Raw genomic sequence first — 72,089 nt, 5'->3', positions numbered from 1 at the left:
ACATGAGAATGCTTTTTAGGAACACACAAGAAATTAGGAAACTGATGAAAAATAGAGATACTAGAATACTCACTCCAAAGGAAAATCTTCTGTGTTCCCTTCCTGAGGGTGTGTATTGAACAGAGCCATGATGTAAGAACTAATTGTTGGAGCTAGGTTGAGGACACAGTGGTATAAGAAAGTGCTGACATGAGGGTGCATATTTAGACTGATGAGGCATAGAAAGTGCTATGAAATCTGGGTTTTGTCACCTTGACTGGGTCAAGATTCTCTGTTGTTTACAATTCAGACCTACTAATCCCCCATGTTACAACCTTATATAATTGTGAGGGTTAAGGAGTATGTCAATTGTACACATCTGGGTAAGAGTGTGGAATACACCACATTAATTGCATCTTAGCTTGATGACACTGCCTACCTCCAGGCACTGGAGACTAATGCCTTAGTCTAGGGCATTTATGCCTGCCCTTCATCCAGCTGGGGGAGCTCCACACTCTTCAGCATAACACAAGACTGGGGAAAGCCTGCCCACCTTCCTCCAAAGAAAATCCCACCCACCTTTCTCCAGGGGAAATTCCACCCACTTTATAATTACTGAAATATCTTCAGTAATTGATATTTGTTCCTACAGGGGAAATCCTGCCCACCCACCACCCTCTGCAGCACTTAACACTCATCTGGGGAAATCTGACTCACCTACTTCTGCAGGAAGTTCCACCTGCGTGGCTGGGGGAGCTCCTACCCATCTTCTGTGTAATGCCCCACACGGCCTAAGGCAGCTTGATTAACACTCTTCAGTGCTCCACCCTGCTACAGGAACCTCTTCCCAACCTCTGCAGCAATCTAGCTGACCAGGGCAATTCCATCCACCACTTGCGGTGCCCTACATGAAGTGGGCGCACTCACCTGCCCTCTGTGTCACTCTCAGTGCAGCAGATATCCCCTCATGCCCTCTGAAGTACCCCAAGCTGTTGTGGGCCACACTATCATGGTTTCTTGTGAGATCACCCAGTGTAGAACCACCCTCATGGGTCCATAAGCACCCAACCAGCGGCCCCTGATAAGACCATCCAACTTGCCCTCCAAATAACAGAATACTGGTTGACTAGGTTAATACAGAAGACACAAAAGGATAAAGCTGTAGGTTAATCCCATAGTGAATTAGCTGCAGTCAGTTCAAAGTAGCATTCCTACGAGTCTTCCAGAGAGAGCCCAGTGCTCTTCAACTCTCTGGAAAATGGCACCTGGCTCCTCTAAAACAATGCAATGCAAACCGCAATCAGCTCCAACGACCTCAACAAAAACACAAGAGAAACAACAGGTAATGCGGAAAGATGTCCTGAACCTAACAGTGTGGATAGAAGAAGCAGACATTGATCTGCCACAGAAAGAAATTCTCAGAATACTGCTTGGAGTCATAAAGGATTAGAGAGAAACAATACAGAAAGAGGATGAAATGATAGATGAGATAAAGACCATATACCAAAGGGAAATACAAGAGTTTAGGGATGAGATAACAAAAACCAGTCGCAGAAGTATGGACTTTTTCAACTACTAGAGGAGGCAGAGAACCGCACCAGTGACCTAGAGGACAGCCAAGCAGACTTTAACAAAAGTAAACAAAAATCTAATAAGATCATCAGAGATTCGGAAGAAAACCTAAGAGCTATGTCTGATGCTATGAAGAGGAACAACACCAGAATAATTGGATTACCAGAGGAAGATGCAACAAAGAAATCAACTGCAACCAAAAAAAAGAGAGAATTCTTGTAGGAAAACTTCCCCAGCTTAATGATTGAAAATCAGGCAAACATTCAGGTGGCTGAAAGAACACCAGTTAGACAGAATCCCAAAAAGAAGTAACCAAGGCACATAATGGTTAAACTATCCAACTATCCACATTTGAATAGGAGAAAATCATGAGAGCAGCTAGGGAAAAACAAGCAATCACATATAAAGGTTCCCAAATAAGAATATGCTCAGACCTGTCAGCAGATACTATGAAAAAGAGGAGTGAGTGGAGTAACATATTCCAAAAATGCAAACCAAAGGCTACTCTATCCAGTCATGTTGTCTATCAAGATATATGGAAAAGTAAGAGTCTTCCCAGACAAGGAAAAACTCAAAGAATACATTTAAAGAAACCCAGCCCTACAAAAGAACCTTGCCGACCTAGTATGCACAGAAGAACAACACTCACCAAGCAAAAAATTAGAGGCCATCACATAGAACAATGCCACCCAGAGGGCAACAAAGAAGAATCAGCCCCCAAAATAGCATTGGCTTAAGAATAAAAGAAGTCAAAAAAAAAAGAATAAAAGAAGTCAAGAGTGAAACAAACACATACACGCGTGTGTGTGCATGCACACCACAGTGATCATAAAAGGAGGTAGGAAAACATCCAAAACAAAAGTATAAGATGACATCACAGAGTCCACAGATGGCTGTAGTAACCTTGAATGTCAATGGACTTAACTCAGGCATTAAAGGGTGAGAATAGCAAACTGGCTTAAAAAACACAGCCCCTCTATCTGCTACCTATGAGACATATCTCAAGATTACAGACAAACATAGGCTGATAATCAAAGGCTAGAGAAAAACATACCAAGGAAACAGCAATTCAAAAAAAGCAGTATTGCAATGCTAATATTGGATAATATTGACCTAAAAGTGCAAACCATAAAAATAGGTAAGGAGGGACAATATAATGATGTTCAAGGGAACTGTAGACAAAGGATCACTAAGTATCTTAAAAATATGCTCCCCAAAGAGAGACCCGCTGAATAGGTCAATCAAACGCTCCAAAAGATGAAAAAAGAAATCACAGCCTCAGCAATTACAGTAGGTGACTTCAATACATTGCTCTCTGAGAAAGACAGATCACAGGGAAAGAAAATCAATAAGGAGGCTAGAGATCTAAGCACTACAATTAGACAATTTGACCTGATAGATATTACAGAGCTCTTTACATGAATACAAGAAAACCACATTCTTTTGATGTCCACATGGCACATATTCGAAGATAGACCACATTGTGGGGCATAAGTCAAATCTGCATAAATTTAAGCACATTGATAGCATACAGACCTCTCTCTCTGACCACTGTGCCATAAGGCTGGAAATCAACAAAATGAAGATGAAGAAAACAAGGGCCAACAATTGGAGGATGAATAACCCTCTATTACAAAAGGAATGTGTATTGGCCCAGATCAGAGATGAAATTAGGAAATTTCTAGAAACCAATGAGAATGAGAACACAACGTACCAAAACTTATGAGACAAAGCAAAGGCAGTTATCAGAGGAAGTTTCATTAAAATACATGTACACATGAAAAAGGAAGAGAGACTTATGATTGATGTGTTGACACAAAATTTACAGCAACTAGAGCAGAGTCAACAAAATAATCCTACTAATAGCAAAAGAAAAGAAATAATAAAATCATGGCTGCGAAATAGGAGAGGGAAAATAAGAAAACAATTGAAAAAATAATGCTGCTAAAAGTTGGTTCTTTGAAAGGATAAACAGAATCGACAGACTGCTGGCAAACTTAACCATGGAACAGAAGGAACAAATTTCAATAGCAAGGATGAGGGGGCATTACAACAGACCCTAATGAAATCAAAAGGATAATTACACAGTTCTATGAAGGCCTGTACTGCAAAAAATTCAACAACTTGGAAGACATGGACAAATTCTTGGGGGAAAAAATCGTTCCTTAGACTGTCCGCAATGGACGTCAAGAATCTCAACAGACCCATAGCAATACAAGAAATAGACAAGGTTATCATGAGATTACCAACAAAAAATCCCCTGGACCAGATGACTTCACAGAAGAATTATACCAAGCATTCTGGGTAGAACTGACACCAATCCTATACAAACTCTTCCACAACATATAAAAAGATGGCAAACTTCTGAACTCTTTCTATGAAGCTAGTATAATGTGACCAAAACTGGGCAAGGATCCCACAAGAATGGAGAACTACAGACCAATATCCCTAATGAATATCGATGCAAAAATCCTTAACAAAATAGTAGCCAACAGAATATACGAAATTATATAAAACAAATAATTCACCGTGACCAAGTAGGATTCATACCAAGGATGTAGGGATGGTTCAACATATGAAAAAACATTAGTATCATCTGCTACATTGACATGAAAAACTATAAGAACTGTGTGGTAATATTGATAGATGCAGAAAAAGCATTCAATAACATCAATTCCTGTTTAAGACACTCAAATAGATAGGAATGGAAGGAAAATTCCTGAATATAATACAAGCTATATATGAAAAAACAACAGCCAATGTGGTAGTCAATGGAGAAAAGACAAAAACAATTCCCTGAAAAAGCGGACCAGACAAGGATGCCCCTTGTCCCCACTCTTATTTAACATTGTACTGGAGGTCTTAGCTAACACCATAGGCAAAGAAAAGACATTGAGATAGTTTATTGTGCCAGCCTGGCCGATAAACACATGTAGGATTAATTGAGGGGTGGAGAGATATATGATTCGGTGAACCTCGCCTTTCTTGTCTCTCACTCTTTGATCATCAGACCAGTGTGTGACTGCCTTGCTTGTTCTGTGCCTCAATTTGCAAGCTACACTACCTGTGGGACACCTAACCTGTGAACTGTGTCACTGTAACTTGAGGTCCTTTTAAGACTTGCCTCACCAGAGAATTGGACTGTACATCTCTGGAACTGGGAACTGACGGTTGGTAACCTGGCTGATGTGGTTGGTGACCTGCCTTGCTGTTTGCTGCCTGTGATGGGATAGCCTAGCTCTCTCTACAGAGGACTACCTGGCGGCCATCAAATAGACAAGGTTATCACGAGATTACCAACAAAAAATCCCCTGGACCAGATGGCTTCACAGAAGAATTATACCAAGCATTCTGGGTAAAACTGACACCAATCCTTCCAGTGTCTCACAACTCTCTCACAGGAATGAGTTGCACTGGGCCATTTGTACTGTTTTTTAATTTAACTCTTTATTTCTTGTATTATATATCTAGCTTTGCAAATATATATATATATAATTATCAGCAATCTGGTTTTATCTCTCTAGAGAACCCTGTCTAGCACAGATATCAAAGGTATTCACCTGGAGAAGGAAGAGGTGAAACTATCATTATTCACAGATGATATGATTTTATATATGGAAAATCTCAGAATCTCCACAAGGGGAGTACTAGAAGCAACAGAGGAATATCGCAGAGTGGCAGGATACAAGATCAACAAACAGAAATCTATCAGACTGCTATACACAATGGACAAGACCACAGAAGAGGAGATCAAAAAGGTAGTACTCTTCACAACAGCCGAGCACAAATTGAAATATCTAGATATATACATGACTAATAAACCAAAAGATTTCTTTGAGGAAAACTACAGAACACTATTACAAGAAATCAAGAGTGACCGCAACAAATGGAAGAATATCCCATGCTCGTGGATTGGAACGCAATGTCATAAAGATGTATGTTCTATCCAAGGCACTATATAAGTATAATGCAATCCTGATACAATTACCATCATCTTTCTTCAAAGAAATGGAAAAACTGATTATCAACTTCATAAGCCTCAAATTAGCAGCGAACTCCTCAAGAAGAAAGACAGAGTGGGAAGGCTTGCTTTATCTGATTTTAACACATATTATATAGTCACAGTGGTCAAAAATTCATGGTATTGCTACAATGACAGATACTCAGACCAATGTAAAAGAACAAAAAAAAACTCAGAAATAAGATCATCAGAATACAGACAACTGATCTTTTGATAGGGCCGGAAAAAAATATCAAGTGGGAAGTGGATACCCTCTTCAACAAGTGGTGCTGGAACAAATGGATATCTTAATACAGAAAAAGGAAGTAAGACACTTATCTCATTCCATGCACAAGAATAAACTCAGGGTGGATCACAGGCCTTGAGGTAAACCTCCCAAATATTAGGGCCATCTATGAGGGAATTGGGACCAACCTGAAAACTTTGGCACAGGGAATACATAGGCTATCAGAAATAGGGAAGGATACAAATACAGATGTCACAAATTGATAAATGGGATATACTGAAGATAAAACACCTATGTACATTGGAAAAATTCACCAGGAGAGTAATAGGAGAGCCCACAGATTTGGGAAACATCTTTAGCAATGATACATCAGACAAAGACCTTATTACTAAGATCTTCAATACTCTGCTGGCTTCCAAAAAAAACACACACAAAAACTAGTTGCCCACTAAGGAGGTGGACAAAGGACCTGAATAAATATTTCATAGGGGCAGAAGTCCAAATTGCCAATACACATATGAGAAAATGTTCCTGATCATTAGCCGTAAGAGAAATGCAAATTAAAACAATTAGATACCACCTAACACCCTCATAGATAGCCCAATTCAAAAAAATTAGAAAGCAACAAGTATTGGAGGAACTGTGATGAGATAGAAACTCTCATCCACTGCTGGTGGACCTGTAGGTATGGACAGCCACCATAGAAATTGATTAGGCGATATCTAAAACAGATGGAAGTTGAGCTATATATGACCCAGCAATCACCCTACTGGGTACATGCCCAGAAGAGGCCAGAAATAAACGATGGTCAGACATCTCTGCTCCAATGTTCATCAAGGCCCAGTTCACAATTGCAAGGAGTTAGAAATAATCCATATTTCTATCAACAGAAAAATGACTTTAAAAAAAACTGTTGTACATACATACAATGGGGTACGACGCATGCCTAAAACAGCAGCTATGAATGCATGAAGCACATTGCCACATGGGAAGAACTGGAAAATATTATGCTAAGTGAAGTAAGTCAAACACAAAAGGACAAATACAATATGAGTCCTCTGAGGTAAGCTTCAAAATACAAAAGGGGCATAGGGAAAAAGCTCATTGTATACATACATTCCTGGGGTGAGGTCCAGGTAGGATGGCAGGGATCAGACCAAATCCAGGGATACATATGATAGCCAACTAAAAAGGAGGGGGGTGGTAGGGAAAAAATGGCATAGGTAGTGGGGAAACAGGGCACTAACCCTCCAAAGGGACAGATATTGTTTATATCTCCACAGGGAAAGAAGGACCAGACTTCAACCCAGTGCTCCAAGACATTAATGCAACATACTGGCATGAAGCAGGGAACCAATAGAGAGGTCTGAGGGGCCAGCCTCAATCCCAACAACTACATGGAAAGCCCCCTTCACCCTAGAAGAATTCACTTCAGAGGACAGCACTGAAGCTACAGCTCAGGGGGAGGGAAATGTCTGAGCAGAGCACACAGGAGCAAATGAAGGGGGACGAAGAGAGAATAAAGAATATCCTGGCCCACCAAGCCCTAAGGATGATAATCCTGCTCACAGCAGTCAATGCTTACAGAGGACCATAGGGCCAGGCCCACTAAGAGACACGGTGTCCCTCATTGAATCAGCGCTATGGGAAACAATACTGGAGACACAGTGTGGAAATTTTATCTGATCTGACCCCACCACACCAAGGTGAAACATTAAAGTCGTACAACAGAACAGCAAGGGGCACAGAGCAACAAAGTCCCCAGAGAATACCAAAAATAGATTTAGGGGCCAGGGTGTGGCACCCCATCAGACTCATCTGGAAAACACTCCTAAAGGTCAAGAAACAGACCTTGAACTATTTATAGGCTTTTCTTTTTTGTTATTGTTGGGGATTTTTTGGTTGTTTTCTTTTCTTTTCTTGCTTTTTTTTGCTCTGTCTTGTATTTTGTACATATTTTTATCTCTGCAGGTCTGTCTAGGTAAGATAGGTAGGATAACCAATCTGGAGGAGAAAACACAGTTCAGGGAAGACATGGGAGAGAGAGAGAGAGAGAGGTGGGGGAAAGGAAGTGGGTGTTAACAAACCCAGGGACAAGGGAACAAGTGTTCTAAAATCGATGGTGTGGAGGGTGTAGGAGATCTTGTAGGGCTTGATCAAGGACCATGTAACTGAGAGGAATGACTGAAACCCAAATGAAGACTGAACATCATAATGGAACAAGAGGACAGTAAAAGGAAATGGAAAGAACTAGGAGGCAAAGGGCATTTATAGAGGTCTAAATATAGTCATACACATATGTAAATATATTTATATATGACAATAGGGGAAATAGATCTATGTACATATATTTATAGGCATAGGACTAAGGTAGCAGGTGGGCATTGGGCCTCTACTCAAGTACTTCCCCAACGCAAGAACACTTTGTCCTATTAACCTGGCATTCCATGATGCTCACCTTCCTGACACAGTCATTGAAGACAAAGCTGGTGTATAAGCAAATGTGATGAAGAAAGCTGATGGTGCCCAGCTATCAAAAGAGATAGTGTCTAGGGTCTGAAAGACTTAAAGATAAAGAAGCAGCCATCTAGCTGAGAAGCAAAAAGTCAACATGGAAGAAGTTCACCAGCCTTTGTGATCACGAGATGTCCATAGGATCAGGTATTAGGCATCAAAGAACAAAAAAAAATCATATCAATGTGAATGAGTGGGAGTGCAGAATGGAGGTCCAAAGCCCATTTGTAGGCATCTTGGCATCTCCTTACAGAAGGGTCACAGGGAGGAGACAAGCCAGTCAGGATGCAGTATAGCACCTATGAAACATACAGCTTTCCTCTAATTCTTTAACGCTTCCCCCCCCCACCCTCACCACGATCATGACCCCAATTCTACCTTACAAATCTGGCTAGACCAGAGAATGTACACTGGTACATATGAGAGCTGGAAATGCAGGGAACCCAGGACAGATAAACCCCTCAGCACCAATAATGAGAGTAGCAACACCAGGAGGGTAAGGGAAAGGTGGGGGCAGAAAGGGAGACCCGATAAAAATGATCTACGTAACCCCCTTCTTGGGGGGACTGACAAGAGAATAGTAGCTGAAGGGAAACATCAGTCAGTGTAAGACATGAAAAAATTATAATTTATAAATTATCAAGGGTTTGTGAGGGAGGGAGAGAGGGAGGGTGAGGAAGGGTGGGAAAGGGAGTGGGGAAATGAGTTGCTGATATCAAGGGCTCAAGTAGAAAGAAAATATTTTGAAAGTAATGATGGCAACAAATGTACTTGACACGATGTATGGATGGAGTGTGACAAGAGTTGTTCGAGCCATATATATATATATGGATATATATATATATCCTTAATGATAGAAACAAATCTGAAAGAATTTAATGATAAAAATTTACAAGACCAATTTTTTTTCATCGAAAAAACCTTTATCAACAACCCAAAAAGTGACTATACAGGTGGACTTCTATGGATAAAATAAAGAAAAATCAAATTGACTACATCTGGCAAGAAATGATGGAGAAGTTCAATATCAGCAGCTAAAAGCAGATCAGAAGAACAGACCATCAATTGCTCATATGTAAGGCTGAAGCTGAGGAAAGTGAAAACAAATCCATGAGAATCAAAATATGACCTTGAGTATGGATCATCTAAATTCTAAGAATATCTCCAGGATAGATTTGTCCCACTGATCACTAATGACAGAAGACCTAAGGAGCTCTGATATGATATCAAGAACACCATATATGAAGAAAGCAAAAGGTCATTAAAAAGACAAGAAAGGAATAAAAAGTAAAAGTGGAGGTCAGAAGGCACCCTAAAACTTGTTTCCAATTATAGAGTCGCTAAGGCATATGAAAGAAATGATTAAATAATTTAACAGGAAGGATGTATATCAGGGTTGTATTCTCTCGCCATATTTTTAAAATCTGTATGCTTAACAAATCATCAAAGAAGTTGGATGATATGAAGAAGAATATGACAACAGGATTGGAGGAAGACTTATTAACCACTTGCGATATGCAGTTGACACAACCTTGCTTGCTGAAAGTGAGGAGGAATTCAAGCATTTGCTGATGAAGATCAAGGATTGCAACCCTCAGTGTGGAGTACAACTCAATGCAAAGAAGACTAAAGTCCTCGTAATTGGAGCAATAGATAAGATGATGATAAATGGAGACAAGATTGAAGTTGTCAAGGATTTTGCCTTTAAGAGATCCATAATCAATGCTCGTGGAAATAGTAGTCAAGGGATCAATGGGTGTATTGCATTGGCAGGCTTTGACTTTGAGAATTAAGGTGTGTGTAACCCAGTCACAGTATTTCAATTGCCTGATGTGCATGTGAAAGTTGGATTTTGAATAAGGAAGACCAACATAAGAATGAATGCATTTGAATTATGGAGCTAGTGAAGGATAGTGAAAGTACCATGACCTTCCAAAAGAACAAACCAATCTTTGGGGAGGAAAGACAGTCAGAGTGCTCCTTAGAAGCAAGGCTGGCAGCACATAGACTCAGGTGCTTTGGACAAGCATCAGAAAAGATCAGAAGGCCATCCTGGTTGATAAAGAGGTGGGGCAGCAAAAAAAAACAAAACAAGAAGACTTTAGACAAGATGAATTGACACCGTGTTAACATCGATGAGCTCTAGCATACGAACAATTATGAGGATGACTCAGGACATGGCAATGTTTCGGTCTGTTGTAATAGGAACTGACTCGATGTCATCTAAGAACAACAGTAGCTGCTGGGGATTGCGTTTTTGTTGCCACAGATCTGTTCATTGGTCACACTGAGCTACATTCAAAACAATCTGGGATGTTGACTATGGTTCATATAGCATATTGCTGCCCTGAACTAAGCAAGAAGAAGCCATTAGTTAATAATAGAACCTTCAAAAACACATTCCATCGACCTAAGTTAAGGAGAGAGAAGGCAGGGTCATATATTTTGTGGCTGTTATTGTACACTGTTAATGGAGAGCAATCTGATACTATCTATAAAATACACAGATATATTCTTCTACTCAGTTCATGTTATTCTCATGGAAATTTAATCCCATATATAACCATTTGTGAATAAAATGATATATGAAGTACGTATTTATTTCCAATTTTCTTGTAACCAAAATGCTTAGAAATATCCCAACTGTTTTAATTTTATACAGTTTAATAATTTAATCTTCTTAATAATATATCTTGTCAATAAAGCCTACAGAAAATAGTAAAAATAATGCATTTACAAACACTGGACTACAAAAGTAAAACAGCTCTTTAAAAAGTAAAAAAGCTCTCTATATGTTGACATGTCTGCAACCTCGAACAACATGCAAATCAAGCCAGGGGCAAAATAATGTGTATAATTGTGAATACTTAGGGTCTTCTAGAGCAAGGCTGAGGTGCTGGGCACTGAATAGAAGAAATTAAAATTAATTTTATAGATACCCTTTTGTTAAAATCCCTATGACTTACTGTATTTTGGAGATGGAATTGCCAAACTGCCTCTTTGAGCAGCACACTTTTTTTTTAATTATACATTATGAAATATTTATTTCCTTTTTTTCTATGATTTTTCTTTTTTTTTAACAATTTATTGGGGCTCATACAATTCTTATCACAGTTCATACATATACATACATCAATTGTATAAAGCACATCTGTACAGTCTTTGCCCTAATCATTTTTTCTCCTCTTTTCTTTTTTTACATTTTATTAGGGACTCATACAACTCTTATCACAATCCATACATATACATACATCAATTGTATAAAGCACATCCATACATTCCCTGCCCCAATCATTCTCAGCATTCGCTCTCCACTTAAGCCCCTTGCATCAGGTCCTCTTTTTTTTTTTTCCCTCCCTCCTCTTTCCCCCCTCCCTCATGTGCCCTTGGTAATTTATACATCGTTATTTTGTCATATCTTGTCCTATCCGGAGTCTCCCTTCCCCCCTTCTCTGCTGTCCCTCTCCCAGGGAAGAGGTCACATGTGGATCCTTGTAATCAGTTCCCCCTTTCCAACCCACTCACCCTACACTCTCCCAGCATCGTCCCTCACACCCTTGTTCCTGAAGGTATCATCTACCCTGGATTCCCTGTACCTCCAGCCCTCATATGTACCAGTGTACAGCCTCTGTCCTATCCAGCCCTGCAAGGTAGAATTCGGATCATGGTAGTTGGGGGGAGGAAGCATCCAGGATCTGGAGGAAAGCTGTGTTCTTCATCGGTACTACCTCGCATCCTAATTAACCCATTTCCTCTCCTAAACCCCTCTATGAAGGGATCTCCATTGGCCGACACTTGGGCCTTGGGTCTCCACTCTGCACTTCCCCCTTCATTTAATATGGTATATATATACATATATACATATACACACATACACACATACATACACACACTTATATCTTTTTTTTTTGCATGATGCCTTATACCTGGTCCCTTGGCACCTCATGATCGCACTGGCCAGTGTGCTTCTTCCATGTGGGCTTTTTTGCTTCTGAGCTAGATGGCCGCTTGTTCACCTTCAAGTTTTTAAGACCCCAGTCACTATCTCTTTTGATAGCCGGGCATCATCAGCTTTCTTCACCACATTTACTTGTTCACCCACTTTGGCTCCAGCCGTTGTGTCAGGAGAGTGAGCATCATAGAGTTCCAATTTAATAAAACAAGGTATTCATGCATTGAGGGAGTGTTTGAGTAGAGGCCCAAGGTCCTTCCGCCACCTTAATACTTAACCTATAAATATAGACACATAGATCTAGTTCCCCATCCTCCTATATATATTTGCATGTACATGTCTTTGTCTAGACCTCCATAAATGCCCTTTGACTCCTAGCTCTTTCCTCCATCTCCCTTGACTTTCCTCCTGCCCTACTACCATGCTTCATCGCCACGTGGGCTAGAGTATACCTCTTCTCTAAGCAACCTTACCCTTGATCATTTCCCACCAGGCCTGCCACTCCCCCCTCTCTACCATTTGGGGTCCCATGTTTTTCCCTTGTCCCTGTGTTTGTTAACACCACTTCCTTACCCCCCTACCCCCACACCCCAAGTCCCCCCGGAACTGTCGGTCCCTTTGTTTTTCCTCCAGATAGTTCATCCAGCCTGTCCTATTCAGACAGACCTGTGGAGGCACTAACATGCACGAAAACAAGACAGAGGAAAACAAAGCAACAATATACAACCAGACAGCAAAACAACAAAAACAAACCACTGACAAAGAACAGAACAAAACAGTTCACAAGAGAAAAGCTTAAAGTTAGTTCAGGGATCGTTTGCTGGCCCTTAGGAGCATTTTACAGTCCAGTCTGTTGGGGCACCACGCCCTGGCCCCAAAGTCCACTTTCAGCATTCCCTGGGGACCTTGCCACTCCATTCCCTTGCTGTTCCGCTGCACTCCCCCAGTGATTTGCCTCGGTGTGGTGGGATCAGGTCAGGTGCAATTCCCACACTGGAGCAGCACACTTTTGTGTTCGCTCATGGAGGAGGGAGAGGTGCAAAGGGCGTTATCAGTATGTTTATAAGAGGCAAGATGAACCACAGCCCTATGTTTTCTGTGGATCATTTATGACTTTACTGTGTATATAGTGTATGTAAAGGATACGTCCACTCTCTCCTTCCCTCTTTGTTTGCTCCTGTGTGCTCTGATCAGGTGCTCTCCTCTCCCTTACCTGTAGCTTCAGTGCTGTCTTCTGTGTGCATTCTTCTGGGGGTGTGGGTGGAAGGGGGAATGTCCACATAGTTGGGATTGAGGCCAGTCCCACAGACTTCTCTACTGGTTCAAGAGGGTGGAGCACCTCCTGGCCCACCAAGCCCCGAGGATGATATTTCTGCTTGGAGCCACCAATGCACAAAGAGGTCTATAGGGCCAGCCCCACGACATCCCTCAATGACCCAAAGCACTATGGTAGACAACACTAGTGACACAGTGTGGGAATTGTGCCCAATCTGACCCCATCACACTGGGACAAAACTCTAGGGGCATGTAACAGAGCAGCAACAGGAGCAAAGCAATGAAGTCCCCAAGAAATACCAAAAATAGACTTTGGGGCCAGGGTGTAGCATCCCATCAGACTTAACTGGAAAACACTCCTAAAGGTCCACAAACAGACCTGGAACTATTTTTTTTAATAATAATAAAGGATAAGTCCTAATTTTACAACATCTAGTATTCCTAGATGCTCAAGAGGTTGCCAGCACATGACAAAAGTAGACAGAGTAAACTAATATATTTTATACATTTTATGTCCAAATTCAGAGGGATAACATGTGGAAATGACACTATTTAAGTCCCCTCTATGTACTATGGATACATATTTTTGTCAACTGCATTGGTAGAGGTGAGGTGATGGAAGATGTATTCTAGACAGAATGTTTATTTAGAGCACAATTTCAGATTCTAACCTTTGTTATAAATGTGCAGTTGACTCAATACTGCTATGTGTATTATAGACAAACTTAAGTCCTTATTGGAAACATCTAGAAATAGTCCTTCTAGATGTTTAGAAGTGTACAACATATGTTAAGAGAGGATATAAAGTAAAACCCTTTGAATACTTTTTTGTGGGTCTTAATTCATAGGAATAGTTGCAGTAAGGGGTGGAATTGTTCATTTTGGAAGTCTTGCAGGAAGTATACTGGGTAGTGGTGGGGGTGGGAAAGGAGATGCAGAGGGAAGGGCTCTATGCCCAGAGTTAGACAGATTCATTGTCTACAAATGGCTTTGTGTGTGCATTATAGTGAATATTGCTGTGTGTTAAAGGACAAATATGCCCTGATGCCCAGAGTATGTTAAAAGCAATATCTTAATGCCCTTTTGTTTATAAGAAGGTCTATCTTCAGTAGGGTGTCCTTTGTTAATCCACCTCTTCGAGCTGGTCATTCTGTATTTAGTCAATGAAATGGTGAAAGGAGAAGAGGACGGGCGGAGGAAAAGGCTGTTGGCTAGTATCTACCTATCTGGGAAACCATGTTAAATTACAATAGTAAGTCTATATGTGCATTGTTTATGAAACACATGGGCTTATTCCAGATGATGTTTATTATTTTACAGCATATGAGCATTTTAGATGTCTTGAGATGACAATGTATAATAAAAAGTAGTATTAGTAAGTCAACAAATCTGTAAATATGTTTTTGTTTCAGAAAAGTGTGGAATTATCAGTCTACCTCTGAGCAGTATACATCAACATTGGTTAGGTTGGTAACAGCAGGGCAACAGGACATACAAGGGGAGGAGTGTATGCAAATGTGCCCATATTTGCATTTTGATGATAACCGTTGATATATGTGTGCATCTCTTGACTGTACTATAGAAATACATGAAATTCAGTGGAAACACTTTGGTAACATTTTAATAGCTATCAATCTGATAAGTCTCTTAGAAGCATTATACTTTGTCATCTTGCTTTATGTTTCATTTTAAATTGGGCATTAAGGGAATGCAGTATTTTAATTATAACTCTACCCCATACCCTTATCTAGAAATCTGTTATCAGTTTTGTCTTTTATTAATTCTTTTTTAAATTCTCCCTCATAATGATTTTTGTTTGTTTCTTTTACTGATTGAGTCAGGATTTGGTATTCTTGCTTGTCAATATACTCATGGAATTGAGGCTTTGAATTGGTAAATATTCATGCTGTATGGGAAAATGCATGAATCCATACTGTGCGACCCGACTCCCTAAAATTGTAGGCTCCATTGTACATAGGATGGAGAAAGATATATCAACTGTGATTACCAAGTCAAAATTATTTGGGATGCTTTTTATGTTCTTTGCTTTCTGCTCTTTGCATTTCAGCTTTCTATAATGCACCCAAAAAGAGATAATCTTGAGGAGGGGAAAAGAAGTGATTTTTAAAACTTTCATGGAGTCCTCATTGCCTGTAGAATAAAATTGGCTTGTTGACAAATAAATTGTTTTCCATCATTCCTATTTCTAACTTTAAAATTTGATTCCCTCTGTATGAATTTTCCCAAACAACTCCCTCTGATCAAGTTGACCTGGACTTCCAGCCGATAGGCCCAATAGGACAAGGTGTGACTGGCCCCATGGGCTTCGGGGACAGTAAGTCTTATGAAGTGAAAGGCTTCATCCTTCACCCATGGAACGTTGGTTTTAAACTATTTACCTTCATTAACAGCCCAAGGCATAGCCACTGTACCATCAGGGCACCTTGTTGATGAACTCAGTTCTTTTGGTTTTCATTAAACTTCCATTGCCTTTAATTTTTCACTCATCCTACTGCCCATCATGTTTGGTAACCTCACTCTTATTGTATATTGCCTCCTCCTTCCCCAGGTTCACATGTGTCTAATATCTAGACAGTGCCTTCCCCATCCGCCCATCCCTGGTAACCATCAATGAACATTTTGTGTAAAAAAAACCTTTATTTTCTTTATAAAAATAGTTCTATTGGCCTTTAATTCAAAGATCATACAATTTAACTATTCAACTATATTAAGAAGATTCGTGCAATCATCACCACAATCAACTGCAGCACATTTCTCTTCTCATACTCATTGTTGTTAGCTACCAATTTCCCCAAACCTCCCTCCCATTCCTCTAGGTAATTAATCATACAGTTAGTGTTTCCATAGATTGTACCTACCCTGGATTTCATTTGCATAATATCATAAAACCAAAAACCCAACAAAAAAGCAAACAAAAAACCCAACATCAATAACTAGAGAAAACCTAAATTGAAAAGACAAAAATATTAAAAATCAAAATTTTAAAATGCCTATAAGAGATGACCAGATAATAATGTATTACATTTTAACATAGTAAATACCTCTGTCACAATTGACTTTACAATGCTCTGTGCATGATAGCAAAGATTTTTACAACCCTGGACGATGGTCGGGGGGAATTGACTGGACTCTTGATCCATGTGGGGACCATGCAAATGGATTTTGAGTTTCCACTATATTCGATAGCCTCCTGCAAACTGAGTGTTCAGAATTTAAACACTGATACCAATCCCTCCTCTGGATTCAGAGTTCAATTATTTCTAATTCTTGGATCACAAAGACTGGTGTGATTCCTCCATGTGGAGTTCGTTGACCCCTCACTTAGGCTGCCTGTTTGAAGACAAGCCTTTAAGACCCCAGCCAACTATTCTTTCTAATAGGTCATTTCTTCACCACACTTTGCTATAGCATTCAGATCTTCCATGATCTCTTCCTGAGAGTGAGTATTGATTAGGAGAATGTATTAAGAACTAATTATTGTTAGATTAGAACTAATTATTGTTAGATTTCATGCGAGCCCCAAATCCATTCTTTTCTTGGCTTTTTCCAATAGAGAACTCACATAATATTTGTCCTTCTATGGTTCTCAATTTTCATTCAGTTTAATGCCCTCCAAGTTTGGCCATGTTTTGAGGTGATTCATAGATTCAGAGTGATTTATATTAGAAAAGGATTAAAAACTTAGAATGTAGAGATCTGCCACTTTGATATTTCTGGAAGTGAAAAAATGGAAAGATTTAATAAACTTTTTATTTGTATCTGTCAGTGGTTACATGTAGGGCTGTTAATGACAGGGTCAGTCATTCAAAACCACCTGCCACTCCATGGGAGTAAGATTAGGCTTTCTCATTGGGCCTCTACTCCCTCAAAACAAGAACACGTTGTGCTAATAATCCAGGACTCTGAGATGTTCATCTACTGAAATGGTAGCTGAAGACAATGTGGGTGCATAAGAAAATGTGGGGAGGAAAGCTGATAGTGCATGGCTATCCAAAAAAATAGCATCTGGAGTGTTAAGAGCTTGAAGATAAACAAGTGGCCATCTAGCTGAGAAACAACAAAGGCCACATAGTAGAAGCACACCAGCCTGTGTGGTCATGAGATGTTGATGAGATCAGGTATCAGGCATCAAAGACACAGAGCAAAGATCATGTGAATGAGGTGGGTAATTTGGAGTGGAGGCACAAATCCAATCTGTAAACAATTGGAGATCCCCTTAAAAAAGTGTTGTGGGAAGAAGACAAGCCAGTAAGGGTGCAGTGCAGCACCAATGAAACATACAACTTTCCTCTAGTTCGCTAATGCTTCCTGCCCTGAACTATCATGACCCTAATAATTTTACCTTACAAATCTGGCTAGACCAGAGCATGCACATGGATACAGATAAGAGCTGGAAACACAGGGAATATAGGACAGATAAACTCCTTGGGACCAATATTGAGAGTAGCCATACCAGGAGGGTAAGGGGACAGTGGGGGAAGAAAGAGGAGACCGATCACAATGACCTACCTATAACCCTCTCCAAGAGGGATGGACAAGAGTCAAGGGGGTGGGGGAGACATAGGACAGTGTAAGAAATTCAAAAATAATAATTTATAAATTATCAAGGATTCAGGAGGGAGTAGGAAGGAGGGGGGAACTGAGCAGCTGATAACAAGGGCTCAAGTGGAGAGATAATGCTTTGAAAACGATGATAGCAACACATGTATGAGTGTACTTGAGACAATGGATGGATGGATGAATTGTGCTAAGAGTTGTACAAGCCCCCAATATAATAATTTTTAATTAACCCCAAAAAAAGATCAGGCTTTCTATTACCATTAAGAGTTATAGTCTCAGAAACACATTGGGGTAGGTCTATTTGGCCCTACAGGGTCACTATGAGTCATAATGGACTCCTTGGCAGGAGGAGTTTGTGTAGTGTAATACCTAATGCTTTGTTCTTGTGCTGCTGAGTGCCACGGAGTCTGCATTAACTCATAGTAAAACAGAGTGAAACCCTGACAGATGGCACACCACCCTCATCATCGCACCTCTGGCCCTTTGGAGTGGAGCGGTTTCTAAGCAATCCTCAGAGTTGTTAGCCTATTACTTGGAGTCCGAGGTCTGGTCCAGTTATCTAAAGATCCAGTAAGCCTCAACTTTGAAATAAAAGGATATTTCTCCTCTAAGCAGTGAATAGAAATATTACGTCTCTTGTTTCTTTAAATATTCAGAGGTAAACATTCAAGCAGATGGGGAATAGGAAAATACATGCGGTGCTTATCATCATTGTAAATTTGGACCAACCACAGGCACTGGACAGATACATCTTCACTGCTCATTTGAACTGCTAGAAAGAGTAACATCAAAGAGACTAGGAAGGCAACATCAACCCTAAAGCACCGCCCCAAGATCAAAGCACACCTCCTCTACCTGGACTGTTCATCTCTGGTCCTTCTCCTGAGAGACATATAAATACTAGTTGACCCCTTCACTCACCAACACACTCAGGCTCCTGGTCCTCACACGGGACACTGATCTCCGGTTGAACCACAGCCATGAGGACTCTCGCTCTGCTCGCTTCCATTCTCCTGCTGGTCTTCCTGGCCCAAGCTAACCCACTTGGAGAAACGGCTGATGAGGTTCCAGCCCAGGATGAGGCTGGAGCAGAGGAACAGGACGTGGCAATCTCCTTTGATGAAGACAAACGCTCGGCCCGCGATGCTTCAGGTGAGATCAATGTGTTTCTCAGAGCTCCTGCTGCATTTGAGCCTCAAAGTTGTCATTGAATTAAGAGAAAATACAAGCACTGGATTTAGAGACTCTTGAAGGGCATGTTTCAGCACCAAAAGATTTGCTCTCTAATGTGTGCCAGTGAAACTCAGCAGCTTCAGCTAGAGGGTTGACACCAGTCCTGTGAGAGGAGCTGAACTTGAACTGAGCACGAGGAGGGATGAGAGGTGAATGGTCCTGAGATTGAGATGAGTATTCCGTGGTGTGGGGGTATAATCTTGAATAATAGCCTGGAAGGGAGAAATCTATGATCCTGCATGGACAACATAGATCCAGGAAGATGCCTTTTAATTAATGGCAAAAAAGTAAATGACATCTCTTTAAAAAAGTAGATATATATCGCTTCATAGAGTACATCCATTATCCTGCCTCTACCTTCACTACCCTCCTTGCCCCTGTGCCTGAACTCCGTTTCTTTCCCTAGAAATGGAAACACCTTCAGCTAGTACAGAATGGAAAGCTGGGTTGACCCTGTGCATTATACTACAACCTCTGTTAGCTCAGTGTGTCTCTCATCCTGAGGGACCAACTCTTTTTATGTATGGTTATTCCTGTCGGCCTTGTTGAGGGTGATCATTGCTGTAGGCCCTAAAAACAGTCCACATGACACATCCACTTAACGGGCCTGTAGCTTCTCCAGGGCCCTCTGTTCACTACCTGCCTCTGACTCAGTACTCAATATGCCTGATGTTCCTTCCCTTTCTCCAGATCGAGTGAAAAAAATGACCTGCTACTGCAGAAGAGGATTCTGTATGCTTTGGGAACTTCGCCGTGGGATGTGTAAACTTAATGGCCTTCCCCACAACCTCTGCTGCCCCTGGTTTTAAAGACAGAGACAGAAGATTTCATAATGTTTTGATGGTCTATAAGAAAATTGCTATGATTTTTGTACACTATCTGTGAGTTACTTTTCTTATATCAAATACAGAGATTTCAGCAAGTTTTCTGTGTGTCTGTATTTTTTTTTATTTAGAAAGCATTTTGAAAGGTTTATTTCAGAGCTCCTGGGGGAGGTTCATGGTTCCCTAATTGGGGTCAGAGAAGTGACACTACCCAAGAGGGAGGGGAGTACAGAGAAAGGGACAGGAGAATCCTGAGCTCCCGGGCGAGGTTCATGGGTCCCCAGCTGGGGGGCCTGCCAAGTCTCGCTGTCTGGGAGGGAGTGAGGAGTTTTATAGGCCTGGTCTAGGGGAAGGAGTGACGGGGGAATTTTCCACTGCAACTTTGTTGTCTGCAGATCCAGAGCTAAGTAACAACATTCAAAGTTATCTGTAATGGTTAGCCTTCTGCACCGGGGCCGGAAGGCCACTGACGGAGAGAGGGAGGTCTGGCCTCTCATAGGGTCCTTAAAGTGTTTTCAGCAGCCCCGGGTACCTTTCCACTCGCCTGCCCTGCCAACTCCCACTCCTGCCAGACAAACCCTATCACTGGCTCACAGGGATTCCTGTTCCCAAGTGCTTGAGGAAGCACCAGACCACTTTCCACAGTGGTTGTATTTGTTTGCACCTCTCACTGGTAGCGGTACAGCTTTGCACAGTGTTTGTCCAGTTTTAACGATGCATCAGCAGATTCCAATGTGTCCACACCCCCTCCAGCATTTGTTATTTTCTGATTTTTTGAATTTTGCTATTAATTTTTGGATAAGGCAGTATATCACAGATATTTTTATTTGCATCTCTCAAATGCTTATAGCTCACGCACATTTCTTCATGCTTGTTGGCTGCCTAGATGTCTTCTTTGGTAAACTGTTTGATCACGTCTTCTGCCCACTTTGTAACTGGGTAATCTATTTGTTCTTGATGAGGGATTGAAGTTGCCTCTAGATTTTAGAGATTAGTCCCTTGTCCGATATATCAGTGCCAAAATTTCCCTCTCTTCTTCATTCTGCTATTGAATCAATCTAATGAATTTTATATTGGACAAATTATAGAGTTCATTTGAGGTTTTACAGTTGCTTCCGTTTTATATTTTCTATTCTTGACTAATATCTTCTATTCTCTCAAACATTGAGTATATTTTCCTTTACTTCCTACAAAGAGGCTTTAAAAAGTTTATAGAAAAATCCCATTGTCTTTTAATTCCATTGTTCCATCAACTTCTTGAAAACCTCTGGAATTGTGGTGGCATAATGATTATGTGTTGAGCTACTAACCACAAGGTCAGTAGTTCAAAACCACCAGCTACTTCCAAGTAGAAAGATGGGGCTTTCTACTCCCTTGAATAGTTACAGTCTCTGAAACACAAGGGCAATTCTACACTGTTCTATGGGATTGTGTTTTTTTGGGGGGGAGTGTTTTTTTTCTTTTTTAAAAACATTTTATTCGGGACTCGTACAACTCTTATCACAATTCATACATACATCAATCGTATAAAGCACATCTGTACATTCTTTGCCCTCATCATTTTCAGAGCATTTGCTCTCCACTTAAGCCCTTTGTATCAAGTCCCCTTTTTTCCCCTCCCTCCCATGTCTGTATTTTTTATATATGTCTATTCATCAAGATTGGCACCTCTGCTTCTTTCAGACAGCCACCATACTGTTTCCAAATCGCTGATTGTTCCCATTAAAAGAATCTCCTTTCAGAGTTGGGGTTTTATAAGCACCATGGAAATAACTCACACTGAGATGGTGATTGGCCTTTAAGAAAGGAATACTAGACCAAACAAAAAATCATAAGATTATTACATTATACCACACCATTATTTTAAATAGCCTAATATAGAAAATTTTGGATTATATGCCTAAAATGTTGCCTTTTAAAAATCATTTTATTTGGGGCCCATACATCTCTTATCACAATCTATACATACATCAATTGATAAAGCACATTTGTACATTCATTGTCTTCATCATTCTCAAAACATTTGTTCTCCACTTAATTCCCTGGGATCAGCTCCTTGTTTTCCCCCCGCGCTCCCTGATCCCCCCTTCCTCATGAACCTTTGATAATTTATTAATTAGCATTTTGTCATATCTTGTCCAACATCTCCATTCACCTACTTTTCTGTTCTCCGTCCCCCAGGGAGGAGTTTATATGTAGATCCTTGTAATCAGTTCCCCTTTGGCCTTTCCACCCCACACTTTCTCCTCCCTCTCAGTATCACCACTCGCACCACTGGTCCTAAAGGGATCATCTGCCCTAGATTCCCTGTACTTGAAGTTCCTATCTGTACCAGTATACATCCTCTGGTCTAGCCAGATTTGTAAAGTAGAATTGGGATCATGATAGTGGGGGTAGAGGGAGAAAGAATTTAGGAACAAGAGAAAAGTTGCTACATTGCACCCTGACTGGCTTCTGGACTCCCCACGACCCTTGCGTAAGGGGATGTCCAATTGCCTACAATGGGCTTTGGATCTCCACTGTGAACTCCCCCTCATTCACAATGATAGGATTTTTTGTTCTGATGATGCCTGATACCTGATCCCTTAAACACCTCATGATCCCATAGGCTGGTGTGGGCCTCCCATGTGGGTTTTGTTGCTTCTGAGCTAGATGGCCACTTTTTTGCCTTCAAGCCTATAAGACACCAGACACAATATCTTTTGATAGCCAGGCACCATCAGCTTTCATCACCACATTTGCTTATGCCCCCATTTGTCTTCAGCGATCATATAACGGGGGTGAGCACATAATGATATGAATTTTTGTTCTTTGATACCTGATAACAGATCCCTTCTGCATTTCGTGATCACACAGGCTGGTGTGCTTCTTCCATGTAAGCTTTGTTGCTTTTGAGCTAGATGGCCGCTTGTTTACCTTCAAGCCTTTAAGACACTATATCTTTTGATAGCCAGGCACAATCAGCTTTCTTCACCACATTTGCTTATTCACCCACTTTGTCTTCAGCAGTTGTGTTGGCAAGGTGGGCATCATAGAATGCCAATATAATAGAAGAAAGTATTCTTACATTGATGGAGAACATAGGTGGAGGTCCAATGTTCCTCGGCTACCTTAATACTAACCTGATAAATACATGCACATAGATCTATTTCCACCACATCTTTTTATATATATATATATATATATATATATATATATATATATATATTTACATATGTACATGCCTCTATTTAGACCTTTTAAATGTCCTTTGCCTCTTAGCTCTTTCCTCTATTTCCTTTGACTTTCCTCTTGTCCTACTATGATACTCAGTCTTCATTTGGGTTTTAGTAATTCCTCTTGGTTACATTACCCTTGATAATGCCCTACCAGGCCCCCTATGCCCTCCTCACCACCAATTTAGATCACTTGTTGTTCCTTTGCCCCTGGGTTTGTTAACACCACTTATTTTCCCTCTGCCTCCCCATCTCCCATGTTCCCCCGGAACTGACAGCCCCATTGTTTTCTCCTCCAGATTGTTCATCCAGCCTATCTTATTCAGATAGACCTGGGGAGGTAATAATATGCACAAAAACAAGACAGAGAAAACCAAATAACAACAAAAACATACCAATGACAAAAACAAAAACACAACACAACAAGAAAGAAAAGCTTGTAGCTAGTTCAAGGACTGTTCCTTGACCTTTAGGACAGTTTTCTAGTCGAGTCTGTTGAGGTGCCAAGCCCTGACCCCAAAGTATATTGTTGGTATTCCCTGGGGACTTCATTGCTCTGTTCCCCTTGCTGTTCTGTTGCATACCCTTAGTGTTTTGCCTCGGTGTGATGGGATCAGATCGGGCAGAATTCCTACACTGTGTCTCCAGTGTTGTCCCCTGTAGGGCTATGGGGTAGTGAGTAATGTTGTGTCTCCTAGTGTGGCCAGCCAGGTGGTCTTCTCTGTGGATTGGCTGTTCTGAGTGGGAATATGGTGTTCAAAGCTTGCTGGGCCAGATAATGTTGGCTTTTTACAGAGCAATGTACTCCCACAACTTCTCGAATGGGCTTCTGGACATGCACGCCCCTGAGTTTCCCCCATCTTTCTGTGAATCCCACTTTGCCTATAAAGCACACCTTTGAATGTAACCAGGAAAAATGAAGGAAGAGCTAGTAGTCCTATAAGTAATCTGGATGCCCCTGGTGATGCTCAAAGGCATCAAATTTGAAGAAATAAAGCATTACTCCATATGTGAATAAAGGCAGAAAAACTGAGTCTAGAAAGAGTTGCAACAGTAAAACTGTCTTAGAATGAAGAGAGTATCTCTTGTCATTGGCTTGTTCGTGTTGTTGTTGTTGTTTTGTTTTGTTTTATTTTATTGCTTGGTTTTGCTCTATCTTTTTTGTGTGCCTGTTATTATCTCCACAGGTCTGTCTAAATAAGATAGGCCAATGAATAATCTGGAGGAGAAAACAATGTGACCGAAGGTTCCTGGGGGACATGGGAGAGGGGGAGGTGGAGAAAAGAAGTGGTGATAACAAACTCAGGGAAAAGAGAACAACAAGTTATCCAAATTGGTGGTGAGGAGGGTGTAGGAGGCCTGATAGGGATTGATCAAGGGTAATGTAACCAAGAGGAATTACTGAAACTCAAATGAAAGCTCAACATGATAGTGGGACAGGATGAAAGTTAAAGGAAATAGAGGAAAGAGCTAGGAGGCAAAGGGAATTTATAGAGGTCTAAATAAAGGCATGTACATATGTAAATATATTTTTATATTAGGATGTGGAAATAGATCTATGTGCATATATGTATAGGTTTAGTATTAAGGTAGCAGATGGATATTGGGCCTCTCCTCAAGTACTCCCTCAATGCAAGAACACTTTGTTCTATTAAACTGGCATTCATGATGCTCACCTTCCTGACACAATTGCTGGACACAAAGTGGATGCATAAGCAAATGTGGTGAAGAAAGCTGATGGTGCCCGGCTATCAAAAGACATAGTGTCTGGGGTCTTAAAGGCTTGAAGGTAAACAAGTGGCCATCTGGCTGAGAAGCAACAAAGCCTACATGGAAGAAGCACACCAGGTATGTGTGCAATCACGAGGTATTGAAGGGATCAGGTACCAGGCATTATCAGAAAAAATATCTTATCATAGCGAATGAAGGGGGGAGTGCAGAGTGGAGACCCAAAGCCCATTTGTAGGCCCCTGGACCTCCCCTTGCAGAAGGGTCTCTTGGAAGAGACCAGTCAGTCAGGATGCGATGTAACAGTGATGAGACATACAACTTTTTTCTAGTTCCTAAATGTTTACTCCTCCCCCACTATCATGATCCCAATTGAACATTACAGATCTAGGTGGACCAGAGAATGCACACTTGTCCATTTATGACTGGAAAAACAGAGAATCCAAGGCAGATGATCCATTCAGAACCAGTGGTGTGAGTGGTGAAACTGGTAGAGTGGAGGGAGGGTGGGTTGGAAAGGGGAAACCTATTACAAGGATCTACATGTGACCCCCTCCCTGGGTGATGAACAACAGAAAAGGGGGTAAGGGTTGACGTCAGATAGGGCAAGATATGAAAAAATAATAATTTATAAATTATCAAGGGTTCATGAGAGAGGGGATAATGGGGAAGAGAGGAAAAATTAAGTAGCTGATACCAGCGGCTTAGGTGGAGAGCAAATGTTCTGAGAATGATGAGGGTAATGAATGTACAAATGTACATGTATGTATTGTGATGAGTTGTATGAACCCCTAATAAAATGATTTTAAAAACAAATGAACAAAAAAGAGTTATATGAGTACCTAATAAAATTATTTAAAAACAAAAGTAATAAAGAGAGTATCCACTCACGTGGACATAGCTTCTTAGCTGTGCTCTATCACTGAGTACGCCCCATCTCAACAAACACGTGACATTTCAGGATTGTATTCTTCACAACCTCAACTGCCTCATTCGTTCCAAGACCTTCCACACATCCTGAAGACCTACACACACTATCTCTGTAAGGAACTATGATTGACACCAAATGAGACTCCTCCGTTTATGACATATCTTCTCCCCGCACCCCACATCTCACATTTATGATGAACACTCAACCACAGAGTGCATCAAAATTGATCACAAGACCCCAGTAAAGACATGAATGTGAGTTCTCTACTCCCTTCTGTTTAATCTACAGCTACCTATTTCCAAGCTCATAATTCAAAAATCAAGAAACAGAACTATCCAGTGATCCAGCAGTTCCACTCTTCAGTACACACCCAGTTCTTCCTGTTGGATGCCATCGAGTCAGTTTTTACCCAGTGTATACTACAATGAAAGCTGTCCAGTCCTACGCCAAACTCACAAGTATTGCTATGTTCAAGCCCATAGTTACAGCATCTATACCAATACATTGATGTACACACCCCTGTGGTGACTAGGTGGCATCAGGTCACTCCCAACCAGAGCAAACCTATGTACAACAGGACAAAATACTGTCCATTCCTGTGCCAACATCGCTGAGTTTGATTCCATTGTTGCAGCCACTGTGCCCATCCAGCTCAAGGGTTTTCTAGTTTTTGTTGACCCTCTACTTCCTGAAGTGTGCTGTCCTTCTTCAGCAAATGCTGCGTGATAATGACATTCCCAATGGAGTGTTATGAAATCTCTTGAGAAGAACATCCTCATCGAATTTCCTACAATTCAGATTGGTTTTTTGCTGGGAGACGATGGTCCATCCAGTATTCTTCATGAAAACCATAATTCGATACATCAGATATTCTCTGATCTTCCTTATTCGTTGCATAAATTGTACATGCATAGGAGTACCCTCAAAAAGTGCCGTGGCTTGGGTCAGGTACATCTTAGTTTTACCACTCACATTGTTGCACTTTTTCTCTTTACAAAAGTCGTCTGCAGTAAATCTACGCAATGCAAGATATTCTTTGATTTCGTAACCACTGTTTCTCTGGGTGTTGAATACAGGTCGCAGTACAATGAAACCCTGGAAAATTCCCTTCTGTTTATCAGGGTGTTCTTATTGGTGCCGTTCTATAGGGTTGTTATTATTTGGAATCAATTTTATGGCAGGGAGGTGGTTTTTTGGTTTTGCGTTTTGAGTGAGTGACCCCAATTCACATAGACCTACAACCAAGGATACCTGAGTCTTTGGATTTCCAGATGGTCGATATTTAAGGAAGCAGGCTGCCTCATCTCCTCGGGCAGAGGAGGGCTAGTGGGTCACTGAGCAGCCAAACCACTATGCCGGCAGTGTTCCCTTCTGCCCACTAGGGTCACGATGAGTTAAAATTGACTCCATGGCAGGAGGAGTCTGCGTAGTGTAACACCTAATGCTTTATTCTTGTGCTGCTGGGCACCACAGAGTCCACATTAACTCATAGTACAACAGAGTGAAACCCTGACAGATGGCATGCCACCCTCATCATGGCAAATCTGGCAATTTGGAGTGGAAATATTTCCAACCAATCCTGAGAATTGTTAGCCTATTACTTGGAGTCCTAGGACTGATCCAGTTATCTAAAGCTCCAGTAAGACTCAACTTCAGGATAAAAGGATATTTCTCCTTTAAACAAAGTGAATAAAAATATTGCATCTCTTCTTTATTTAAATATTAAGAGGTAAACACTCAAGCAGATGGGAAATAGGAAAATACATGCGGTGCTTATCATCATTGTAAATTTGGACCAACCACAGGCACTGGACAGATACATCTTCACTGCTCATTTGAACTGCTAGAAAGAGTAACATCAAAGAGACTAGGAAGGCAACATCAACCCTAAAGCACCGCCCCAAGATCAAAGCACACCTCCTCTACCTGGACTGTTCATCTCTGGTCCTTCTCCTGAGAGACATATAAATACTAGTTGACCCCTTCACTCACCAACACACTCAGGCTCCTGGTCCTCACACGGGACACTGATCTCCGGCTGAACCACAGCCATGAGGACTCTCGCTCTGCTCGCTTCCATTCTCCTGCTGGTCTTCCTGGCCCAAGCTAACCCACTTGGAGAAGCGGCTGATGAGGTTCCAGCCCAGGATGAGGCTGGAGCAGAGGAACAGGACGTGGCAATCTCCTTTGATGAAGACAAACGCTCGGCCCCTAATGCTTCAGGTGAGATCGATATGTTTCTCAGAGCTCCAACTCCATTTGAGCCTCAAACTAGTCATTGAATTATTAGGAAATACAAGCACTTGATTTAGAGGCTATTCAGAGGCATGTTCACCAAAAGATTTGCTCTCTAATGTGTGCCAGTGAAACTCAGCAGCTTCAGCTAGAGGGTTGACACCAGTCCTGTGAGAGGAGCTGAACTTGAACTGAGCACGAGGAGGGATGAGAGGTGAATGGTCCTGAGATTGAGATGAGTATTCTGTGGTGTGGGGGTATAATCTTGAATAATAGCCTGGAAGGGAGAAAACTGTGATGCTGCATGGATAACACAGAGCCAGGAAGGTGCCTTTTCATTAATGGCAAAAATGTAAATGGGGTCTCTTAAAAAGTAGACACAGCGTTTCATGTAATACAATCATTGTTCTGCCTCTGTCTTGCCTACCCTCCTTGCCACTGTGCCTGAACTCCGTTTCGTTCCCTAGAAATGCAGACAAACACCTTCAGCTAGTAAAGAGTGAAAATCAGGGTTGACCCTGTGCATTATACTACAACTTCTATTAGCTCAGTGTGTCTCTCATCCTGAGGGACCAACTCTTTTTATGTATGGTTATTCCTGTCGGCCTTGTTGAGGGTGATCATTGCTGTAGGCCCTAAAAACAGTCCACATGACACATCCACTTAACGGGCCTGTAGCTTCTCCAGGGTCCTCTGCTCACCACCTGCCTCTGACCCAGTACTCAGTATGCCTGATATTCCTTCCCTTTCTCCAGACCAACTGAGAAAAATGACCTGCTTCTGCAGAAGAGAACTCTGTAAGCTTTGGGAACATCAACGTGGCATGTGTTCCTTTTCCTACAAATTCTGCTGCCGCCAGTTTTAAAGACAAAGACAGAAGAGTTCATAATATGTATTAATGGTCAATAAAAATTTTTTATAATTCTTGTATATTCTCTGTGAGTTACTTTTCTTATCTCAAATACAGAGATTTCAGCAAGTTTTCTGTGTGTCTGTATTTTTATATGTAATATGTCTATTAATCAAGATTGGCTGGAAATCTCCTTTGCTTCTTTCAGACAGAATCTTCTTTCAGAGCTGGGGTTTTATAAGCTACATGGTAATAACTCTGACTGAGATGGTGATTGGTCTTTAAGAAAAACATACTAAATCCCCCAAAAAATCATAAGATTATTACATTATAACACATCATTATTTTTAAATAGCCTAATATAGAAAAAAATTGGATTATGTGCCTTAAATGTTGCCTTTTTCAAAAAATCATTTTATTAGGGGTTCATACATCTTTCATCACAATCCATACATACAGCAACTGTATAAAGCACATTTCTACATTCATTTCCCTCATCATTCTCAAACATTTGTTCTCCACTTAAGCCCGTGGTACAGCTCCTCGTTTTTTGGCTTCGTTCCCGGCTCCACTCTCCCTCATGAACCCATAATAAGTTATTAATTATTATTTTGTCATATCTTGCCCAGTCCAATGTCTCCCTTCACCCACTTTTCTGTTGTCTGTCCCCCAGGGAGGAGGTTACATATAGATCCTGGGAGTCGGTTCCCCCTATCCAACACACCTTCCCTCTACCCTCCAAGTATTGCCACTCACACCAACTGTCCTGAAGGGATCTTCCGCCCTGGATTCCCTGTGATCCAGTTCCTATCTGTTGCGGTGTATATCCTCTGGTCTAGCCAGACTTGCAAGGTAGAATTGGGATCATGATAGTGGCAGGGAGTGGGGAGGGGAAGCATTTAGGAACCAGAGGAAAGTGTATTTTTCATCATTGATACATCACACCGACTTGCTCATCTGTTCCTCAAGACCCTTCTGTAAGGGGATGTCCAGTGGCCTACAAATGGGCTTTGGGTCTCCGGACCGCACTCCTCCATCATTCACTATGGTAACATTTTTTTCTGATACCTGGTCCCTTCGAAAACTCAATTTTCACAGGTTGGTACGCTTCCTTTAAGGGGGCTTTGTTTCATCTGAGCTACATGGCCGCTTGTTTGCCTTCAAGCCTTTAAGACCCCAGACACTCTATTTTTTGATAGCCGGGCACCATCAGCTTTCTTATGCACCCATTTGTCTTCAGTGATTTATCAGGGGGGTGAGCACACAATTATATGATTTTTTTGTTCTTCGATGCCTGATAACTAAACCCTTTGGAACCGCTTGATCATACAGGCTGAGATCCTTCTTCCAAGTGGGCTTTGATGATTCTGAGCTAGATGGCCACTTGTTTACCTTCAAGCCTTTAAGTTCTGAGACGCTATTTCTTTTGATAGCGGGGTACCATCAGCTTTCTTCACCGCATTTGCTTATGCACCCACTTTGTCTTCAGCAGCTGTGTCAGGAAGGTGAGCATCATAGAATGCCAATTTAATAGAAGAAATTATTCTTGCACTGAGGGCGTACTTGAGTGGAGGGCCAATGTCCATCTGCTACCGTAATACTAAACTTAAACATATATGCACATAGATCTATTTCCTTATGCTCAAATACATTTACATATTTACATGTCTTTATCTGTACAAATATCCTTTTCCTCCCCGCTCTTTCCTCTTATTCCTCTGACTTTGCTCCTATCCCACTATCATGCTTAGTCCCCACCAGGGTTTCAGCAATTCCTCTTGGTTATATTACCCTGGATCATGCCCTACCAGGCCTCCCACACCCTCCTCACCACCAATTTCGATCACTTGTTGTTCCCTTGTCCCTTGGTTTGTTAACACCACTACCTTTCCCACCACGTCTCCCATGTCGCCCCAAAACTGTCGGCCCCATTGTTTTCTCCTCCAGATTGTTCATTCAGCCTATCTTTTTTAGACAGACGTGCGGAGATAATAACATGCACAAAAACAAGACAGAGCAAAACCAAGCAAAAAAATTTTTTTTAATGAAAAAAACAAAACAAAAGACAACAAGAGAGAAAAGCTTGTAGTTAGTTCAAGGACTGTTCCTTTAGGAGAGTTTTCCAGACGCATCTGTTGGTGCACCAAGTCTATTGTTGGTATTCCCTGGGGACTTCATTGCTCTGTTTTCCTTGCTGTTCTGTTGCACACCATTAGTGTTTTGCTTCAGTGTGGTGGGATCAGATCGTGCAGAATTCCCACACTGTGTCTCCAGTTTTGTCCCCTGTAGGGCTATGGGGCAGTGAAGAATGTCGTGTCTCGTAGTGTGGTGGGCCAGTTGGAATTCTCTGTGGATCGGCTGTTCTGAGTGGGAATATGGTGTTCAAGGCTTGCTGGGCCAGATAATGTTGGCTTTTTGCAGAGCAATGTACTCCCACAACTTCTCGAATGGGCTTCTGGACAGGCACGCCCCTGAGTTTCCTCCATCTTTCTGTGACTCCCACTTTGCCTATAAAGCACACCTTAGAATGCAACCAGGGAAAATGAAGGAAGAGCTAGTAGTCCTGTAAGTTATCTGGATGCCCCTATTGATGCTCAAAGGCATCAAATTTGAAGAAATAAAGCATTACTCCATATGTGAATAAAGGCAGAAAAACTGAGTCTAGAAAGAGTTGCAACAGTAAAACTGTCTTAGAATGAAGAGAGTATCTCTTGTCATTGGCTTGTTCGTGTTGTTGTTGTTTTGTTTTATTTTATTGCTTGGTTTTGCTCCATCTTTTTTGTGTGCCTGTTATTATCTCCACAGGTCTGCCTAAATAAGATAGGCTGGATGAATAATCTGGAGGAGGAAACAATGGGACTGAAGGTTCCCGGGGGACATGGGAGAGGGAGAGGGGGAGGTGGAGAAAAGAAGTGGTGTTAACAAACTCAGGGAAAAGAGAACAACAAGTTATCCAAATTGGTGGTGAGGAGGGTGTAGAAGGCCTGATAGGGATTGATCAAGGGTAATGTAACCAAGAGGAATTACTGAAACTCAAATGAAAGCTCAACATGATAGTGGGACAGGATGAAAGTTAAAGGAAATAGAGGAAAGAGCTAGGAGGCAAAGGGAATTTATAGAGGTCTAAATAAAGGCATGTACATATGTAAATATATTTTTATATTAGGATGTGGAAATAGATCTATGTGCATATATGTATAGGTTTAGTATTAAGGTAGCAGATGGACATTGGGCCTCTCCTTAAGTACTCCCTCAATGCAAGAACGCTTTGTTCTATTAAACTGGCATTTATGATGCTCACCTTCCTGACACAATTGCTGGACACAAAGTGGATGCATAAGCAAATGTGGTGAAGAAAGCTGATGGTGCCCGGCTATCAAAAGATATGGTGTCTGGGGTCTTAAAGGCTTGAAGGTAAACAAGTGGCCATCTGGCTGAGAAGCAACAAAGCCCACATGGTAGAAGCACACCAACATGTGCTATCACAAGGTATTGAAGGGATCAGGTATCAGTCATCATCAGAACGAAATATCTTATCATAGTGAATGAAGAGGGGAGTGTGGAGTGAAGACCAAAAGCACACTTTTAGGCCACTGGAGATCCCTTACAGAAGGGTCTCTTGGAAGCGACCAGCCAGTCAAGGTAAGATGTAGCAATGATGAAACATACAACCTTCCTCTATTTCCTAAATGCCTTTTGCTCCCCCACTATCACGATCACAATTGTACCTTACAAATCTAGCTAGACCACAGAATGTACACTGGTACAGATAGGACTGTAAACACAGGGAATCCAGGGCAGATGATCCTTTCGGGACCAGCGGTGTGACTGGTGAAACTGGTAGAGTGAAAGAAGCGTGGGTTGGTAAGGGGAAAACTATTACAAGGATCTACATGTGACCCCCTCCCTGGCTGATGAACAACAGAAAAGTGGGTAAAGGTAAAGGGTGAAGTAGGGCAGGGAAAGATAGGACAAAATAATTTATAAATTATCAAGGGTTCATGAGAGAGGGGCTAATATGGAAGAGAGGAATAAATAAGTAGCTGACACCAGCGGCTTCGGTGGAGGGCAAATGTTCTGAGAATGATGAGGGTAATGAATGTACAAATGTGCTTTACACAATTCATGTACATATGTATTGTGATGAGTTGTATGAACCCCTAATAAAAATATTTTTTAAAAGAAATGAACAAAAAAGTTGTATGAGTCCCTAATAAAATTATTTTAAAACAAAAGTAAGAAAGATTGTATCACTCACATGGACATGCCTTCTTAGCTGTGCTCTATCTCTGATTATGCCCCATCTCAAAAAACATGCTACATTTCAGGATTGTATTCTTCACAACTCAACTGCCTCTTTCCTTCCAAAGCCTTCCACACATCCTGAAGACCTACACACACTATCTCTGTAAGGAACTATGATTGACACCAAATGAGACTCTTCTTGTGATGTCTCTTCCTCCCCACCCCACATCTCACATTCATGATGAACACTTAACTACAGAGTCCATCAAACCTGATCACAAGACCCCAGTAAAGACATGAATGTGAGTTCTCTACTCCCTTCTGTTTAATCTACAGCTACCTATTTCCAAGCTCATAATTCAAAAATCAAGAAACAGAACTATCCAGTGCTCCAGCAGTTCCACTCTTCAGTACACACCCAGTTCTTCCTGTTGGATGCCATCGAGTCAGTTTTTACCCAGTGTATACTACAATGAAAGCTGTCCAGTCCTATACCAAACTCACAAGTATTGCTATGTTCAAGCCCATAGTTACAGCATCTATACCAATACATTGATGTACACACCCCTGTGGTGACTAGGTGGCATCAGGTCACTCCCAACCAGAGCAAACCTATGTACAACAGAACAAAATACTGTCCATTCCTGTGCCAACCGGACAACCATCGCTGAGTTTGATTCCATTGTTGCAGCCACTGTGCCCATCCAGCTCAAGGGTTTTCTAGTTTTTGTTGACCCTCTACTTCCTGAAGTGTGCTGTCCTTCTTCAGCGAATGCTGCGTGATAATGACATTCCCAATGGAGTGTTATGAAATCTCTTGAGAAGAACATTCTCATTGGATTTCCTACAATTCAGATTGGTTCATTTCTGGGAAACCATGGTCTATCCAGTATTCTTCACAAAAAACATCATTCAATGCATGAATTCTCTGATCTTCCTAAATAATTGCATAAATAACACATGCATATGAATAGATTGAAAAAATACTATGGCTTGGGTCAGGCACATCAAAGTTTTTCCAATGACATTTTTGCTCTTTATCTTTATACAGTCGTGTGCTGCAACTCTGCAAAATGCAAGATATTCTTTGATTTTGTAACTGCTGCTTCCCTGGGTATTGATTATGGGTCGAACTAAAATGAAAGCCTGGACAATTCTCTTCTCTGTTTTTCAGGGTGTTCGTATTGGTGCTGTCCTGTAGGGTTGCTATGATTTGGAATCAACTTGATGGCAGGGAGGTGGGTTTTGGTTTTGTGTTTTGAGTGAGTGACTCCAGCTCACATGGACTTCTCCAAGCAAATTCAGAACCATTGGATTTCCAGACTGTCGATACTTATGGAAGCAGGTTGCCTCTTCTCCTCAGGCAGAGGAAGGCTAGTTGGTTGAAATCTCTGACCTTTCAGCTAGTCACTGAGCAGCCAAACCACTGTGCCGGCAGTGTTCCCTTCTGCCCACTAGGGTCACGATGAGTTAAAATTGACTCCATGGCAGGAGGTTACCTGGCTTTAGTGTGTGTCGTGTATTAACTAATGCTTTGTTCTTGTGCTGATGGGTGCCAGGGAGTCCCCATTAACTCATAGTAAAACAGAGTGAAACCCTGACAGATGGCACACCACTGTCATCATCGCACCTCTGGCCTTTTGGAGTGGAAATATTTCCAACCAATCCTCAGAAATGTTAGCCTATTACTTGGAGTCCTAGGACTGATCCAGTTATCTAACGCTCCAGTAAGGCTTAACTTCAGGATAAAAGGATATTTCTCCTTTAAACAAAGTGAATAAAAATATTGTGCCTCTTGTTTATTGAAATGTTAAGAGATAAACACTCAAGCAGATGGGAAATAGGAAAATACATGCGGTGCTTATCATCATTGTAAATTTGGGCCAACCACAGGCACTGGACAGATACATCTTCACTGCTCATTTGAACTGCTAGAAAGAGTAACATCAAAGAGACTAGGAAGGCAACATCAACCCTAAAGCACCGCCCCAAGATCAAAGCACACCTCCTCTACCCGGACTGTTCATCTCTGGTCCTTCTCCTGAGAGACATATAAATACTAGCTGACCCCTTCACTCACCAACACACTCAGGCTCCTGGTCCTCACACAGGACACTGATCTCCGGTTGAACCACAGCCATGAGGACTCTCGCTCTGCTCGCTTCCATTCTCCTGCTGGTCTTCCTGGCCCAAGCTAACCCACTTGGAGAAGCGACTGATGAGGTTCCAGCCCAGGATGAGGCTGGAGCAGAGGAACAGGACGTGGCAATCTCCTTTGACGAAGACAAACGCTCAGCCCCCAATGCTTCAGGTGAGATCAATGTGTTTCTCAGAGCTCCTGCTGTATTTGAGCCTCAAAGTTGTCATTGAATTAAGAGAAAATACAAGCGCTGGATTTAGAGGCTATTCAAGGGCATGTTTTAGCACCAAAAGATTTGCTCTATAATGTGTCCCAGTGAAACTCAGCAGCTTCAGCTAGAGGGTTGACACCAGCCCTGTGAGAGGAGCTGAACTTGAACTGAGCACGAGGAGGGATGAGAAGTGAATAGTCCTCTAATAGATTGAGATGAGTATTCTGTGGTGTGGGGGTATAGTCTTGAATACTAGCCTGGAAGAGAGAAAACTGTGATGCTGCATGGACAACATAGAGCCAGGAAGGTGCCTTTTCATTAATGGCAAAAATGTAAATGACGTCTCTTAAAAAGTAGACACATTGTTTCATAGAGTACATCCATTATCCTGCCTCTCCCTTGCCTACCCTCCTTGCCACTGTGCCTGAACTCATTTCTTTCTCTAGAAATGCAGACAAACACCTTCAGCTAGTACAGAATGGAAAGCTGGGTTTACCCTGAGCATCAGGTTACAACCTCTGTTAGCTCAGTGTGTCTCTCATCCTGAGGGACCAACCCTTTCTATGTATGGTTATTCCTGTCAGCCTTGCTGAGGGTGATCGTTGCTGTAGGTCTTAAAAATTGTCACATGACACATCCACTTAACGGGCCTATAGCTTCTCCAGGGTCCTCTGTTCACCACCGACCTCTGACTCAGTACTCAGTATGCCTGATGTTCCTTCCCTTTCTCCAGACCGAGTGAAAAAAATGACCTGCTACTGCACAAGAGGAAGCTGTCAACAAACGGAACGTCACCGTGGGATGTGTTCAATATTTTTCCTTGCCCACAACCTCTGCTGCCTCTGATTTTTAAAGACAGAGACAGAAGAGTTAATATGTATTAATGGTATGAGAAAATTGTTATAATTCTTGTATACTCTCTGAGAGTTACTTTTCTTATCTCAAATATAAAGATTTCAGCAAGTTTTCTGTGTGTGCGTTTTATATGTAATATGTATATTCATTGAGATTGGATAGAATGCACCTCTGCTTCCCTCAGAAAGCCACCATACTGTTTCCAAATTTCTGGATTCTTCCCATTGAAAGAATCTCCTTTCAGAGCTGGGGTTTTATAAGAATCATGGAAATAACTCTCACTGAGATAGTGACTGGTCTTTAGCAAAGACACACTAGAACAAACAAAAAATCATACAATTATTACATTATAATACATTATTTTTAATAGCCTAATATAAAAAATGTTGGATTATATGCCTAAAATGTTGCCTTTTACAGAACAATATACTCCCACAATTTCTCAAATGAGCTTCCAGACATGCACTGCCCTGAGTTTTTACCAACTTATTGGGAACCTCAATTTGCCTATAAAGTACTCCTTTCAATACAACCAGGAAATGTGAAGGAAGAGCTAGTAGTTCTGTAAGTAATCTGGATGTCCCTGTTTATGCTTCAAGATCAAAATTTGAATAAATAAAGCATTATTCCACCTGTGAATAAAGGCAGAATAACTTAGTCTAAAAAATGTTGCAACAGTTCAAACCTCTTAGAATAAAGAGAGTATCCACTAGTGTGTACATAGTTTCTTTGCTATTTTCTCTCTCTCAGTACGCCCCATCTCAACGAACATGCTACATTTCAGGATTGTATTCTTCACAAACTCAACTGCCTCTTTCCTTCCAAGGCCTTCCACACATCCTGAAGACCTACACACACTATCTCTGTAAGGAACTATGATTGACACCAAATGAGACTCCTCCTCTTGTGACATCTCTTCCTCTCCCCCCCCTCTCCACCCCACATCTCACATTCATGATGAGCGCTCAACAACGGAGTCCATCAAACCTGATCACGAGACCCTAGTAAAGACACGAATGTGAGTTGTCTACTCCCTTCTGTTTAATCTACAGCTACCTATTTCCAAGCTCATAATTCAAAAATCAAGAAACAGAACTATCCAGTGATCCAGCAGTTCCACTCTTCAGTACACACCCAGTTCTTCCTGTTGGATGCCATCGAGTCAGTTTTTACCCAGTGTATACTACAATGAAAGCTGTCCAGTCCTACACCAAACTCACAAGTATTGCTATGTTCAAGCCCATAGTTACAGCAACTATGAAAATACCCTGATGTACACACCCCTGTGGTTGCTAGGTGGCATCAGGTCACTCCCAACCAGAGCAAACCTATGTACAACAGGACAAAATACTGTCCATTCCTGTGCCAACTGGACAACCATCGCTGAGTTTGATTCCATGGTTGCAGCCACTGTGTCAATCCAGCTCATTGAGGGTTTTCTAGTTTTTTTGACCCTCTATTTCATGACGCATGCTGCCCTTCTCCAGGCAATGCTCCCTGATAATGACATTCCCAAAGGATACACAATGAAATGTCATGAAATCCCTTGAGAAGAGCATTCTCATCAAATTTCCTCCAATACAGATTGTTTTTTTTCTGGGAGACCATGGTCCATCCAGTATTCTTCATGAAAACCATAATTCGATGCATCAGATCTTCTCTGGTCTTTCGTAGTCATCGCATCAATTGTACACGCATAGGAGTAGACTGAAAAATGCTATGGCTTGGGTCAGGCACATCTTAGTTTCCCCCCTCACATTGTTGCTCTTTTTCTCTTTAAAGAAGTCGTCTGCAGCAAATCTGCCCAATGCAAGATATTCTCTGATTTTGTAACGCTGCTTCCCTGGGTGTTGATTATGGGTTGAACTAAAATGAAAGCCTGGACAATTCTCTTCTCTGTTTTTCAGGGTGTTCGTATTGGTGCTGTCCTGTAGGGTTGCTATGATTTGGAATCAACTTGATGGCAGGGAGGTGGGTTTTGGTTTTGTGTTTTGAGCGAGTGACTCCAGTTCACATAGACCTCTACAACCAAGTATACCTGAGCCATTGGCTTTCCAGACTGTTGATATTTAAGGAAGCAGGTTGCCTCTTCTCCTCGGGCAGAGGATGGCTAGTGGGTTGAAATCACTGACCTTTCAGCTAGTCGCTGAGCAGCCAAACCACTGTGCCAGCAGTGTTCCCTTGTGTCCACTGTGAGTCTTGGAAATCAAATATTTTTCAGTGCACAGAATGGCATCATTAAAGTATCATAGACCTCCTTGGAACATCTCTTATGTTATTGTTTAAGGTTAGAGCTGAGCTTCCTAATTGCATGAAATCTTTGGAGTGTTTAGAATTAGATACGGTTTCAAAATTATATAGAAACAGTTACAGTTACAGATATGTGCTTCTGGATTAATACACTTTCTCACATATAAGTACAGTTGTGTATTTTGATAGTTAGGTTTATTATGCCAACTAGGCCAATAGGAACCTGTGGGTGAAGTTTAAACAGGTCACAGCTTCAACAAAGTGCCTTTTATATTGTTCTTGTCATAGGTAAAAACAATCATCTATTGACTTCTCATACAACTTTAAGAGCCATATTTAAGCGCATTACTTATTATTCTTCTAACAGCCATACAAAAAGAATGAGAGTCTCTAAGGAAGATATAATTATTTAAATGGATTTTATGGAAAAGGAGACCTGATAAAGGAAACAGACTTTCTGAAAATCACCCATCTGATAAGCAGCTCAGTCTCCTCCTTGATCTAGATTCTTGAGTGTCTTGATAAGAGGTTGTGCTTATTTTCTCGGGGTTTACCGGTGTTTGCTGTGTCTTTGTTAACGGATAAAGTGAAGCATATTTATTTTAATTCCTTATTTTTACCTTAGAAACGTCTGTTTTGGGATCAGTGCCATAGTTGGCGCTTTGACAAGCAGAGAACTAGAAGGTGAGAGTCGTACTGCCATTTGCAGTCACTCTGGGTAAATAAAAACTCGGGTGGCAGAGTGGGGAAGCCACCAGACTGCTAACCACCAGACGTCCTATGGGAGAAAGATGTGCTCGTCTGCTTCCATGAAGATGCCAGCCTTGCAAGCCCCAGGAGGCAGCTCTACTCTGTCTCATGGGGCCCTGATGAATTCGAATTAGCTGGTGCTTTGTTGGTGAGTAAATAAACTTTTGTCAGGGCAGGAGTGCCCCTTACTGGCCATATCATGATACTGCCAAATTGTCTGCTCAATTTTCTGTGGCACCTTCATCTACAGAAATATAGTTTGTGCACAAGGCATTTCAACTTGGAACTATACTCTGAGACTACTAATGAGCGAGAAAGGGACAGAGCACTTGACCTAAACAGATTGTATTCTCGTGTGTTTCCAAGATTTGGGCTATTGCGCTGACACATCTGGAAGGTTAATCAGAGGAAGGAGGTCCTTATGCAGCGCAAACACTTGAGTGTTTGACGACTAGCTAAGCTGTGGACAGTTTAAACCCACCTAGACGCCTCAGAAAACAATTCTGGTGACTAACCTACTTCCTAAAGGTCACAGTCTCTAAAGGCCTCGAAAATCAGTTCTGTCCAGCACATGGGGTGTCCCCATGAGTTGGAATTGACTCAAAAGTAACAACAACAGTAAGAGAAAGCAAGTTCGCAGATACCGTTCTCTTAGCTGCAGGTCATGATAAAGGCCGTTACCTATCATCAAACTGAAAAAGCCGGATGACTAGGGAAGAGGGAAACTTACCAAGCCTCTTTGCACAGGATCGCTGCAAGGAGGATGGAGAGGAATGGGCCTGTGGAACGAGACTAGGACTTCCCCGGTGTTTGCATCTATGAGAGTAAAGAGCAGGGGGCAGAGGAGGGGAGAAAGGAAAGCAATCATGTGCGCTTTCCCTCTTGCTGAATCTTCTGCTGATCCACAGGTTACACTGACATCCCATCGGTTTGATTGCTGTCTGTTATCCCTTCAGAGTTCAGGAGAGGAAGGGAAGATGGCAGACCAGGTGAGCTGCACACTCTGAGGGCTCTTTCCAACAGGTGGGTTTAGTGTCCAGGTAGCCAAGTGGAAGGAGTCTGGTGAGTAAAAGATACTCTGGGACAGCATCCCACCCCCACCCCACGCATTTGTCCTGAGACAGGGCCTCAGTGATCCAGGGTCCAATTTTGGGGTCATCAGACTGCCACCACCACAACCAAGATCAGCGATAGCCCGCTCCCACCCCCAGACTTGGCCCCCGCCCCCCACGCCCTCCCCACGCCCAGAGTCACATGGCTACTCTGCTGAGACACACGCAACTGTGGCGGGAGCCCCTACAGCAGCTGCCTACTCATGGGACCCCACTAGGAGAGAAGTTTCCCTTCCCTGCAGCTCCAATCTCCCCACGTTGCAATGGTCCGCCCTTGGGCTCGGGACCCTCTTCCATTCACCCACAGTCCCCTAACTGACCTGCAATCTACCGGTGGCTGCCTGGGTTACCTCCACGGGGGATGATCCATCCACCCCCATTGCTGCCTGGGACCTCTTCACCAGCACCCTGTTTGTCAGCCCGCCGGCTGTCGTCAATTTAGCTCCAACGCCACTCTGCTCCCTGCCTGGTAGGCCAGCCCGGGAGTACTCTGGGCCGCCAGTGCTGCGCACTTGCGGCAGTCGGGAGCCTGCTGCCCGAGCACATCCTGCTTCTGCCCACTGTGCAGCGTTTCCACCGGAGCCACTGCAGGCTGGCCTGCGTCAACGTGGAGCCCCGTTCCGGCAGCCCGGAGCAGCGAAGCCTGCCCACCCCAGTGCGTCCCTCCCAGTACAGTGAGCTGCCGCCTTAGCACAGACTCACAATGCAGGCGGCCGAACAGTGAGCGTTCCTGCCTACCAGGAAGGCTAATGACAAGGCAGGCGTTCCTGCCGGGTCGTTTCTGTCTGTTCCGGTGCACTGCAAGGAATCCAGCACCAGCAGCTCCAAGCACTAAGCCTGCACACCCCAGCGCATTCCTCCCAGTGCGGAGGGCAGGCTCCACTGCCCTCTGTTTCCACCAGAACCACCACTGTCAGTTCCTGGCTTGGCCCACATCACTGTGGAGCCTGGGCCATTCACAAAGGCAGCAGTTCAAAAGACAAGTGTTCCCGCCTGATGACAAGGCTTTGCTGTCCCCGCCAGAGCCGGCTCTGTCCGCTCTGGCCAGCTCTCACCACTGTGGTGCTCTGTGGGGTGCCCAGTGCCAGCTTCTAAGCCTGCCCATCCAGCCGGCATCTCCCACAGCACTCTTGCAGCCCCAGCCTTTTCTGGCCGGTGCAGGAGGCTCCCTGATGATATGCTTCTCCCGCTGGTGTAGCCTCTGCCTACAGGCTTACCTCTACAGGCCTGCAGGGACCTGGGAGTGCATGCTAATCTGAAGAGCATTTCCCCTCACATAGCCTAGCTCTGGAGCCCCAGATCAGCACCACTTCCTGTGGCAGCGAGGCCTCCCACACCTCCTCCTTTTATTAGGCATCTCTAGAAATTGGAGTGTAAAGGAGAGGGGAAATTTATTTTCTTTGTATCACAAAAGAAAAAAATTGTTTTGTTTAATTCACACTAACTAAAATTATAAACAAATAAATGTTGTATTATGTTTTATAAATAAAATAAGTTTTCCGTTTTTTATTTAATAATAAAATAAGATGAAAAATAATATAGAAATGAAGGTGAATTTTTTTATTCTTGTACTATAAATCCATGGAAGAATGTGACTATTTGGCTACATTTTAAAAACATTGCAAATTGTATGTGTTAATATATTTTGGTTATTATATATGTTGATAACTATGAAAGTAAAGAATAAAAACAAAAAAAATTCCTGAAATTAAAAAAATCAGGCATTATAGGGTTAAGGCTTTTCCTTTTTTATCTCTCTCCCTTATTTTCTTTTTCCTCCTAAATTTTTTTATTAAACAAAAAATAGGGCTGCTAAGGGTGCCCTGACTGACCAGGTCAAAGCAGCCTTGGGAGACTCACTGAGGCCCCAGCCCCCCCTCCAGTCACTGAAACTTCACACCACTGCTGGCCACTAAGCCATCAGGGAACTCTGCCTACATGTCAGTCTGACCCATCTCTAAAGTAGGTCATAGGCAGCCCCCAGAAAGCATCCTTAATAGTAACACAAATAAGGGCGCCCTGGTCTCTCAGAAACATGGGCCTACGAAAGGACTGAGGAAAAATCAATAGACCACATCACTCTCAACAAAAAAAAACAAACAGTATCAGAGCTAAATTCTCTCATAGAAGAATCAGATCCAGATTTTCCACAGAAGGAAATTTTCAGAAGACTGCTTGCAGTAATACAGAAGCTGAGGGAAGCATCCCAGAATAAGAATGGAATGATAGAGGATATGAGTCCACAATAGAGGGGATGAAGTCCACACACTGACGGGAACTACAAGAGCTAACAGAGGAGGTAGCAGAAGCCACACACAACATCACCAAATTTACAATTAGGCTTGAGGAGGCAGATAACCATATCAGTGATCTCAAGGACACTCAAACAAACCTAAGCAAGTGGGAAAGTGTCAGATAGTAAAATTAAAGAAACAGAAGATATCCTGAGATCAATGAGAGATGCTATGAAGAGGACTATTATTCCAATAATTGGTTTACCGGAGCACAGCACACCACATAAGTTGGCAGTCAAGACAGCAAAGGAATTTCTGGAAGAAAACTTTCCCACCCTAACAAGTGAGTACCAGGCACTCATACATGAAGCAGAAAGGACACCAGCTAGACTAGACCCCAAGAAGCACACACCAAGACATATAATAGTAAAATTATCCAACTTTGAAGAAAAAGAAAAAATGTTAAGAGCAGCAAGAGAAAGGAAGACAGTCACATACAAAGGAATGCAGGTAAGAATATGATCAGACCTATAAGCAGATACCATGAAGAGAAGAGAGTGGAGCAACATCTTCCAAACGCTGAAAGAAAAAAAATGCTTCCACAAGAATCCTTTACCCTGCCAAGTTATCCATTAAGCTAGATGGTGAAATGAGGGTCTTCCAGGACAAGGAAAGACTCAAAGAATATGCTGCAAGACAGCCGATCCTGTGGAAGATACTGGCTGACTAATTATGGCCAAGAACACCAAGAACAATCAGGAGACCACCATATAGCCTATCTCCATCTAGAAGCCAGCATGCCAGCAAAAATTACCAGGACAACAGGGTCTCAGAGGGAAAAGATGACAAGATACAAACTCTCCACTCAAACACAGCACACTGATATGAAGGGAGATAGGGAAACAGCCAAAACACAAGACAGGATATGACAACTATGAACCCACAGATTGTGATAGTAACTCTGAATACCAATGGACTCAATTAGTACATTAAAATTAAAAGGCTGGAGGATTGGCTCAGAAAACATAATCCATCGATCTGTTGCCTGCAAGAGACACATCTTAAGCTCACAGACAAAAATATGCTAAGAATAAAAGGCTGGCAGAAAGTTTACCAAGCAAATGGTAACTTAAACAAAGTAGGGGTGGCCACCTTAACCTCCGACAAAATGGACGTCAAGGTTCAAACGATAAAGAGAGACAAGGAGGGACACTACATAATGTTCAAAGTCTGAGTAAACCAAGAACTAGTTATCATATTGAATATTTCCACACCCAATAAAGGCACGGCGAATTTCATCAAACTATTAAAAACATGAAAAAAAGAAATCATGGATTCGACCATCATAGCAGGTGTCTTTAACACTACACTATCAGAGAAAGACATATCATTGGGAAAGAAGCTCAGCAAAGAGGCTCTAGAGCTAAACAATTTAATTAGGAAACAGGGCCTGAGAGACATTTATAGAACTTTCCATCCCCAAAATTCACCACCCCAAACCACCCCAAAATTCACATTCTTCTCAAACACATATGGATCATTTTCAAGGATAGACAACATGCTGGGACACAAGTCAATCCTGAGTAAATTCAAACTCATAGATATTATTCAGATGTCTTTCTCAGATCACAATGCCATACAGCTGGAGATGAATAAGAGGACGTCCAGAAAAACAAAGGCAACCAATAGGAGGATAAACAATGATCTCCTGGGACATGAATGGGTACAGACCTAGATTAGAGAGGATATTAGGAAGTTTCTAGAAATTAACAAGACTGAGAATACAATGTATCGAAACTTATATGATACTGAGAAAGCAGTTATCAGAGGTAGCTTGATATCATTCAATGCATATATGAAAAAAGAAGAGAGGCTTATGACAGATAGGTTAACACAAAACCTCCAACAACTAGAACAGAGACAGCAGAACAATCCCTCCAATAGCAGGAGAAAAGAAATAATAAAAAATAAAGGCAGAGTTAAACCAGTGGGAAGACAAGAGAACTATCCAAAAGATAAATGCGGCTAAAATCTGGTTCTATGAAAGGATCAACAAAATAGATAGACCACTGGAGAATCTAACCGAGGATAGAAAGGAGCAAACATCAATATTCAGGATGAGGGATGGAACAGGTACAATTACAACAAACCCCATTGAATTAAAAGGATAATCACAAGTACTATGAAGGTCTGTATTCTAATGAATTCAGAAACATGGAAGACATGGATAAATACTTAAAAAAAACAGTACCTCCCTAGATTATCTCAGACAAAAATCAAGAACCTCAAATAACGCATAGCAAAAGAAGAAAATAGAGAGGGTCATCATGAAGCTACCAACAAAAAAGTCCCTGGGCCAGATGGCTTCACAGCATAATTCTAGCAAGCATTCAGGGAAGAGTTGAAACCTATCCTCCACAAAGTATTCCATAGCATAGAAAAGGATGGCAAACTCCCAAACTCATTCTACAAGGTCAGCATAACTTTGATACCCAAACATGGCAAAGACCCCACATGTATAGAGAATTACAGACCGCTATCTCTAATGAGCATAGATGCAAAAATCCTTAACAAAATAGCCAACAGAATACAAAAGTATATAAAACATATCATCCACCATGACCAGATAAGATTCATCCCAGGGATACAGGGATGGTTTAACATCTGAAAATCCATCAATATTATATACCACATCGAGAAGAAAAGGGATAAAAACCATATGATAATATCCATAGATGCAGAAACAGCATTTGACAACATTCAACGCCCATTCCTAATTAAGACATTCATGAAGATAGGACTGGAAGGTAAATTCCTCAAGCTGATACAAGCTATCTATAAAAGGCCAACAGTCCACATGATAGTTAATGGAGTAAAGACAAGAACAATCCTACTGAAAAGGGGTACAAGACAAGGATGCCCCCATCCCACTTCTATTCGATATCGTTCTGGAGGTTCTGGCTAACAACATAAGACAGCAGAAGGACACCAAAGGATCCAATGGGAGATGAGGGGGTCAAATTATCACTATTTGCAGATGACATGATACTGTACATAGAAAACCTCCAAAGCTCCACAACAGGAGTACTTACAGCGATAGAGGACTATGGAAGAGTGACTGCATACAAGATCAACAAACAGAAGTCAGTAGGTTTTCTAAACACATCCTACAGGACCATGGAAGAGGAAACCAAGAGGGAAGTATCCTTCACAGTAGCTAACAACAAACTGAAATACCTAGGAATATATTTAATAAAAAAATACTAAAGACCTATACAAAAAAACTAGAAGACCCTACTACAGGAAACCAAAAGTGACCTTCACAAATGGAAGAACATCCCTGCTCGTGGATTTGAAGGCTTAACACAGTAAAGATGACAATTTTACCTAAAGAACTTTACATGTCCAATCCTATACAAATACCATCAACCTTCTTCAAAGAACTGGAAAAACTGATCATCAATTTCATATAGAGAAGGATGAAACCCAGAATTAGCAGAGAACTCCTCAAGAAGAAAGACAAAGTTGGAGGACTTGCCTTACCTGATTTTAATGCCTGCTACACAGCTACAGTGGTCTCAACAGCATGGAACTGGCACAATGACAGATACTCAGAGCAGTGGAAAATAATAGAAAGCCCAGGAATGAAACCATCAGCATATAGACAACTGATCCTCAACAAGGGTCCCAAAACCATCAAGTGGGAAGTGGATGCCCTTTTTAACAAGTGGTGCTGGAAACAATGGATATCCACTTGTAGAAAAATGAAACAAGCCATTTACCTCACCCCATGCACAAGAATAAACTCAAGGTGGATCACAGACCTAGAAGTTAAACCCCAAACCATCAGGACCATCAAGGAGGGAATTGAGACAAACCTGAGAGCACTGACTCAGGAAATTCAAAGGTTCACTGCAATAGGGAAGTGTACACACACAGGTTAACTGGAAATTCACAAATGGGATCTAATAAGAATAAAGCACCTGTGCACCTAGAAAGATTTCACCTGAGGGTGGCAAGACAACCCACAGACTGGGAGAGGATGTTTAGTAATAAACATCAGACAAAGGGCTCATTACTAAAATCTACAACACCCTCAGGACCTGCAAAAAGAGGAAAACAGTTAACCCCCTGGAGAAGTGGGCAAAAGAACTTTCACTAGGGAGAAGACCCATATGGCCAATAAGCATATGAGAAAGTGTCCCAGGTCATTATCCATAAGAGAAATGCAAATCAAAACAACCATGAGATACCACTGAACACCCCTGAGGCTAGCCCAAATCAGCAAATAAGAGAGCAACAAGTGTTGGAGGGGCTGTGGTGAAGTAGAAACCCTTGTCCACTGCTGGTGGTCGGGTAGATTTGTACAGCCACTGTGGAAAGCAATCTGGAGATACTTAAAGAAAATGGAAATTTATCTGCCTTATGACCCAGTCATCCCTCAACTGGCCATAACCCAAAGGAGGTAACATAAAACATGACCAGTCATCTGCGTTCCAAGGTTTATTGCGGCACAGTTCATAATTGCAAAGCCTTGGAAACAGCCTACGTTTCCATCAATAGATGAGTAGATTAGTAAACTCTGGCACATGCACACAGTGGAGTGCTATGCAGCACTGTAAAGCATGGACGATCACATGAAACACATTGTTTCGTGGGAACAGTTGGAAGGAATCCTGTTAAGTGGGGTAAGCCAAACTCAAAAGGACAGGTATAATACGAGTCCCCTGAGGTAAGTACAATCAGCACAGCAGGACTAGAAGAATAGACACTTATCTCGCAATAAATGGGTGGAAGCAAGGGTATATTGGGGGAGGGCAGACCACATCCCAGGAGGGACATGTGAGTCCAACATAAATAAGACGAAAGGGGGAAGGAGGAGGGAGAATATTGGTGAGGAGAAACTGAGATGATGACATGGGGGAACAGGGCACTAATCCACCCAGGGGGAGGATATTAGTTTTGTCCCCACAGAACGGGAATGTGCATACAGACACCACCATGACACACCAAACTAGGAGGGCAACGTAATGTGTGGAGGAATCCACAAAAAGACTGGGCTATATGCCTGACCCCGACCAGAATCAGCATGACCCCCACTATGGAAGGCAGTGCCACAGAAAATGAAAATAGACCGTCTGGTGAGGGAAATGAACTGACCCACCATACCCAGAAGGAAGCGGGAGTAAATGAGGGGGGAGGGAGTGAGTGGAACACACCAGTGCCCACCAAGCTCAGAGGACAATAGCCCTACTCATAGTGGCCAATGCACAGAGAGGACCATATGGCCGGCCCCACTGAGAGATGCGACATCCTGCACTGACCCATGGCCCTACATGGGACAGCACTGGAGACACAGTGTGGGATATGTGACCGAGCTGACCCCACCACAGTGAGGCAAAACACTGGGGGTGAGCAATAGAGCAGGGGAAGGAGCAGAGCAAGGAGGCCCCGAAGAAGTATCAAGGATGGACTTTGGGGCCAGGGCGTGGCACCCCATCAGAGTCGTCCAGAAAACACTCCTAAAGGTCAAAAACAAACCTTGAACTAGTAACAGGCTTTTCTTTCTTTCTTTCTTTCTTTCTTTCTTTCTTTCTTCTTCTTTTAGATTTTTGTATATCAGGGGCTTTTTTGTTTGTTAGTTTATTGATGCTGCTGTCATCACCTTGTTTTTATGTGTCAATTTGTTTGGTGCTGTTGAAACCATCTGAAATTTTACGTGCATATTATTATCTCTGCAGGTCTATCTAGATAAGATAGGCTGGATAAACAATGTGGAGACAAAAACTACGAAACAACGGGACCAACATTTCTGGGGGGACATGGGAGGTGGGGGGAGGAGGAGGAGGTGTTGGCCAACCCAGGGACAAAGGAACAATGAGTGGTTCAAAACCAGTGGTAGGGAGAGGTGGGAGGACTGGTAGGGAGTGATCAAAGGCAATGTAACCAAGAAGAATTACTGAAACCCAAATGAAGGCTGAGCATAGTAATGGGAGAAGAGGAAAGCAAAAGGAAGTACAGGAAATAAGTAGGAGGCAAAGGGCATACATAGAGGCCTAAATACAAGCATGTACATGTGTAAATATATTTATGATTATGGGAGAAATAGATCTATATGCATAGCATATATTTATAGATTTAGTAGTAGAGTAGCAGATGGACATTGGGCCTCCACTCACGTACTCCCTCAATACAAGAACACTTTGCTAAACTAAATGGTCATTCCATGATACCCAACTTCCCAAAACAATCACTGAAGACAAATGTGTGCATAAGCAAATGTGGTGAAGAAAGCTGATGGTGCCCGGCTATCAAAAGATATAATGTCTGGGGTCGCTATGGATTGAAGGTAAGCAAGCAGTCATCTAGCTTGGAAGCAACAAAGCCCACAGGGAAGAAGCACACCAGTCTGTGTGATCATGAGGTGCTGAAGGGATCAGGTAGCAGACACAAAAGAACAAAAACCATCATTGTGTACTCACCTTCCCCATATAAACGCTGAAGACAAATGTGTGCATAAGTAAGTGTGGTGAAGAAGGCTGATGGTGTCTGGCTATCGAGAGATATAGTTTCTGGGGTTTTAAAGACTTGAAGATAAACAAGTGGCCATCTAGCCCAGAAGCAAAAAAGCCCACATGGAAGAGCGTACCAGCATGTGTAATCACAAAGGGTTGAAGGGACCAGGTATCAAGCACCAAAGAACAAAAAATCATATCATTGTGAATGAGGGGGAGTGTGGAATGGGGACAGAATGCCCATCTGCAGGCAACTGGACATCCCTTGCAGAGCGGTAGTGGGGAGGAGATGAGTCACTCAGGGTACAGTGTAGCATTGATGAAGCACACAACTTTTCTCTAGTTCTTAAACGCTTGCTGCCCGCCCGCCCCCCACTATCATGATCCCAATTCTACCTTACAAACCTGGTTAGATCAGAGGATGCACAGTGGTGCACATAGGAACTGGAAACACAGGGAATCTAGGACAGATGAGCCCCTCAGGACCAGTGGTGAGACCGTGATACTGGGAGGGAGGAGGGAAAGAGGTGTAGAAAGGGGAACCGATTACAAGGATCTACATATAACCTCCTCCCTGGGGGATGGACAACAGAAAAGTGGGTGAAGGGAGACATCGGGCAGTGTAAGATATGATAAAATAATAATTTATAAATTATAAAGGGTTCATGAGGGAGGGGGTAGCGGGAGAGAGGGAGGGAAAAAAGAAAAGAAAAATTAGGAGCTGATTTTAGGAGTCCAAATGGAAAGCGAGTGTTTTGAGAATGATAAGGACAACGAATCTATAAGTGTGCTTTACACAACTGATGTATGTATGGATTGTCATAGAGTGGTATGAGCCTCAATAAAATGATTTTTTAAATGACATGAGATAAATGTTTTCCTTATGAATAAGAAAAATTAAATGAAAACCCAAAAAAAAAGAATTCATGACAATCTTCTTTATCTTCCATCTGCCTCTGTATTTATTCATTGCTATGTGTATTCTTCTCTTTATCTCTTATTCTATTAAAATAGAATGGAAATCCTTCTTATTTTCCAGAAATACACTTTAAACCTCCAGAATTTTCTATTAGGTCAAGACTCCTGCTTCTCCTCTTCATCTTCTTCTCCTCCTAGCTGCCACTGAATCAACACCACCTCACAGGAACCGTGTTTGACAGGGTAGAATTGTCCCTCTGAGTGTCTAAGAAAGATCGGGAAGAAGGGACCTCTGATCGGAGTGCTTATAGCCCATTTGATTAAGCTCCTTGATGTTCAAGAGCACGTTTTAGAGTCTCGTCTGACATCCACATCGATCTTTTCTTTTTTTCCTATCTTGTTGACGACTTTTTACTGGGAGAAGAGCACATCTTTTAATCTAGGGTCCCTGCACTGAAAACTTCATAGGTCCAAGGGAAAATTGACACCAAACATCGGGCGATTTCTAAGTGATGCTGATCTCGGTCCCCTGGAGCTGACACAGATGGAAAGGCTTCTCTAGAGTTGGTACCCTGATTTCAGGCCTCTGGCCTCCAAACGCTAAGAAAATAAATGTCTATTAGAGCCATTCACTTGTGATGTTTCCAGAACAGTGACACGAGGTAACTAAGACATAAGGAAGCTGGTTAATTGGTCCTCTTTCACTAGACTAGGTGGTGAAAGAAAAAGCTCAGGACTTCAGAGTCACAGCCCAAATACTGGAGAAAAACAACAATAAAAAACCTGAAATTGCCCTGAAACTCATGCCGTGAAAGGAAAGAGAGGTTACTGTGAAAAACCAAACCCAGATCCTTGTTGTAAAAGTAGCTAAAATAAAATGTCAAGTAAATTCTGAAAAAGAATGAAATTTCTCAGATTTTAGACTTGCTGTGACTTCTTAGAATACTCCACAAATCATTGCCTTGACCCTCTTTAACCTTAGAACTCAAAACTGCAAAATTTTCCATAAAAAAAATCACATAGAACTTTGTCTTGAATGGTTGATTAGTGAACTCTTTCAAATAGAAGCGGCAGTTCTTTCTCACATAGATAATCATTTAGTAACATCAAAGAGCTTGTCTTGATCAAACATGAATTGTTCTTTCCAAAGAGCTATGTAACTTCTTGTTCTGTACTTGGTTATGTATAACCTACATGTGCACTGACCTCTGCGTTACCTCTCTACATGAGCAAGCAGCCTCAGCTTTGAGTAGAGGGTGTTTCCTGGTTTGCACAGTGTGGTAAGAATTGACTTCTAAATAAAGAGGGGGGAAAAAAATAATTGACTTCAAATCATTTGCTTAGAATGGCAATCAATTTTCTATTAATTTTGAACATTCCCAACCTCAAAAGGTGTCTGAGGGCATGGACTGGAAACAAATGTAATCTTGAAATTTAAGATTGAAACATATGGATAGAGAACAGGAACTTGGGGACCTTGTGCCCCTAAATTCTATTGAATCTTTCTTGCCAAAAGAGCTAGTCCGCTTACAGCCATCTGAAGAAATTGCCAACATCCTTCTCTGATAAGCCACTATTCCCAGTAAAAAACATTATTCTGGCTCAAGGAATGAATCCAGTTGTGCCTAGAGGGTCTTTGTCTGAGACGCTGCCTGGGCATTGCCTAGCGCTTATAAGACACTGCGTTACATAATGTGCCCAGGATCAACCACTACTACATTTTGCTTGAAGGTCTACAGTTAGGCTTATGGTCCAAGTCCAAAGGGAGGAAGTGTAAACTGTGACCCAGGAAGATGTGTGATGCACTCCAAAAGAACGGTTTGAGTCTTATAATCTATTCATATAGAATATGGGTGAGGATGACTATTAAAAGTGTGGGATAATGGTTCAAGAAATATAAAATTGTTATCAGCCCAAGCTTCTTGATATGAGTCCACTAAGCATATATTCTTCATTCACTGCTTTAGCTTCAGAGGTGAGAAACAAGTCTAAAACTTTATTTGGTTGATTCACTGAAGCGTGAATTAAGCAGGAGCCTACTCTAAATCAAGTCTAAATTCCAGATCTGTGCTGGTATATTGTGGAAGAAGGAATCCAGAGGCTTAAGTAAATTGATACGGTAGACTGGATTCATGAGGCTGGGCTCACTGACACTACCATAGAATGCCCAGAAGACACATCTTTTTACTATATGGTGAAGAACCAATTTGTGAAGGGAACTCCCAGCATGTAATGATTGCTAAGTCATATTTGACAGTGGAAACTGGCCTCAAGTTAAGATGCCTAATACAATGCAGTTTGGGGACCCCCCAGTGGTAAAAGACAACTGGTGACACTCAAAATGAGAAGCTGGGCATGGTTACCATAATGGACAGCAGAATCAAATAAATAATCAGAATAATCTTACTCAAATGAATTTATAACTTTGGCTACTTAGGCAGGGTGTGCCTAGGTGTAGAATAAGAGGGAAATTTGTACCAGCAGAAGAATTCTTGGACAAGTGATTGGCGATCTAACTTCAATCACTTGAGTAGAGAGTTACAGTCCCTTAATCAATTTCCAGACAAGTCAGCTTACAGACACACAATCCCTTGGATGCAGGGGACGTTAAATCCCCTTGAAGAAGAACCTCACTGCACTGCCCAAGATGTATACTGTTGATCTTTTCCCCAGATGTCCCTAGGGGGATTTTTAGCCTTTTACAAGAGTACCTTTCACTGGAGAAAAGGAAACAATTAAATTTTGGGAGGATGGCAGTACACAGACTCTGAACTGACCACAATTTCAGTAGATTCAGGACATCACTATGGCACACCAGTCAAGGTCAGAGTATGTGAAGATCAGGTTGTTAAAGAAGCCTTTGTTCATCTTCATCTTACAGAGGATCCAGTGGGTCTAAGAACTCATTCTGTAGTCATTGGCCTAGTTTCAGAATGCAGAATGGTAATAGACCCATTCAGCGATTGGCAGAATGTCCACCTAGTATCCTGGGCATATGTAATTAGGGATGTTATTGTAGGAATAGACAAGTGAAAACCATGAGATATTTTGCCCTACATAGAAAAATAGCCAAATATTGGATGAAGGGGGAAGTGCAGAGTGGAGACCCAAGGCCCAAGCATCGGCCACTGGAGGTCCCCTCATAGAGGGGTGTAGGAGAGGAGATGGGTCAGTCAGGGTGCAAGGTAGTACCGATGAAGAACACAGCTTTCCCCCAGATCCTGGATGCTTCCTCCCCCCAACTACCATGATCCGAATTCTACCTTGCAGTGCTGGATAGGGCAGAGGTTGTACACTGGTACATATGAGGGCTAGAGGCACAGGGAATCCAGGGTGGATGATACCTTTAGGACCAAGGGTGTGAGGGGCGATGCTGGGAGAGTGTAGGGTGAGTGGGTTGGAAAGGGGGAACTGATTACAAGGATCCACATGTGACCTCCTCCCTGGGAGAGGGACGGCAGAGAAGGAGGGGAAGGGAGACTCCGGATAGGGCAAGATATGACAAAATAACGATGTATAAATTACCAAGGGCACATGAGGGAGGGGGGAGCAGGGGGGGGGGAAGAGGACCTGGTGCAAAGGGCTTAAGTGGAGAGCAAATGCTTTGAGAATGATTGGGGCAGGGAATGTATGGATGTGCTTTATACAATTGATGTATGTATATGTATGGATTGTAATAAGAGTTGTATGAGCCCCTAATAAAACATTTTTAAAAAGAAGGACTGAAAAAGAAAAAAAAGAAGAAAAAAGAAAAATAGCCAAAAAGCAATACTGCATTTCTGGAGGGTTTGCAGAGCTGAGTCCTACCCTTAAAGACTTATAAATGATGCGTAGCGAAGGTCCCCACCTTATTGTCATTCAGCTTCCCTATTTGGCTTGTGGAGGGTGCAGGCTGAGGACAGAGATCAATCGTGGACAATGACAGAACATTATCGTAAACCTCCCAGGTGGTAACACCAATTGTAGTTATGTTCCAGATGTGGTCTTTGTACTTGAGCAAATTACTAAATATCCTGGTGCAACTATTGATCTGGCTCATGCAATTTTTATATGTTCCAATTTCAAAGGAACACTACAAACAGTTCGTTTTGGCTGCCAATGCCAGAAATATATCTACATTAGTTTATATATGAATATGCATTATCCAACATTGTATCATATTTTACCTTTTCCTTCAACAAGAAGTTCTGTTTTTCACATGACATCTAAGATTTTATGATGACTGGAGTGAGTAGGGAAGATATATCAATTACTCTAGCAATGACTGTAAACAATAGCATGCAAGAGGTTGGAAAATTAATTCAGCAAAAATTCAGGAACCTTTCACCTCAGTGAAATTTCTAGGAGGCCAGTGGTGTGGGGCATGTCAAAATATTCCTAAAAGGAAGGATACATCATTATATTTGGTCTCTCCTGTTAGGTGCTGTCAAGTTGGTGCAAATTCATAGTGTCCCTATGTACGCACCAGTTTCACAATTATGAGAGACTGGTCTGCCTGAATAAACACGTCCAAAGTATGTGAGACGAAGTCTGGCCATCAATTCTGAGGAGTATTCTTGTTGCATTTCTTCCAAAACAGAATTGGTTGTTCTTCTGACAGTTCACAATACATTCAATGTTCTTCGCCAACACGATGATTCAAATGCATTGATTCTCCTGTCTGCCTCATTCACTGTTCAACTATCCCATGCACAAGTAGCAATTAAAAATACTATGGCTTAGGTCAGAGAAACCTTAGTCCTCAAAGGGACCTCCTTGTTCTTCAACACCTTAAAAGAGGTCTCGTGCAACAGATTAGCCCGGTACAATATGCTATTTGATTTCTTGACTACTGTTTCCATGAGCATTGCTTGTGGACTCAATTAAAAGTAGATCCTTGACAATGTCAATACTTTCTCTGTTTACCATGATGTTATCTACTGGGCACATTATTAGGATTTCTTTTTCTTTACATTGAGTTTCAATCCACACTGAAGACTATAGTCCTTGATCTTCATCAGCAAGTGCTTCAGATCCTCCTGGATTTCAGCAAGTAAGGTCTTGTCATCTGTAAATCACAGGCTGTTAACAAACCTGCCTCCAATGCTAATGATGCCTTCCTCTTCATATAATCCAATTTCTCAAATTATTTGCTCAACATACAGATTGGATAAGTGTGGTGAAATGACACAACTCTGATACACACCTTTCTTGATTTTAAACCCTGCAATATTTCTTTGTTCTGCTTGATGAATCATCTCTTGATCCATATATAGGTTCATGAGCACAATAAAGTGTTCTGAAATCTCAATGTTAAACAAACTATACATAGTTTGCTATGATCCACACAGTTAAATGGCTTTGCAGTTAATAAAATACAAGTAAGCACTTTCCTAGTATTCTTGGATTTAGCCAAAATCCATCTAATATCAGAAAGTCTATCATATTCATCATCCCTCGTCCTCTTCCGAATTCAGCTTGAATGTCTACCAGATCTCTCACCAAGTACTACTGTAACCATTGCTGAGTGATCTTCCACAGTTTTACTTCCATGTGATATTAATGATATGGTTCTATAATTTGAGCATTTTGTTGGGTCACCTGTTTTGAAATGGGTACTGTGTGTTAGTTTGGGTTCTCTATAGAGAAACAAGACCAGTGTTATTTGTATTTGCTGTATATAGAAAAAGAATTATTACTAGAAATAGCTTGCACAGTTGTAGAAATAGATACATCCAGTCCAGTTCAAGGCAGGCTTCTTCTGATGCAAGGGAGCTGCTGAACAGGAAGCACCAGGAGATTGAGAAACCAGACCAGGATGAGAAAGTAGAAGCATCAGGGGCATAGGCTAGTGGGTACCGAGTTCTAAAGTCAACCAGATGAATCCACAGTGGATAATCTGCCAAGGACTTCTTGACAGAAGACACAAAAGGAGATCAAAGAACCAGATGCAAGATCCTACTCCAGAAAGCAAAGGCTCAAAAAGGATTCAACTCTCCTTGGCCGCTCCCTCTTATACACTTATACAAAATACTTATAACATCAAGAAGAGGTCAGCAGGCTGCAACTTGATTGGTAGGTTTGACTCCAGCCCTATCCAGAAATATCTAGTTGACATAATAAGTTCCTGACAATCACAGGTACCAATATGGATCTTTTATGGTTGGTTCGTTGCTTGCTTGCTTGCTTGCTTGCTTGCTTGCTTGCTTGCTTGCTTGCTTGCTTGCTTGGCAGGTGGCTGTCTTCTAAATTTCCTGGCATAGGTGAGTGAGTTCTTCCATTGCTTTCTCCACTTGTTGATATGTTTCTATGAGTATTCAGTTAATTCCTGGAACTTGTTTTTCATGAATGTCTTCAGTGCAACTTGCACATCTTCCTGCAGTACCATGGTTCTTGATCATGAGCTACTTCTTGAAATGGTTAGATGTCGACTAGTTCTTTGGGTAACAGTGATGATGTACCCAAAGATATGATTCCTTCAATATATTTTTTAATAATTTTATAGGGGGTTCATACAATTCTTATCACAATCCATACATACATCCATTGGGTCAAGCACATTTGTACATTTGTTGCCATCATCATTCTCAAACATTTGCTTTCTACTTGAGCCCTTGATATCAGCTCCTCATTTTCCCCTTCCCTCCCCGCTTTCTCCTCCCTCATGAACCCTTAATAATTTATAAATTATTATTTTGTCATATCTTACACTGTCCAACATCTCCCTTCACCCACTTTTCGGTTGTCCATCCCCCATGGAGGAGGTTATATGTAGATCCTTGAACTAGTTTCCCCCTTTCTACCCCACCTTCCCTCCACTCTCCATTATCGCCACTCTCACCACTGGTCCTGAAGGGATCATCTGCCCTGGATTCCTTGTGTTTCCAGTTCCTATGAGGACCAGTGTACATCCTCTAGTCTAGCCATATTTGTAAGATAGAATTGGAATCATGATAGTGGGGCAGAGGGGGCATTTAAGAACTAGAGGAAAATTGTATGTTTCATCGTTGATATGCTGCACATTGACTGGCTCATCTCCTCCCTGCAACCTTTCTGTGAGGGGGTGTCCAGTTGCCTACAGATGGGCTTTGAGTCTCCACTCTGCACTCATCCTCATTTACAATGATATGATTTTTTGTTCTTTGATGCCTGGTACCTGATCCCGTTAACACCTCATGGTCACACAGGCTGGTGTGCTTCTTTCATGTTCGCTTGGCTTCTTCTGAGTTAGATGGCCACATGTTTATCTGCAAGCTTTTAAGACCACAAACGCTATATCTTTTGATAGCCGGGCACCATCAGCTTTCTTCAGCACATTTACTTAAGCACACATTTGTCTTCAGTGATCATATCAGGAAGGTGGGCACTCACTGATATGATGTTTTTGTTCTTTTATGCCTGATACCTGGTCCCTTATACAAATTTCCAACAACAGACGAATGGATTAAAAAACTGTGTATGCTAAAAAGCAGTGATGAATGCATGAAGCATATCACCGCATGGGAAGAACTAGAGGAAATTATGTTAAGTGAAGTAAGCCAAGCACAAAAGGACAAGTACAACATGAGTCCGCTGAGCTAAGTTTATACAGAAAAACAAAATGAAAAGAGAAATGCAAAAGGGGCACAGGGAAAAGCTACTGTATACAAACACCCCGGGGTGAGGTCCAGGTAGTATGGCAGGGGCCTGACCAAATCCAAGGGTTCATATGGTAGCCAACTAAAAAGGGGAGGTAGGGGAAAAGGGGAAAAAAAGAGATATGTGGTGAGGGAATAGGGTACTGACCCACCCAAGGGGAGGGTATTGTTTGTGTCTCCACAGGGAACGAGGAACCAGACTTAAATCCAGTGTTCAGGGAAGCGGATGCAGCATGCTGGCAGGGAGAGGAGAGCCAGTGGAGGGGCCTGAGGACTCGGTCCCAATACCAGCTACATGGACAACTGCCCCTCTCCCCCCCCCCTCCAAGAATTTACTTTAGAGGACAGCACTGAAGCTGCAGCTAGGGGAGAGGGACATGTCTGATCAGAGCGCATGGGAGCAAATGAAAGGGGAGAAAGAGAGAGTGGAGCACATCCTGGCCCACCAGGCCTGAAGGATGATATCCCAGTTCCGAACAGTCAATGCACAGAGTGAACCATATGGCTGATCCCACTATGAGACACAGCATCCCTCGCTACCCATGGCCCTATGGAGGACAACACTGGAGACTCAGTGTTGGGGTTGGCCCAGTCTGACCCCGCGACACCGAGGCAAAACACTAAAGATGTGCAGCAGAGCAACAGGGAGAGCAGAGCAGGGAGCTTCGGAGGGAGTGCAAAGGATAGACTCTGGGGCCAGAGTGTGACACCCCATCGGACTTGACTGGAGGACACACCTAGAGGTCAAAAATCAGACCTGGATCTATTTACAGGTTTTTTCTTTCTTTTAAATTTTCTTTTTTTTAATTAACTTATTATTTTCTGGGTCATTGGTTTTCTTTGTTGCTGTTGTCCTTGTGTTCTCTTTTGTCGCTTTGTCTTGCTATGCCTTGTTTTTTTGGTGCATCTTATTAACTCTGCCGATCTATTTATGTAAGGTAGGCTAGATGAACTGTCTGGAGGGGAAAACAATGGGACTAATGGTTCTGGAACATGGGATAGGGGGAGTCAGGGGAAAGGAGTTGGTGTTGACCAACCCAAGAACAGGGGAGCAACAAGTGATCCAAAATTAGTGGCAAGGAGGGGATGAGAGGCCTGGCAAGGATTCAGCAAGGGCAATGTAACCGAGAGAAATCACTGAAACCCTAATGAAGGCTGAGCATGATAGAGGGACAAGAGGAAAGTAAAAGGAAATAGAAGAAAGAACTAGGAGGCAAAGAGTATTTACAGAGGTCTAAATACAGGCATATACATATGTAAATATATTTATATAGGATGGTGGGGAAATAGATCTACGTGCATATACTTATAGGTTTAGTATAAAGGCAGCAGATGAACATTGGACCTTCACTCAAGTTCTTACTCAATGCAAGAACATGTTTTTCTATTAAATGGACATTCCTTCAATATTTTTTAATGCTTCCTGCAATATGTTCCCCATAGAATCTTTCAGTATTTCAACTTGAGTCTTGAATTTTTCTTAGTATTTTCAGCTTTGTAAAATGCTGGATGTATTCTGCATATTTGGTTTTCTAACTCTAGGTTGTCACACATTTCAGTATAATATTTTACTTTGAATTTTCTAGTTGCCCTTTCAAATTTTCTGTTCAACTCTTTGACGTCATCATTTCTTCATTTGCCTCAGCTACTCTATGATTATGTTTAAATTTTAGAGTCAAAGTCTCTTCTTTCTTTCCTGTCTTTTTAATGACCTTTTGCTTTCTACATGTATGGAGTTCTTGATGCCATGGTACACTTCATCAGATCTTCTGTCACTAGTGTTCAACTCATAAAATCTGTTTAGATGTTCTGAAATTTCAAGTTATATTTTGGCTTTCATGGAACTGTTTTAATTTTCTTCAACTTGAACTTGAACTTAAATATGAGCAATTGTTCTGCAGTCAGCTCTGACTTCATTTTGGCTAGTGATATTATGCTTATGTGATCATTTTTGACTCATTTTGTATTGCATCTGGCCAGGTCACTCTTTGTGTTGTTGATAAAAAGTATTTTCAATGAAGAAATCACTGGTCTTGAAAATATTTATCCTATGTTCTCCAGCTTCCTTTCTATCACCAAGGCCATATCTTCCAAGTACTGTTTCTTCCTCTTTGTTTCCAACTTTTTCATTTCAATCTCCAGTAATTATCAGTGCATCTTGATTGCATTTTTTTATCCATTTCTGACTGAAGATGTTGGTAGAAGTCTTCCGCTCTTCATCACCAAGCATGAATGGTGGGTATATAAATTTGAATAATATTTTTATTAACTGGAATTCCTTGTAGATTTATATATATATAATCTATAGATAGAATTATACTTCAAAATAGATCTTGAGATGTTCTTTTTAATAATGAATGGGACAAAATTCCCCTTGAATTTGTTATTACCAGCATAGTAAATCCTAGGATTGTCTGATTCAAAATGGCCAATGGCTCAATTCCACTTATTAATGTCTAATCCTAGACACTATCAATCCTTGTGTGTTCCATTTTATTTTTGACAATGTGAAGTTATCCTAGATTCATACTTCATACGGTCCCTATTCCAATTATTAATGGATGTTTGCAGTTGTTGTTTTTCTTCCCTCGTGTTGAGTCGTGCTCCATCAGCAAATGAAGATCCTGAAAGTTTTACTCCACTATGTCACTATGGTCAACTCTGCTTTGAGGAGGCCATCCTTTCCCAGTCTTATTTTCAGTGCCTTTCCACCTGAGGCATTGCATCTGACAGTGTTCTGCTGCTACTCAAAGGGCTTTCAGTAGGCACGTGCTCAGAAGAGGGCAGTCTATGTCTTCATTGTGTTCTGTTCTTAGCCTGGAAGCTCCCTGAAATCTGTTCACTTTGGATGATTCTGTTGGTATTTGAAATGCTGTTGACATCATTTTCAGCATCACAGTAACACCCACCCACCCCCATAGTAGGACAAACTGACAGGCAATTGCCATACTCTGACTCAGGGACACCCGTGGAGAATGGGCCAGCAGACAGCTTCTTACTCTTTGCTGAATCCCTGGGGCCAAGGAGAGCTCCTGATACATGACAGGGGATCAAGATATATAATTACCATATATACTTGAGTATAAACCGACTCAAATATCAGCCAAGGCAACTAACTTTACCACAAAAACTGCATAAAAATGTGCTGAAAACTCAGCTTATACACGAGTATGTACAGTAATTAAAGGGTGAACTAATGACTAACCATAAAATTTTGAACTCATCAAACATATTAGAAAGTGAAAGGAATAAGATTTCTACCAACCACTAGTTTCTTTTTTCTTTTTAACGTTTTATTAGGGGCCATACAACTCTTATCACAGTCCATACAGATACATACATCAATTGTATAAAGCACGTCCATACATTCCCCGCCCCAATCATTCTCAAAGCATTCGCTCTCCACTTAAGCCCTTTGCATCAGGTCCTCTTTTTTTTTTCCCCTCCCTCCCCGCTCCCCCCTCCCTCATGTGCCCTTGGTAATTTATACATCGTTATTTTGTCATATCTTGCTCTATCCGGAGTCTCCCTTCCCCCCTTCTCTGCCGTCCCTCTCCCAGGGAAGAGGTCACATGTGGATCCTTGTAATCAGTTCCCCCTTTCCAACCCACTCACCCTCCACTCTCCCAGCATCGTCCCTCACACCCTTGGTCCTGAAGGTATCATCCACCCTGGATTCCCTGTACCTCCAGCCCTCATATGTACCAGTGTACAACCTCTGCCCTATCCAGCCCTGCAAGGTAGAATTCGGATCATGGTAGTTGGGGGGAGGAAGCATGCAGGATCTGGGGGAAAGCTGTGCTCTTCATCGGTACTACCTCGCACCCTGACTGACCCCTCTCCTCTCCTAAATCCCTCTATGAGGGGATCTCCAGTGGCCGACACTTGGGCCTTGGGTCTCCACTCTGCACTTCCCCCTTCATTCAATATGGTATATATATATATACACACACACACATATTCTTTTTTTTGCATGATGCCTTATACCTGGTCCCTTTGGTACCTCGTGATCGCACTGGCCGGTGTGCTTCTTCCATGTGGGCTTATTTGCTTCTGAGCTAGATGGCCGCTTGTTTATCTTCAAGCCTTTAAGACCCCAGACACTATCTCTTTTGATAGCCGGGCACCATCAGCTTTCTTCGCCACATTTGCTTATGTACCCATTTGTCTTCAGCGATCCTATCATGGAGGTGTGCAGCCAATGATATGATGATTTTTTGTTCTTTGATGCCTGATAACTGATCCCTTTGGGATCACTCGCTCACACAGGCTGATGTGTTCTTCCATGTGGGCTTTTTTGCTTCTGAGCTAGATGGCCGCTTGTTTATCTTCAAGCCTTTAAGACCCCAGACACTATCTCTTTTGATAGCCGGGCACCATCAGCTTTCTTCACCACATTTACTTGTTCACCCACTTTGGCTTCAGCAGTTGTGTCGGGAGAGTGAGCATCATATAGTACCAATTTAATAAACGAAAGTATTCATGCATTGAGGGAGTGCTTGAGTAGAGGCCCAAGGTCCTTCCGCCACCTTAATATTAAACCTATAAATGTAGACAATTAGATCTATTTCCCCATCCTCATATATATGTTTGCGTGTACATGTCTTTGTCTAGACCTCCATAAATGCCCCTTGACTCCCAGCTCCTTCCTCCATCTCCCTTGACTTTCCTCCTTCCCCACCACCATGCTCCGTCCCCACCTGGGCTACAGCTATACCTCTTCTCTACACAACCTTACCCTGATCGTTCCCCATCAGGCCTGCCACTCCCCCCTCACTACCATTTTGGGTCCCATGTTGTTCCCTTGACCAACCACTAGTTTCGTTAAGAACCCTAGTGGTTAGTGGTTACCCACTGGACTGCTAACCACAAGGTCAGAAATTCGAAACCACCAGTCACTAATCAGGAAAAAAACGGGACTTTCTACTCCCATACAGAGTGACAGTCTCAGAAACCCACAGGGGCAGTTGACATTGACTTGAAGGTAGTGAGTCTGCCTTCAGGAATAATTTTGTTTGGCTATCTAAAATTAATGTATGGTCTATTAATTTAAACAATAACCTCACTATTTACATCTCATATTCTGGCAGTGCAACATACTTTAATGCTTGTGATTTGTCACCACTTTCATTTGTAACACTTGGTTGTTGTTTATAACTTCAGAAATACCGTAGGAACGTTGCTTTCCTACCCTATTTGTGAAACGGGGTTGCTGTTCCTAACTTCCAGCACAGTAGGAGCACTTCCAAGCTGCCTTCTCCCAGCCTTCTCATGACTTCCCTTAGCACTCATTTCACCCTATTCTGGCCAGACACTTGTTTACTGTCTCTTCCTCTTGGAGGTTTCAGCTGCTTATGGGAAGAGGCCCAATCTTTTATCTCTAAAACCTAGCTACAAGCTGGAACAAGATATTGCTCAATAATTGTTTGCTGAATGATTACAGAGAACAATATCTGTTTTATTACTAATTATCTTTGAAAAGATCAAACGTACCTTATCTCCCACTGTTTCTGCTGAGTATACACCTGGAATTGAATTCTCCTGTAAGCAAGGTAAACATGTCACAGATGACATACTCTCTGGTGATGACACCCAGAGAACAGGATAGTTAAAATCAAGCCAAATACTTTACTGTATTTGTAACCCAGGCCTTCTCAATCTCATCACTTTTGATGTTTTGCGCTAAATATTTTCTGTATGGAGCTGAATTGTGCACTGTGGAACTTCTGCAGCATCGACTCACTAGATAGGTGCCCTGGCAGCAGAGTGGTTAAGCCTTTGGCTGCTAAAATGAAGGTCAGCAGTTCAAACTCACCAGGCAATTACTTCAAACCCAGAAGCTCAACAAGGGGAGGAAAGCACAGACGCTTGCTTCTGTAAAGCTGTAGAGCCTTGGAGCCCTTGAAGGGAATTCTACTTTGTAGCACAGGGTTGCTATTAGTCATAAACAATTCTATGATGATGGGCACACTGTTAAGATGCTGGGGGCATATACGCACTTAAAAAAAATAACTCACTACCTGTGGGTCAATTCTGACTCATGGTAACCCTGTAGGACAGGGTAGAACTGCCACAGTGGGTTTCTGACACTGTAAATCTTTGCAAGAGTAGAAAGCCCCATCTTTCTCCCATGGAGCGGCTGGTGGTTTTGAACTGTGGACCTTGCCGATTGCAGGCCAACACATACCCACTATAGAGCTCCTACTATATCAACCAGAAAACAGAAACACCCTGTTCCAGATACTAAAAATGTATCTCAGTATTAACAATTATCCCCTGGTGTGCAATGTTGACTCTAGTTAAGAATCACTGTTTCAACTCAATCTAATGAGTTGAAATCAATGTGATAAAAATGGATTTGGGTAACTGATTTACAAAGTATCTGTAAGCAAGTTGACACTTTCAAATCCCAGAAAACAGTAACAGTGATATTCATTGGCAGCTTACTCAAAGAATGCTGTTTACTGTTCAAAGTGATCAATGTATTGATTCATGTAACACTGAAAACCACCGCATCACGTGGGCACCATCATTATTTTTCACCTTAAAGCTAAGAGAACTGGAGACAACTAGCCAAAGCTCAGCTGCCCAGTAAGCAGTCAAGTGTGACTCACCCTAGGCAGTTAGCTCCCATGCTCACCTCTGTCACCATTAGTGAGCTGTTGGGCCTCTGAAATCACTGGCTTCCTGTAGCCAAACAGGTCAAGATGAGTTCATGGAAGTAGCCTCAACTTTTCTCCAAGCACAATGATACTGTTTATTTCCTGGAAAGCCCTATTTTCTCCATGGACTTTGTTAGAAATTGAAGTGTGTCCTCCCGAAAGACATGTTGAAGTTCTAACCCTCGGTAGCTGTAAACCCACAGATGTTATTAGTTCACAGGAGGTCACACCGGCGTATAGTAGACACTAATCCAATATGATTGTTTTCCTTATAAAAAGAGAAGAAACATCGAGAGAAGACCATCATGGAATGATGGAAGCTAAGCTACAAGCTACGAAGCACAAAGGGTTGCTGGAGGCGCCAGAAGCTAGGAGAAAGGAATGAACAGGTTCTCCTTCAAAGTGCCTAGAGCAGCAGTTCTCAAGCTGGGGTCGCAACCCCTTTGGGAATCGAATGACCCTTTCACAGGGGTTGCCTGATTCATAATAGTAGCAAAATGACAGTAATGAAGTAGCAACAAATATAATTTTATGGTTGGGGGTTACCACCACATGAGGAGCTGCATTAAAGGGTCATGGCATTAAAGGTTGAGAGCCACTGGTCTAGAGGGATCCAACCCCACTGACATCGTAATTAGGCACTTGGGCCAAGAACTACAAGAAAATTCATTCCTGGTGTTTTATACCACATACCTTATAGTACTTGGTCACCACAGCCCTAGAAACCTGAAAGAGATTTCTTGTAATCATTACATGCTCTAGTCAAAATTGTGGAATAAGTGTTCATCTTCAGAACCTATCTCCTGCCTGCTGATATGATAATCACCCAAGCCACAACCTATTCCTGCGGCTGGCCTACCCCAAGTGCATGAGACGTTCACTCTATTTCATCAAGACAATCCATTTAAATGCCTCTATTGTTCATTAATGTGTGTAGTCAATTTGAAAACTCTTAATTAGACAAACAATATAAATGGAAAGTGTATGAATATTAGGACCAGACAGCCTAATTTACTGCTTTACTAGCTGGCCCTGAAACATTCATGTTTAATTGGGCATATAATAGCCTGTTTGGTTGGATTATTGTAAGGATTAAATAAAATGTTTACATCAGTACGCAGAAAATGTATGTAAGTGTAGGGTTGGAATCCAACCAGTCAATCAGGTCACAGTCAGATGAGGCCTCCTTGGGGTGTGGCTTCCTAGGGGTAGGGATGGGGTTGGATGCCTGGAAACCTCCTCCTCTCTCTCCTCATCATCTTCCTGTTACTAGGACTCTGCCATTGACCCTGAGAGCTTTTCTCCAAGCACAATGATACTGCCCTGCCCTGCTTCCACTGACCTTGCATTCACACCTCTCTGCACCCACCCACCTGTGATCTTCCTGCATTCGTAAGCACTGCATGTGGCTGCATGGGTCTCAAGAGGGACTTTTTGGACTCATGGACTTAGTTGGACTGGGCTGGGATCCTTTCTTGATATGTAACTACTTCTTTATATAAAGCTCTTTCTTATAATATATATGAATGTCACTGGATTTGTTTCTCTAGACAACGCAGCCTAACACAGGCCTCCGTGAGATGGATTGACACAGTGGCTGAAACAATGGGATCAAGCGGAAAAAAAAAAACCAATTATGAGGTTAGCATAGGACCAGACAATGTTTTGTTGTGTTCTGCATAGGGTCTCTATGGAGTGGAACCAGCTGCCATCTAATCACAACAATAATAATCCAAGGTCAAGGACAGAATCCATCAACTTCCTGAAATCTAGGTAGGTCTGGTCCAATATCCAGTGCTCCGAGTATATTCCCTGTAATACTGATATGGAAACCCTGAATAGCATGGAACTAAACAGAGGTCAAGTGACCTCAACTCAGGAAGACATTGCTGAGCGTGTGGTACGGGCCTCACTGTGGACAAGATAGTAGGAAGGCAGAGTTGAATTAGATAGTAACCACCTCTTAGAAAGGCACATGCCTACACCAATAACAAAAACAGTAAGACCACCAGTGTTTATAGTGTCAAGCCCTATTTTAATTGCCTTTTCTACATTAATACTCAATTATCACAGCAATCTTATGAAGCTGGTACTCTTATTATCAATGCTAAAAAGCAAACAGGAAAAGAGTTAAGTAAATTGCTGAGGCCAACCAGTTCCAGGGAGGATAGCCAAGATTTCAACCCATGGAATCTGGTTTTTCCAAAGTCTGCGCCAAGAACACTGCTCCATAATCCCTAGCCACCTAACACAGGTAGGAGGTGCCACCTGTTTCAATGAAGTAAAAGGCAAACTCCCTCAGAAGGAGATGAGTAATTCTGGATCACAGGCTCAAAATATAAGAGCATAAAGGAATTTAGAAATTATAAAGTGCAAATGTATCACTTAATCAATGAGAAACTAAGAATGGACGAAATGAAGATTATTATTCGAGAATCAAACTTCATTTTCAGGAAAAATATTAAATGCGTGGCAGTACTTGTTGCTTGTTGAGACAGTCCAAGCAGTTTATCCTAATTAGAAAACCTGCCCTGAGCCGGTCTACTCTCCATGGATGGGTAATGATTCACTCTGTATTCAGTAAATCCTCATTCAGCCCAACAGTGAAACTATTCGGGGAAGAAGAGGTTAGGGCTGCTCAGGAGGCCATGTCTCCCCACCCCCTTTTTTCCTTCTAAGACAGCTGACCATGGATCATTCTAAAGCACACAATTCTCAATGCTGCTGAATACTAATAAGCTTGCACCTCTTCTGAACACTTAAAAGAATTTGAAAAGAAGATGTTTACGTTATGGATTCTATCGTCATAGGTTGCGGTGCGATGGAATTTTATGGAGAACTGGTCCGAGGTGACCTGTCTCCAGCCTGGTCTTCGAACCTGTGATTAGACCCAGCTGGCACCTAATCACAATCAGTCTTCTAATTCTGTCCTCGACCTTGGATTACTATTGTGGTGATTAGGTGCCAGCTGGCTCCAGCCCACCGCACAAAAGGATTCATTTGGGCAGAAGGCAACCTACAGCACTTGGAAATCTTTGACTTAAAAAGACAAAAAGCAAAATGGTCAATCTGGTTGGAACTCCAGAGGCAACACCATAAGCAAAGACAATGAATTCTAATTCTTAAATTCTATCCTCTCTTCTTGATTGTGTCCTGACCCTGCACTATTTAATTCTTCACATTTCTTCCTATTCTTCCTACAGTCATGGAAAGGTCGCTGGACTAGACACCAGAACATCAGGGATCCCTCCTACTCAGTGACTGTTGGATCCGAGGAATATTAGCGTAACATTTCTGAACCTTATTTTCCTCATCTAGAAAACAGGGATGATGGATTCTGATTTACTCTTATCACAGGGCTTTAAAAAAGCAAACAAAACAAGACTCAAAAATATCAGGCAAAATCACAAGGGCCATGTTGGTAGAGCAGGATGTTCATATATATTTCTGGTCACCGAAGCTCACGTCCCTGTATCTAATATGCACTTGGTACACAGCCAGGATCCTCACCATAAACTCCTGCTCATCTTTCAATGCCCCCTTTAAATGTCCCTTCCTCCCTTCCTCCAAGCTGCCTTTGCGAGCATCATGTCTACTCTGAGAAAAGCTCTCCTCCTCTGTCACATCTTGAGTGCCCTCCAACCTAAGGACTCATCCTCGGGCAGTATGTGCTACGACATTTTGTTTCCATTCATTATTAGGCCTGGCAATATTTCAAAGTATGCATAAGGTATTCAGTGTCTCCTTCCTCCAAAGTGGGGATCTAGTCCTTCTGCATTGTTTGCAGTCTGGAAGCTCCACTGAGTCCCTTTCATTTGAGTGACCCTGCTGGTGTGTTAAATACCAGTGACGTACCTTTCAGTGTCACACCAACACATAAGCTGCCACAATATGACAGACAAGCAAACTGTGGAATGGAACAATTATGGTGGAGTTGAATCCTGATCTCAGAAGAATGTCAGCCTATGAGACCATAAGGCAAAGCAACAAGCTGACTTCCTGAGCTCAGAAGCAGAGGCCAGGGGACCGCATGGCTGAGAGGCTAAGGACCAGAGAGAAAGTTGGCTGCTGGCTAAGGAGAGGTATTGCTGTGAACCAACAACTCTATCTTTATTATTTACTGATCCTGACTGTGATGGCCTATTAACTTCCCTAAGAAACTCTCATAATCGTGAGTACTGTCTATGGGTTCTGTGTGGTCATTATAATGAAATATCGAACCAAACAAAGTAGAGTGCTGTGGGGAAAATGGCTGGTATCAGAATAGGGTTAAAAAAGGAACAGGGTAAAGGCATGGCTGACCCCTACCTCATGGCAATAAAGAAGCCAGAGGAGGTCAGATATGACCCTCCCATGCAGTTTACCACATCCATGTGACCACAGGGCTTTCCCAGTTTGATGGGTGATGCCATTATTTCACCCATTCACTGGTAAGAATTGGTGCTTACAAATGAATTTTTGTGATGCGCATATTTTCAGGTAGCCTTCCCAGCCTCCTAGTAGTGGTTCCTGTGTGTCTCAGGAGCTCTAATGGCCCTGTTGAGTAGAATGTTGGATTGACAACCAGAAAGTTGACAGTTCAAATCCACTAACTACTCCAAAAGAGAAGCATGGGGCTATCTGGTTCCATAACAATTTACAGTCTCAGAAATCCTGTATAGGGTAGCTATGAGTAGGAATTTATTTGATAGCAGTGGGTATATGATATCGCAGGTCATCTTTGATACATCAGAGTTGTCTGTGCATTGAGCCAAGTCAAGGAACTTTAGCCATAAAAAGGTCACAAAGAGGGCCACCCATAGAGGAACTTGCTATAGCCAGTCATCTATGAAGAGATTCCCATTCTTTGAGAGGTTCTGAGGATGCTATTGGGAGCACCTGAGCCCAATGGTCAGCTTTGACTGCCATGATATACAACAGTCTAGGGGTGAAGTCCTGGGTGGAAGCAGTGGGTGTGTTAGCAAAGGTATCCGCGGAGTGTTATTCTGGATGGCACTCAGGACACAGGAAAGACTCCTAGGGGGTGGATAGAAACGCTAAATGTTTGTCTTGAGTGCTATCGGTTGTATCACCTGTGAGCACCAGTGTGGGAATGAAGGATAGTATATGGAATCAATAGGAATACATTTTGTACTGAGGTTTCATCATGGAGAGGTTTGCTTTCTACTTTGGCTCCGGGGTTAGATATTCATGAGGAGCAGTATGTAGAAAGCAGAAGGGAGGGGCTAGGGCCCAGTGGGGGCTCATGTATATTCATATAAGCTTGTTCTCTCTCTCTCTCCCTTCCATAATGTTAGCAAAAGTTTCTATCTATTTTTCACACTGCTGTGTACCCACACCCAACTCTTGGTAGGTGTTCAGTAAATATCTATTGAGTGAGTGACAAGGGGAGAAGGAGAAGACATGGAAGAATAAGGGAAAGAAGAAGAGCAGCAGGAGAAAGAGATAAACAAGGAGGAAAAGACAGAGCACAGGATGAAAGGGGGGAAAGATTTGATCCTAACTTGGAAAATGTCCCTGGCAATGAAAGCAATTCCCTACTTTGATCTATATATTCAATGAAACCAAGAAGAAATTCTAACTGGGATTGGGGGGAAGTTTTACAAAACACTTCTGAAATATACTGAGATGAATAGATGTGTAAGGATAGGCCATTTAGTTCTGACATATGAAAGAACAGAATTAAAGTCATAGAGTCACTGGAACAGAATTAGAAGTATAGGGATACATCTAAGCATATGGAATTTTGGTTGAGGGAAAAAAAAGATATTGAGGAAATCATGGACTATGAAAAATTTATTTCAAGAAAACTGATATGCATTTCTAGGATAGTAATGTGTCATCTGTATTTTACTCTTTATACAACTAGAAAATCAGATAGATTAAATTTTATAAAATAAAATCCAAATCCCAAAGAGGGAACAGCATCAGAGCTTAAATTGTGGACACCTGGTTCGTGGAAGGCTACATGTGACAGTGGGAAGCCAAAATTCATTCGCAGAATGCACACATGGATTAAGGGAATGATGGATCCCCGCTGACCACAAGCCAGCGATGTGAATAACCTTCCTATCATGCAGCGTGCAGTGGGCTGATGGGTTTTTTGTATATGGAATCCAGGATGGGTAGAGATACGGACACAGTGACTGCACTGATGGCTTCTGGAGGGATGGCTGAAGAGTTTGGGAGGAGCTGATGGCAATTAGTATATGAAAGAAGTCAAGGTTCCGCAATTGATTTTGGAGATGATTGCACCACTCTCTTTAATGTGATTGAACTGTTCAGTTGTGTGATATGTGAAATATATGTCAATAAAATTATTTTTAAAATAAAAGTAAAATTGTTATATTTATTAAAATGTATTAAACTAAAAAACATAGGTGAATGTTTTTTAAAGAGGAAGAAATTCTTTCTTAAAATTATAAGAAAATATATTTTGACATAACAAACAGCAAAATATGAGGTAAAAGTAACACTGACTGTGATGGTTAAAGTTATGTGATAGCTTGGCTTGGCCATGATTATCAGTAATTTTAAACTTAGGTAATGATGCAATTTGGTAGTACAGAATAATGTGGTCATCCTACATTTTGTAATCTGAAGTGAGCATCCTCCATTTTTATATAATGCTGATTTTTGCATAACAACCTGTGCATCTCTTAACTATTTGTACCTCCAGAAGACTTCTGACATTAGTCTAATGCTATTAAAACATGGCCATTAAGTACTTCACTAGAAAAAAATACAGAATAGTCTGTACATTGTGTTCCTTTTGTCTGTAGTCAAATAGTGTGAATAGATACTTTATCTGTGTAGAGAATATAAGGCAAAATGAATTACTAACAATCCTATAGTGGAAGGAGGTAGAAGTAAAGGAAAGGTCATCTTCTGTGTCTACATATCTGTCTTATATTCATCATTACACCACATAGACTATTAATACACTACCTAAAGCTTGGTGGTCCAAACCTATGCATCTGTGCCACAGGAGAAAAGCCTGCCTATTTAATTCCTTAAGCATGGAGGAGTTCTACTCTGTGATGTGAGAATCAATGGCAACAAGTTCGCTTTCTGTTTAGTTTTACATCTGTCCTCATGCATGGTTTGCAGGCGTTTGGGAGCAGAAACTATCCAGGCGCTGCCCAGCTACCCTCAAATTTCCATTCTCATTCTGAACTATATACCTTCACAAATGTGGAAGTGCCCAGGGCCGTACCTGCCAAATACATCCTTCTCTTTCCTTCACTCCGGCACAGAAGAGCTAGTCCCAACTCAACACAGCCTAAACGGACTCTCTGCAGGGTCTTATGCCAGGGCTGAAACTACATCCACTCCCAATTAAAAAGGGCAGTTTATTTGCTCTTTAATCAGCTCTTGCCCCCAAGTAAGGTTTGTAGGCTCCCAAATATGTTCCATGCCAAACAGAGCCGCTACCCCCACCCTGA

Source organism: Tenrec ecaudatus, chromosome 8 (genome assembly GCF_050624435.1).
Source record: "Tenrec ecaudatus isolate mTenEca1 chromosome 8, mTenEca1.hap1, whole genome shotgun sequence".
Taxonomy (NCBI): Eukaryota; Metazoa; Chordata; class Mammalia; order Afrosoricida; family Tenrecidae; genus Tenrec; species Tenrec ecaudatus.
This window is presented reverse-complemented; position numbering follows the sequence as displayed.